Below are 69,858 nucleotides of genomic sequence, written 5' to 3' on the forward strand. Positions count from 1 at the left end.
AGGCGCCTGGCTCTCCTCCCGGCAAACCACTTCCTCTTTCCCCAGGTCGCTGTGGCTGCCTCATCCACTCACTGCATGCTAAGATCCCTGTGCACCTTGCATCTCAGCCACACAAACTCCTCCACAGCCCGAAAGCAGGGAGTCCTGACGTTGTGCCGGGTCCAACGCCTATCTTCTCCTCTATGCTTAGTGGGTACTTTAAAAATCACTGGCTCAGCCGGGTGTGGTGGCACACGCCTTTAATCCAGCACTTGGGAGGCAGAGGTAGGAGGATCACTGTGAGTTTGAGGCCACCCTGAGACTACATAGTGAATTCCAGGCTAGAGCGAGACCCTACCTGGAAAAACCAAAAAAAAAAAAAAAAAACAAAACACTGGCTCTAGGGCTGGAAGGATGGCTTAGCGGTTAAGGCATTTGCCTACAAAGCCAAAGGACCTAGGTTCGATTCCCTAGGACCCACGTAAGCCAGATGCACAAGGGGACGCAAGTGTCTGAAGTTCGTTTGCAGTGGCTGGAGGCCCTGGCACGCCCATTCTCTCTCTCTCTCTCTCTCTCTCTCTCTCTCTCTCTCTCTCTCTCTCCCTCTTTCTCTGACAAATAAATAAATAAAAATAAAATATTTAAAAAACACTGGCTCTTGAAGGCTGGCTCTTCCTATTGAGTTAGCCTCAGGGACCTAAACCATATGCACACACAGGCAATGCAGAGGTGGGCTGAGGTGAGGCTGGCCACACATGGGCTCAAAGCAGAGCTCAGGAGTATTCCACCTTTCACTGTGATTCTGATGGGAACTGCTCCTCCGAGAGAGAGGGAGAGAGAGAGAGAGACACTCCATCTTTACAAAAACATTGCGGTGGCGGGGGGGGGGGGTTGTTGGGGGAGAGGGCTGTAGAGATGGCTTAGTAGTTAAGGCACTTGCCTAAATGCCACGTCCTCTGCTCAGAAGATGTGTAGAGAGACCCCTTCCAGCAAGGCCCCCTAGCAAGAGTCACAATGCTGTTGGAAGAAGAGATTGTTGCAGGGAGGCAAACACTGCATCTCATTACCGCGAGAAGAGCTGCTTTACACAGTGATGAAGACAGCATCTGTTTAATGCGGGATGACTGCTCCAACATTGTCCTAATGCCGTGCATGCTTTAACTTAGCCCTTCCAAGAGCCAGACAGGCTAGCAGATAACGAGAAGGTGCTGTTTTCCTATTACTACTACTCCTACTACTACTATTATTATTATTATTATTTTGGTTTTTCCAGGTAGGGTCTCCCTCTAGCCCAGGCTGACCTGGAATTCACTCTGTGGTCACAGGGTGGCCTTGAACTCATGGCGATCCTCCTACCTCTGCCCCCCAAGTGCTGGGATAAAGGCGTGCGCCACCACGCCCGGCAGTTGTGTCATGCTCCTAACGCCATGTCTTCCTTCCAGACTCCAGATGTGTCTTACCTCCAGACTCCAGATGTGTGCATCACCTTAGGCATCTGGCCTACGTGGGACCTGGAGAATCAAACCTGGGTCCACAGGCTTTGCAGTTAAGTGCCTTAACTGCTAAGCCATCTCTCCAGCCCTCCTTCTCTTTTTAGAAAGGTGATGGTTATACCCATGCATGGTGGCGCACGCCTTTAATCCCAGCACTTGGGAGGCAGAGGTAGGAGGATTACCGTGAGTTTGAGGCCACTCTGAGACCACATAGTGAATTCCAGGTCAGCCTGGGCTAGAGCGAGACCCTGCCTTGAAAAAAATATATTATTGTCTAATGTCCAACATCTGCCATTTCCTCCTCATGAAGGAAGAGGAAATGGTGGGTGGAGTGATAGTAGTAATTTAGCCTCCAGTGAGCCAAATTCATGGGCAGGATGGAAGTGGTGAGGAGCCCCTCTTCAGAGATCTTCCAGCGTGACAAGCACTGGTGAGTCATGTTTCCAGTTTGGTGGTAAGCAATTTTATTTTGGGAACAAGATCTCACTCTATAGCCCAGACTAGCCGCAAACTCGCCATCTTCGTGGCCTTTTATTTCTGAGTGCTGAGGTTATAGGCATGCACTGCCACTCCCAGCACAAGTACATTTTTATTTTCGAGGTAGGGTCTCACTCTAGCCCAAGCTGACCTGGAATTCACTATGGGGTCTCTGGGTGACCTTGAACTCATGGTGGTCCTCCTACTTCTGCCTCCCGAGTGCTGGGATTAAAGGCACCATGCACCACCATGCATGGCACAAGTAATTTTTTTTGTTTTGTTTTGTGTTTTGTGTTTTGGGGTTTTTTGTTGTTGTTGTTGTTGTTTTTGAGGTAGGGTCTTGCTCTAGCCCAGGCTGACCTGAATCTCACTATGTAGTCTTAGGCTGGCCTTAGACTCACAGTGATCCTCCTACCTCTGACTCCTGAGTGCTGGGATTAAAGGCATGTGTCACCATGCCCAACACAAGCAAATGTTTATGAAACATCTTATCATGTTTATGTTTTCTCCAACTATGTACCCTGGCTTCCCAAAAGCATCAGCTTGTGTATGAACTAAAGCAAAGTGCTTAGAAGCTGTCCACTACTTCCATTCTCTCATCCATCCATCCACCTGTGCAACAAGTACATAGTGAGCACTCCTATTTGCCTGGGACTCTGCCCATCACCAGAGATGCTATGTGGAGCAAAACAGAGACAGAGGAATGCCAGGCACAGGCAGGGCCCCGGGTTAAAGCAAGCCTAAACCGTCAGACACGACTAAGGGCCCCAGGCTACGGAGAGGTTGCAGCAGCCTGAACCGCTGGACACATCTTGGATCCCAGACTGGCAGGGGAGCTCCTCCTCCCATTTTGGGGGGGGGTCACAGTGAGCCAGGCTACTTCCCCCATATTCAGACGTCTCAGTGATCCTGGACTCCCAGACTAAAATCTTGGGCCCCAAGATCGGCAGGAAGTAGGGCCACTCCCTCTCCAAGGCCATGACACCTGGACATCCTGATAAGACTTAGGCTTCTCTCATAGCCCTGTGACCTGTGGCCAGTTGCCTAGGAAACTCCTTATATGGTATCAGCCAGCAGCCTTCACACGGGCATCCCCTACGACTTGTACCCCATACCTTTTCCCACCACTACATAGATCACCTGATGCTCTCCCTTCGTGCTGGAATGAACATCCCTAGGCATCGGCAAACAACCTTTGAACCCACCAATCCCCTTAGGACCCTCTTCCCACTCTCTCTCAACTGCTTACAAACACTCAGTCCCCTGACAAATAAACAAGCTGTTCTCTGAAGCTGTCTCCCAGGTGGTTCTTCCCGTCACACTCACGGCCTCTCGAGACCCTGTTCCAGGGTTTCCTGGACTCCTCCAGGGAGCCAGTGTACAATGGCCTCCTGAGGAACCAGGGACCCCACAGCTGGCGCCTGAGCAGGGACCCTCTGAGACACACTGAGGGTAAGTGAGTGCTTCCCCAGAGGGATCATCGTCATCTAGGGGACAGCAGACCCCTGTGGCCTTGCCTCCACATCCTGAGGGCTGGCAGGCCTCTTGCTTTCCTCCTTTACTTTTGGTTCACACCATCACGAGAGACCAGATACGATGAACAGACAACTGATTTCTCTTGGCCAAGGCCACTCTTCGGCATTGACTGAAGACCACTAGTCCTCTGCCTACACCTGACAAAAACCTTCTATCTATTTCTCTCCAACACAAAAAGCCTGTAACACATCGACCTCTTTTTTTTTTTTTTTTTTTTTTTTTTTGCTTTTCGAGGTAGGGTCTCACTCTAGCTCAGGCTGACCTGGAATTCACTCTGCATTCTCAGGGTGGCCTTGAACTCACAGCAATCCTCCTACCTCTGTCTCCCGAGTGCTGGGATTAAAGGCATGCGCCACCACGCCCAGCTCCCCTTCAACCTCTTAAAAGTCTGTAGGCCAGTCGCCGGACCACTGGGGATGCCTGCGGTGCTGTTCAGCCCTCGGCAACGTTGCCCTCTGGACTTGGCGCTTCCACTCTTCTTCTATCATGGGCAACATTGCCTGCCACCAAAAGGAATTGCAGATTCCTGGATTAAGGGCTCTCCTGAAAGTTAGGGGAATTAATCTCTCCTACAGAGAAGGCATCTCCTGGGAAGAAGTCCTCCAGATCGCCCCCTGGAAGATTTCTGGGGATCTATATGACCCAGACATGTGGATCCACACAGCTTATCTAGCCAGGAGACAGGACGTTCAGGAAGTGAACCCCCCTTTTCTCCCAATCATAGCAGCTGTTAGCCCCCCTAAGACCACCTGCGCTCAATAATCAGGTGCTGACTCGGATGAGGAGAGTCCTACGGACCAGCCAGTGACGGAACTCAGTTCTCTTGGAAAACCAATAGAAGAAATTAGAAAAAAATACTGACCCCAAGCCTCTAAACCCACTCCCCTTTATCCACCTTTGCCACCATACCCACCTCCCCATCCAGGCTTCCCCCTCCCTGACTCATGTTACACAGGCCAAAAGATTCCCAACATGATAAATTCCCCTGGCCAGGAACCCCCTCCATCTGTGCCCCCATTTATGATCACACAACAGCTATGCAAGGCCCAAGGTAACAACAGAAAGACATTCAATCAGAGCTGGGCGTGGAGGTGCACACCTTTAATTCCAGCACTTGGGAGGCAGAGGTAGGAGAAAAATCATAAGTTCGAGGCCATCCTGAGACTACATAGTGAATTCCAGGTCAGCTTGGGCCAGAGCAAGACCCTACCTCAGGGAAAAAAAAAAAAAAAAAAAGGCATTCAATCAGGAAGTAGCAGCCTTTCCTGTTAATGTTCAACCAACTCGGGCTCGGCCCCTAGATTGGTACCCAGTGATCTTAAAGAGCTCAGACAGGCTGTTAGGGAGGATGGGACCCAGGCACCAATGGACTAAGTTCTTCCTCCTGAGCCTACTGGGCTCCATTAACATCCCCCAGGGTGTGACGTGATATCTGTCAGTCCTCGCTGCCTAGTGCCCTGTTCCTTCAATGGGAAACCCTCTATAGAGATAAATTCCTCCAACAAATAAAAAGAAACCAAAACCAACAGACCATTCCCTGGGGAACCGATGAATTACTCAGACAGGGTGATTTCTCCACAGGCCTGTAACAGGCCCAACGGCCCCCAGGGCTCTGTGACCACGTTCACCTCTGTGCCTTCCAGGCATGGGATAGAATAACCCCAACCCAACACCCAGGATAATACCTCTTCCTTACTGTCTCTTCATCAGAAGCCAGGGGGGACCCTCTCTGATTTTACATTAAGGGAAAAAAACTAATTTAGAGAGAAAAATTCCCAACCCAATGACCAGGGACCTTGTTCTCAAACACATTATCTGAGAAGGTATGACTTCAGAATGCAGGCTGATTTGCCAAATCCTCAAGGATGAGCATTATGATAACTGGAGAGTCACCCCTCAGGATATCGGGACTGCCTCATACAAGGCTGCCTATCTGGCGCAGGCCTTCACAGTGGCCTTAAAACCCAGAGGCAAATGCTTCAGTTGTGGAGAAGGACAATGGAGAGGGGAATGCCCTGAGTATCAGGCCGCTAAAGGCGTCCCCCCCCCCCACCAAAACCAGTTTTTCCTAGACGTCATAAGGGGTATCATTGGAAAAAAGACTGCCGCTCCAGTTAAGACAAAGATGGCAAGCCCCTAGAGCCTTTAAACTCCAAAAGGGCAACCCTCAGCCCTGCCAATAAGAAGGAAAACTCATAATATACAATGGGTAGTGAGCATTCTAGAGGAGCACACCCAAGGCTGGCCTTAGAGGTCAGAGGAAAATTTTTCAAATGTCTAATTGATGCTGGGGCAGATAAGACAGTCCTAAATCGACCTGAAGTTCCTCAGCACTGGGAATTACTTCCCGGGCCCCACCTAATGGGGGTAGGCGGTCCTTCACAGGCATATGTTACCAAAGAAGCCTTAAGTGAAGGACTAGTGGCGGGTGTGACAAGGACCCTGCTGGGGAGGGACATCCCTGAGGCTCTGCATGTAGTTACCACCAGTAATGTAGAAGGAGAGTGCCCTGAGATAGAAGACTGAGAGGTACCTTGGCCGATGTCATCCCCAATCCTAAAGGCCACTGTTAGGTATGAAACTCCCTGCCTAGAAAGGCTCTCTGATAAGACAACCTGGGTTAAACAGTGGCCTCTACCAAGGGAGAAACTCGAAATCCTAAATCAGTTAGTCACAGAACAATTCTAACTTAATCACATCCGCCCCTTGCGGAGCCCGTGGAATGCTCCTGGGTTTGTAATCTGAAAGGGCTCAAGGTTACCACAAGCTCTTAGGGCCATCAATAAAGCCATGCTCATTTGGGGGCACCCCTCAGAGGGGACTGCCCTTTATGTCAGCCATTCCAGCCAACACAGCCCTCCTTGCTATTGATACTAAGGATTGTTTCTTTTCTAGCCCCCTGCACCCCTGTGACTGTCAACACGTTGCATTCTTGGTCCCCTCTATCAAGGCAGGTTCTGCCCCAAGGTATGGCCAATAGTCCCACTATATGCCAAGAAGCAGTTGCTACAGCATTAAGGCCACATTTAGATCAAGGCCTTAATATCTATCATTATATGGAAAGACTCCTCCACCTCACCAGCTGAGCTAAGGGATCAATTAATACCTTCCCTCTCTGAGGTAAGCTTCAAAACTGCCTCCAAATAAAGTCCAACTTATCCCACCCATAGCTTTCCCGGGGACAGAACTCTCCCTCACCTCTTCCCAGCCTCTTAAACCCACACTCTCCTTTCCCTGGAAGCTCACATTGGCTTCACTTCAGAGCTTTTTGGGGAACCTCAACTGGTTCTGACCATGGCTTCCTGTCTCCACCTGTGACTTACAACCCTTATTTGATATGTTAAAAGGTGACAAAGACCCATCCTCTCCCCGCCTCTTAAGCCCAGGGGCAAAACAGGCATTAACTAAGATTAATAACATATTTTCTGATATGGCACTTGCTTGGTACTCACCAGACAAGCCAATTCAGCTTATGATATTTAACTCCCCCTCAACTGTCATGGGAGCACTATACCAACCCAAGGAGGCCTGGGGTGGCTCCACACCTCCATTGGCAGTACCCCACATATATTAACAGAGATTGACACCCTCAGAGCCGCGATCAAAACCGGATGAGATCCAGCTCTCCAAACCTTGGGCAAAGAACCGGACACTATCATAACCCCCCCCCCCATATACAATGGCTATTCAGAAACCACTCCCTATTTGCCATCAGCCTAATAGGCTTCCCCTGTCAAATTGACAACCACTACCCTAATGAGAAATGGATTGCTGCAATACCCCTTTTAAGATGGCTCCCACCCTGCCTCTTTTCAAAAAACCAATTCCCAGAGTCATTCTCCCCAACCACCACCACCATTTTTACAGATGGGGGAAAGAGGGGAGCAGCTGCAGTTCTTTACCACCCAGGGGACCAACCTCCGACCATCATTTTTAAGGAACTCCCTGACAGATCGCCACAATATGAGGAAGTGTATGCCATCTATCTGGCACTCATAGAAGAAGAGGCCCCTTTAATCTCTTTTCAGATAGCATCTGTGCTGTCAAATTACTTCTCTGGCTTGCTCGCTCGCATATCTGACTAGATGAACACCCTCTTTCAACCCTGCTGATAAAAGTCTCCAATCTCATTTGGAAAAGAAGCCCCCCTCACCCCGGGTTATACAACACATAAGGTCTCACAGCCCCTTGCCTGGCCCGCTCACTGAGAAAAATACATTAGCAGACCAGACAACCTCCAACGGAGACCCAAATTCCTGGCCACCCTTGAGGTAGCAAAAATAATTCATGCTAATACCCATGTAACCTTAAGGAATTACAATTGCGCTTCCCTCTGAGTCTCCAAAATCAACTTCAACATATACTAAAAAACATGCCAGTCCTGTGCCTCACTAATAACAACACCTGCCCTTCAGATGATGGGCACTGGCCCCCGAGGCCTCAAGGCCAATGCCCCTTAGCAGATTGACGTCACTTATATTCTGCAATTTAGCTGTCAGAATGTCTTTGTGACAGTGGATACTTACTGCCATTATATATGGGACACAGCACAAACAGGAGAGAACTCACAAAAAACTCATACATCACAGGCTCTCTACCTTTGCCATCACGGGTGTCCCCACCAAATAAAAACTGATAATGGCACAGATTTTGTCAGTTCCTCATTCAAAGCCTTTTGCGTTGCAATGGAAGATTACTCATCATATGTGAATCCCACACAACCCACAGGCCAAGGTATAGCAGAAAAAACACACCAAACCTTAAAAGCCCAACTTAAAAAACAACACCCCAATACATATCCCTCCAACCTTCAGCTAGCCACGGCCCTGACTAAACATTTTCACTATACAAAAACTCCTAATACCCTCCTGTCACCCTCCACCGGCACGCACCAGAGACCGCCCCTCCCGTCTGGTGTGATGGCGAGATCCCTTAGATGAAACATGGAAGGGACCAGACCCCCTCCTCACCACAGGAAGGGGATTTGCTGTTTCTTCCCACAGAACCAGCCCAGGCCCATTTGGGTACCAGCTCGAAATGTCCGATTCCACCCCACCGGCCAAAGAGATGGTTCGCTGACATTGACAGATCAGAGAAGGAAGAAAGGGAGGAAGCACCCCCTCCCCACCAGCACCACCTGAAAAAGGGAGCCCCCTGGGGGGATGTCCTTGGATGCAGCCAAAGCCCTATGCCAGCCACAGGCCTCCCTTTCGGCCATTTGTTGGTGGCTTTAACAATCTTACACTCAAATGTAAATGTCTCTCTCACTGCCTCTCTCATCACCCCCGCCCTCCCCCCCCCCCCCGTGGAAGATGGCGCTTTGAAGCCCAAGAGACCTATCAAGGGGTCATTGAAATCCCTGGCACGGGACATTGCCCTCCTAAGGGCTGCCAAGACACTGTCACCGTCCATGCCTATCCTAAGTCTGGTTTGTGTGGATAGCACGGAGTGTTTCGCCTATCACCAAACCCACAAAGAGCCTCAAAGCCCAGGACTATGATGGAGGATGCCAATACGGTGACCGTGTCATTGACAGCTTTAGGCGTCCAGACGCTGTCTTTAAAGCCCCCTGCAAAACCAGAGAATGTGCATCTCCGTATGAGACCCCGGGCCTGAGCGCTGGAGGACGGGGCGAGGGGGAACTCTATGCTCGTGTCTGCCGCGCATCATGGCCCTCTGCACTCTTCATCTTCTAGACGGTATATCCCTGCTTCCCGCCCCGTGCAAACCAGCCACCATATCCTCGCACAGGAAAAGCAAGCCACAGAAGAAATACAAGCCACTCTAACGTGGGCACAATATATCCAATACGTAGCCAACCTTCTCCCCTTTACTAACCGTCCTAATACTTCTAACTGCCTCTTTTGGGCATCTCCTACCTGTCCCCTGCTAACTGCAGTCCCAATTAATGCCACTCTTGAATACCCTGCATCTACAACAAGCTATTCCCAACTCCGCCTTACTGGTGTTCCCTCCTTGACTCTGGTCAGGGTGTGCCTCTCTGCCTGTCCAGCTCTAAGCTGACCAAAACTGAATGCCTCCTCAATATTTCCATAACCAGGACCACTTGTGTCAAGACACCTGCTCTCCTACGGTGCAAAGGGGTAACCACCCCATGCATAAATGTTTCCTGTCCCACTTATTGTTCCCCAGTCTTGACTGTTCCACAGGTGTATCTCTGCGAGGAAGAGGAAGCGGCCTACAAACTCTACCTGCGTCAACCAAGAGAGAGACTTCCATCCCTCTGCTGGTGGGCCTCAGCGGGACGCTGCCCTGGGTCCCTGCGGGGCTGCAGGAGTCGCTCTTGTCCAGAACCGCCACCTCGCGGGGGACTTCCAAAGCAAGCTTGACCAGGCCGTGATACCCACCAACAGCCTCAAATCTCTCCAGAGACAACTGAACTCTCTTGCAGGTGCTTCAAAACCATAGAGCCTTAGACCTCATGACTGCTGCACATGGGGGCGCATGTATGGTCCTGGGAGAAGAATATTGGGTTTTGTTTTTTTTTTAATGAATCAAATGCTGTTGAACAAAATGTTAAAACTCTCAAAACACTCAAGGAGCTGCTTGACCACTACAAGCCTGAGGACCCCACCACCTGGTTCTCTAACCCTTCAGTCACTTGGCTTCTCCTCCTGCTTTTAGCCCCCTCCTTGCTATAGGAACCCTATTACTTATAGCCCCCTGCCTCATCAAATTTCTCAGACAACGAGTAACTAATATTGCTAAGGTGGCTACTAATCAGGTCCTCATGCACCATCTGGCCCTATCTGAGCCTATGATAGACTATAAAGATCTCACTCATTATAAGATACACCCTGACCCATCAAAGGGGGGAACATCAGTAAGGCGGAGTTGGGAATAGCTTGTTATAGATGTGGGGTACTCAAGGGGGGCACTAATAGGAACTGTGAACTGCAGTTAGCAGGATATGGGTAGGGGACGCACCATGATAAAACAAAGGGGGAGCTGTCAGGCACAGGCAGGGCCCCAAGTTAAAGCAAGCCTAAACTGTCACACACAGCTAAGGGCCCTAGACTATGGAAAGGTCGCAGCAGCCTGAATTGCCAGACAAATCTCGGGTCCCAGACCTGCAGGAGAGCTCCTCCCCCCATTTTGAGGGGCTGCAGTGAGCCAGGCTCCTCCCCCATTTTCAAGGGTCTCAATGAGCCTGGACCCTCAGACTAAAATCTCAGGCCCCAAGATTGCTAGGAAGTAGAGTCACTCCCTCTCCAAGCCCAGGACACTTGGACGTCCAAAGACTTAGGTTTTGCTCAGAGCCCTTTGGGCCCTCTTGCCGCTCTCTCTCAGCTGCTTATAAAAAACTCAGTCCCAGGCCTGGAGGAATGGCTTAGCAGTTGTTTGCCTGCAAAGCCAAAGGACCCAGGTTCAATTCTCCAGGACCCATGTTGGCCAGATGCACAAGGGGGTTCATGTGTCTGGAGTTCGTTTGCAGTGGCTGGAGGCCCTGGCGTGCCCATACTCTCTTTCTCTCTTAATTAAATAAATAAATAAAAACTCAGTCCCCTGACAAATGAACGAGCTGTTCTCTGAAGTTGTCTCCTGGGTATTTCTTCCCGTTGTACTCACGACTGCTCAAGACCCTGCTCCACAGTGGCATGGATGGTGAGCAACAGCTTCCTGAGGAGCCAGGGACCCCACGGCGGAAACAGCATGTAAATGCAGAATGAGAATTCTCCCCTGGCCGAGAGGCACCATAGCCAGGGGTGGCACTGAGACTCCACCAGGTGCAACGTGCAAGGAAGCCCTCAGGCACTTCGTAACCAAAACAAATAGAACGTGGATGCAAGTGCATTTCAGAACTAGAATTGGAACGCAGGACTGCCTGATGCTAGGAAAGTACCCTACCATGGAGCTACACTCCCAAACCAAAATCACTGCAAACACACACACACACACCCCTTGGCAAACAAAATACCCAAATTTAAATTAGCCAGGTGCAGTGGTGAGCCATCTCTTCTGCCCTCTTTATTTTGAGATAAGGTCTCATTGCATAGTTCAGACTGTCCTTGAATTAACGATCCTCCTGCCCTCTACCTCCTGAGAGCTAAGGTGCTATCACAGCTCATCTATTTTTTCTTGCGGGGGGTGGGTGGTGGTGATTGAGGTAGGGTCTCACTCTAGCCCAGGCTGGCCTGTAATTCACTATGTAGTCCCAGGCTGATCTCAGACTCCCAGGGATCCTCCTACCTCTACCTCCCCAGTTCTGGGATTAAAGGTATGTGCCCCCACACGCAGCTGTTTCCAAATGCTTTTATTTCTTTGAGGGGGAGAGGGAGAAGGAAGGAGGTGAAAGGCAGGATAGAAAATTTTAAAGTAAACTTAGTAAAGAAACAGCTGGTTGCTACAGGTAGGGGACAGCCTGAACTGTATATTCAGAAAGGAGTAAATCAAAAATAGGCTAAAAGATAGGCTGCAAATGGCCCAAGATATGGGTTGGTCGGGTCAACCTAAACTTTATGTCCCGGGAAGGGGAAAAACAAAAATACAGTTTTGAGAAAACCCAAAATAATAAAATAGTTTCCCAAGATAGCCTGACCAAGGACTCTGGCTATGCACAAATAAGATATGTAGACATAACTGTACAAGCTTGGCAAATACCCTTATGAAACCCCCTCCCCTTTCCCTTCCTTGCTAAAACCCTATAAAAAGAAACACCCAATAGGGCTCAGGGTCGACTCCTCTGTCTCCTGCATGAGATACGTGTCGACCCCAGAGCTCTGGTTTCCCGAATAAAGCCTCATGCTTTTGCAGCAAGTTTGGTCTCCTGTGTGTCTTTGGGTGTGTGCTATCTCGAGACTTGAGTGAAGGTCTCCCTCTGGGGGAGGGAGGGAAAGAGGAGGAGAGGGTATGGGCAAGCTAGGGCCTCTTGCAGCTGCAAATGAACTCCAGACACATGTGCCACTTTGTGCATCTGGCTTTACATGGTCAGTGGAGAATAAACTGAGTCCATCAAGCTTTGCAAGCAAGTGCTTAAACCCCTGAGCCATCTTCCCGGGCCCAGGAAATATTCTCTATGGGTTTCTTCGACAAAGCAAGAGAGGAAAAAGAACGCTCCAATTCCCAGGTAGCTGGGAAAACGCAGAAGCTTGGGACACACAGTGCCACCTGGTCTGGCAGCCAACTCCCAACCTGAAAGAGTAGCTACTGGTGATTATAGTGACCCACACTAAGGCTTAGATGGTCGTACTTTGGGGCACAAAGTAGCCCAAGACAACATTCTAAAAAGAGGAAGCCCAGAAGAGACACCTGCCAGGCCCTCAGCCCACGCACAACTGGCACGGCGGCTGGGTCATGCCAGGAACACAGCTTCACGCTGTGAGAAGTTGTGCTACACTTTGGTCAGTGTTGGTCAAGCGTTTCAAACCAAGGGTTTTGGGAAAGTTGTCATGTGCCCAGCAGCGTGCAGTTCTCGCAGGTTTAGAGTCCAACAGAACTGAGCTTATCGCTATTCCCTGAAGGAGTCCTATGCCTTTTTGGTGTATTGAGAAAAATGTGTATTTAAAAAAAAAAACTTTATTGGGGGGGGTTCAAGGTAGGGTCTCTCACTCTAGCTTAGGCTGACCTGGAATTCACTAATTCACTACGTCGTCCCATCCAAAAGATCCCTCCAGCAAGTGCTGACTCTTTATATACCATGAGGAGGGTCTTGGAGATTGTCATTTTCTGTCGGTTCTGGAGTCTTGTGAGCTTCCTTTCTCTCTCCAGGAAATAGCCATGTAACAGACCAAATAATAAAGGAGTTACATTCTCTTTTTTTTCTTAAATATATTTTATTTATTTATTTGAGACAGAGAGAGGGAGAGAATGGGCATGCCAGGGCCTCCAGCCACTGCAAACCAACTCCAGATGTATGTGCCCCCCTGTGCATCTGGTTTATGTGGGTCCTGGAGAGTCGAACTGGGTCCTTTGGCTTTGCAGGCAAACGCCTTAATCGCTAAGCCATCTCTCCAGCCCTTTTTTATTTTTATTTTTATTTTTTGGTTTTTCAAGGTAAGGTCTCACTCTAGCTCAGGCTGACCTGGATTTCACTGTGTAGTCTCAGGGTGGCCTTGAACTCATGGCAATCCTCCTACATCTGCATCCCAAGTGCTGGGATTAAAGGCGTGTGCCACCACGCCTGGTCCTAATTCTTAACTAAAAGAATTATTGTAATATTACTATTACCAAATACCCTAAGCCTATGTTTAAAAAAAACAAAAACGGGCTGGAGAGATGGCTTAGACGTTAAGCGCTTGCCTGTGAAACCTAAGGACCCCAGTTTGAGGCTTGATTCCCCAGGACCCACGTTAGCCAGATGCACAAGGGGGCGCACACATCTGGAATTCATTTGCAGTGGCTGCAAGCCCTGGTGCACCCATTCTCTCTCTCTCTCTCTCTCTCTCTTTGCTTCTTCTTTCTGTCTGTCACTCTCAAACAAATAAATAAAAATAAACAAACAGAGATAGGGTCTCACTCTAGCCCAGGCTGACCTGGAATTCACTATGGAGTCTCAGGGTGGCCTCGAACTCACCGCGATCCTCCTACCTCTGCCTCCCGAGTGCTAAGATTAAAGTCAAGCGCCACCGCGCCGGCCCAGTTACACTTTTAAACACAGGACGCTCAGCCAATGCGATGCGTTCCGCCATAGGGATGCGCTCGGAGCCACGCCCAACTCAAGGCCACGCCCCCTATGGCAACCGGCCCTTGGCGACGGCCTCCCCAGGGACCAGCCCCGCCAACGACCGGCGCGCTGGCGTCATCGCGGCGCGCCGGAAGTGGCCACGTTTCCCCGCCCCACGCCGCCGAGACCCCGGAAGTGGTGGTTTGCAGCTTCAGATTCGAAGTCTGAGTCGGGCTGTACGATGGGTTGCGACGGCGGCACTATCCCCAAGAGGCACGAACTGGTGAAGGGGCCCAAGAAGGTCGAGAAGGTGAGCGGCCCGGGCGCGGGGGCCGCGGGTGGTTGACCACGAACATTCGCCGGGTGCTCGCTGTGGGCGTGCGGCGGCGCGGTCCCACGATCGCGGGCCAGCTCCGGGGATCCCCACCCCGGCGCGGCGTTACGTACGGTCGCCGCCCCCACAAGGTCTCAGACTTAAGGCGCCGAGGGACAGAGCTGCGGAGCGGGTGGGTGGCCGGGCCGGGGTGTGTCTGCAGTTAGGGACGAATATGAGCGGGCCGACCTCATCCCCGCCCAGCGGCGTTCCCACTCGGTCCCCTGAGCCCCGAAACCAGCTCCTTATAAGTTGTTGCGCCGCGTGCACACCGTGTCCGTGGTCGACGCCCATCGGTAAGCGCCCGGCGGCGGAGGTGGTCCTCTGTTTTACGTTAGAACCCGCAGTTTCCGGCCTAGCCGATGTTTCAAAGGACTGAATGATCTCTTGTTTTCTTAAGAAATGGAGCAAGCTTTATCTACAGAGTGAGTTCCAGGTCAGTCTGGGCTGGAGCGAGACCCTACTTTGAAAAACTAACAACAACCAAAAAAAAGTACTTAACTCTCCAATGGCTTGTCATTAAATTCCTGGTAAAATCCTACCTGGCCCTGGATTAATAGACCCCTGTCTTATCTTTTTGCCCTCATCTTCTGCCCCTCCAGCTCTTTCATTTATCATCCTGTGGTTCACTGGCATGGACCTCACTAATTTCTCCAGTACAGTGTGTATGTGTGTGCGCACATGCATTGTTCCCAGAAAGGGTAGTGCAGCTTGCAGTCAGCACCCCCCCCCCCCCCCCGCCCTAGCCGCCAAGTCCTGAGAGAACAGGAGTGGACCACTCGGCCCTGCTCTCCTCATGCGTTGCTGCCTCACTCGGCAGTCACTGCAGTCTGCTGCATTCACCTCACTCTCTAGCCTCCTCGGCTACTTGTGTTTTCTTTGAAAAATATTTATTTGGCCAGGTGTGGTGGTGCACACCTTTAATCCCAGCACTTGGGAGGCAGAGGTAGGAGGATCGCCATGAGTTCAAGGCCACCCTGAGACTCCATAATGAATTACAGGCCAGCTTGGGCTAGGGCAAAACCCTACCTCGAAAAACCAAAAACAAAACAACAACAACAAAATATTTATTTGGGACAGAGAGTGAGTATGGGCTCACCAGGGCCTCTTGTTGCTATAAACAAACTCCAGATGCATATGCCACTTTGTGCATCTGGCTTTACATGAATGTTAGGGAATTGAACTCCCGGCACTAAGGCTTTGCAGTCAGGCACCTTTAACTGCTGAGCCATTTCTCCTCCTCCCGCCCCCCCTCCCCCACCTTTTGAACTAAGGTCTCACTCAGCCCAGGATGACCTGAAACTCACTGCAGTCCTCCTACGGCAGCCTCCCTAGTACTGGGAGGAAAGGCTGGCCGTTTTCTTTTGGGGGGTGGTGAGAGTTTGAATTAGGGTCTCACTCTAGCCCAGGCTGTCTTAAAATTGACTCTAGTCAATATAGGCTGGCTTCAAATGCACAGTGATCCCCTACCTCTGTGTTCCAAGTGCTTGGATTAAAGGTGTGTGTCACCACACCTAGCCTTTTTTCTTCCTGAAACATCTTGCTACAATGCTCAAACTGGCCTTAAGCTTGATCCCCCTGCATCAGCACTCCAAATACTGGGATTGCTTTTTCTACCGCTTTTGGGCTTGTTTCATTTTCTTTGATTAAAAAATCAAAACCATTGCAGCAAGGCATTATGTGAGTTTTTATATGTAGACTGGTGCCATGTGTCTTTCAGAGGTGAACTGAGTCAGACAGACTTTTTTTTTTCTTCTTTCTGTTACCAGGTTGACAAAGATGCTGAGTTAGTGGCGCAGTGGAACTACTGCACTCTGAGTCAGGAAATACTCCGACGACCAATAGTTGCTTGTGAACTTGGCAGGTAGGTTTCTTTCTTTCTTTCTTTCTTTTTAATTTTTAACATTTCCATGATTATAAAAAAAAAAATCCCATGGTAATTCCCTCCCTCCCCCCTGACACTTTTGAAATTCCATTCTCCATCATATTACCTCCCAGGTATGTTTCTTTTAGGCATCAAACACTAAGAAAATTTTAATTTATAAATACAATTCTCTTTTTAAAACATCTTTTGTTTACTATTTGCAGTGAAGAGGAAGGGAGTGAGAAAATGGGCATACTGGGGTCTCTTGCCGCTGCAGATGAGCTCCTGATATATGTGCCACTTTGTGCATCTGGCTTTATGTGGGTTCTGGGGAATTGAATCTGGGCCACCAGGTGTTGCACGCAAGCACCCGTAACTGCTGGGCCATCTCTCCAGCCCGTAAATACAGTTCTTGGTTGATCTAGTGTGATTATCCCAAATAGATCTGTGAGGCAGACTTCTTGGCTCTGAATGTGATTCTGCTTTTTCATAATGAGTTGGGCTTATTTAATTCATGGTTTGAAAGCTCAGGGCCAAGTAACAACCTTCTTATTTATCAACATAAAGCATGAACAGCTATGAAAGGCGCTGAGAGAGAGTGGTGGGAAGTAGGGGGAGGTGAAGAGGTTGTGACCTGTTGAAGCAGGAGCTACAGTTCTAGTCAGTTCTTTTTTATTTTAAATATTATTTTAAAATATTATTTATTTATTTATTTGAGAGAAAGAGATACAGAAATAGGGAGGCAGAGAGAGGGAGAGAGAGAGAGAATGGGTATGCTAAGGCCGCCAGCCACTGCAAATGAACTCCACATGCACCACCTTGTGCATCTGGCTTATGTGGGTCCTGGGGAGTCAAACCTGGGTCCTTTGGCTTTGCAGGCAAGCACTTTAGCTGCTAAGCCATCTCTCCAGCCCATACTTATTTATTTTTGAGAGAGAGAGAGAATGTGTGCATGTGCTTGCAAGCATCAGGGCCTACCACCACTCAAACTCCAGACACATGTACCTCTTGGTGCCTCTGGCTTTATGTGGGTACTGGGGAGTTGGACCCAGGCCGCCAAGCTTTGTAAGCAAGCAAGCACCTTTAACCACTGAGTCATCTCTGCAACACTCTAGCCAGTTTTTAGAGTGTAGGAGTGTGCGCCTGTTGGTCCTAAATCTTCTGATTTTCATTTCTGAAGAAAAGCTGATGACATGTACTTTTACATTGACTTCCCCAAGAATTGAAGTGTTCATTTGGAGTACATCTGGCCTGCCTGTCTGCCAGGCTTGATTGTAACTTAACTGCTTCTTTGCATGCTCTGGTCATCTGGAAGCAGGGTTGTGGATGTTTTGTAGTAATGCAGGATGTTTCTTACCAAACATTAATGACTTCTGGGTCATGCTCAATGTGCTGTTTCTCCTTTTTTTTGGGGGGGGGTGTTGAGGCAGGGTCTCACTCCAGCTCAGGCTGACCTGGAATGCACTATGGAATCTGAGGGTGGCCTCGAACTCATAGTGATCCTCCTACCTCTGCCTCCCCTCCTGAGTGCTGGGATTAAAGGTGTGTCTCTCCTTCATTTATGTGTGAAATGTGATTATTGCCATCACATAAGAGAATCTTTTCTTTTGTAGACTTTATAACAAAGATGCTGTCATTGAGTTTCTGTTGGACAAATCTGCCGAGAAGGCTCTGGGGAAGGCAGCTTCTCACATTAAAAGCATTAAGGTAAGACCGGTCAGTGACTTGGAAGTACAGGAAGGATCTTGGTGAATGAGGTTATTTTATAGCTGGGTTCCAAATTTTTGACATTGTGACATGTTATCTACAGGTGTGTTAGCATATGCATAGACCCTAGTTTTGCATGTGATACATAGACTGCAGGCTGGACACAGCTGTTTCATAGGTTCATGTATGTTAAAGGCTGAGTTCAGATGTGTAGAGTTCTTATCCTGCCCCAGAGAACACACCAGTCGCAAGTCCCACACGTGCACTTCTGCACTTTGCATCTGTTGTGATTTCCTGTGTGTGAACACGCTTTGCACCTTCTCAGTGTGCTGTGTAAGTGTTGGGAGGCATTGCTTCTATAATTAAGGTTGAGGTTCTCCAGGGCTGGGGGTGAATGAAGCTCATCAACTCCTCTGTGCATCGGGCATGGACCCAGCGCCACTGACCCAGGCGGTGAGTAAAAATAGACCCTGTTCCTGGAGGTTTAAGTTAGAGTTGGAGGGTACTGTCCTAGAAGTGGAGACTTTTACAGGCGCACAGATCACTATTTAGTTTTGGATGTTTGTTCAGATCTGGGTCTTGGAAAGATGCTGACGAGTTGACAAGACAGCAGGCATCCCACTGGAAATGAAACTCAAGAGGCTGTGCGGCTGGGTAGGGAGGCCCTTTCACCAGAGCCAGGTCCCAGCTCCTAGACTGAGGCTTTAGGCTATTCCTTTACCTTTATTATTTTACTTATTTGAAAGAGTTGGGGAAGAAAGGCAGAGAGAGAAAGAGGGCACACCAGGGCCTCCAGCCACTGCAAATGAATTCCAGACACTTGTGCCACCTCTTGCATCTGGTTTATGTGGGCAGTGGAGAATTGAACCTGGCTCCTTAGGCTTCACAGGCAAGTGTCTTTACCTCGGAGCCATCTCTAGCCCGATGGTGATGGAGGAAGAGGAGGGGGAGTCATCGCAGGCTGCCCTTGAACCTGCTGTGTATCTCAGGATGACTGTGTACTGAGCTCCTGCTGCTGTCTCCCATCCGTGGACTGCAGGAATGCAGTGACGGTGCCGCAGAAACCATCCTGCTCATCCTTAGTTGTCTTTCATGTTGGAAAGAATTCACTCCCAAAAACCTCATGAATTATGTTTCTCATTAATTCAATTTCCATTAAAATTAATTCATATCATTTTATACTTAAAACATATAATCTTCAGATTTATGTACTAGAATCTTAATGCAAACAATACTTCTCCAAGAAATTCAAGCAATAAGGAAAGTGCACTCACCGGGCGTGGTGGCGCATGCCTTTAATCCCAGCACTCGGGAGGCAGAGGTAGGAGGATTGCGTGAGTTCAAGAACAGTGCACTCAAATGCAATAGTGCAAACCCACAGGTTTGTCATTGCAGTCCACAGGCTCTGAGACGAGAACCTGGTGAGCGGTTGTTGGCTTTCTCCTGGCTCGCACCCAGGAAGCAGCCACAGCAGCGACTTTTCCTACTGGGCTGCTCTGGGGCTGGCGTCTTGTCTGATGAGTTTCACTCCTTGTCATGCCGGGTTCTTGGGTATACACACACACACACACACACACACACACGTGCCAACAGTTGGTTTTGGTTTGTTTTTGTTTTTTGTTTTCATTTATTTATTTGAGAGAACAAGTGTTGTGTTTGGGCAACCCAGGGACTCTCGCTGCAGCAAACAGAACTCAAGGCGCATGCACCACTTTGTGCACCTGGCTTTCGGTGGACACTGAGTAATCAAGCCCTGACTGGCAGGCTTTACAGGCAAGCACCTTTAAGTACCTCTGAGCCATCCACCAGCTCCCACGCTGGGTTCTTGAAAACCTAAACCTCAGTGTCTGGAACGGTGTTTTTTTTCTGGCCCCGCAGATGTCCCTGTCTGCAGTGACTCAGATGTGGTACTGAGGGCCGGCGGCAGCGAGAGCGCGCGAGAGCTTTCCGAATGGACCACGCTTTCTCGCAGCGCAGTACTTTTTGGCGGAAGTTACCGTTCCTTAAATAACAAAACCTTTGTAAAATAGGAATTATGTAATAAACGTACAGATGGTCCTTGACCTGGGCAGTTCGGCATATGGGTTTTGTTTTCTTTCTGACGGTGCAGACGTGCTGGGCACTCAGGAGTCCTGCTTGGATCCCAGCAGCGATGATGCCCAGCCGCCACTTTGCTGTGTGCCGCGTTGCTGAGCTGGGACAGTCTGCATGCTAGGTGTGTTGGATTTGTTTCCACAGAGAGTATAATCAGCGATATTAATGGTATTTTTCCAGAATGTGACAGAACTCAGGCTGTCTGACAACCCTGCCTGGGAAGGGGACAGAGGAAACACTAAAGGCGACAAGCACGATGACCTCCAGCGAGCGCGCTTCATCTGCCCCGTCGTGGGCTTGGAGATGAACGGCCGCCACAGGTGAGCGGGGAGCTGGGGAGGTGACTCCGTGGTGGCCTGGGCTGCAGTGTGCTGTGTGGAAAGTGGCGCGCCGTCACACGGCACCTCCTTCCCTGCACCCGTCTCGAATCCCAACTACCAACCCTGCTTGCTTGACTTCCGCAGCCTCTGCTCTTGAGTTAGAAAGTTCTCATCTGAGCCAGGCATGGCGGCACACACCTTTAATCCCAGCACTTGGGAGGCAGAGATAAGAGGATCTCCATGAGTTCGAGGCCACCCTGAGACCACAGGTCAACCTGGGCTAGAGTGTGACTCTACCTCCAAAACAAGAGTTCTCATTTGAATACGGCTGTGGTGCCTAATTCCAGCACTCAGGAGGCAGAGGTAGGAGTTCTAGGCCAGGTTCTAGTTAGTGCTAGGTTAGCCTGGGATAGAGTGAGACCCTACCTCAGGGGGAAAAAAGTTTTCATGTGAGACCTGAGTTTTCCTAGAATCATCTTTTTCCCCCCCCAGAAAATAGAGGCCAGATGTTTCCTGTGGAACACCCCTCATGTTTAAGAACTGCTCAATAGCCGGGCGTGGTGGCGCACGCCTTTAATCCCAGTACTCGGGAGGCAGAGGTAGGAGGATCGCCATGAGTTCAAGGCCACCCTGAGACTACAGAGTTAATTCCAGATCAGCCTGGACCAGAGTGAGACCCTACCTCGAAAACCCCCAAAAAAAAAAAAAAAAAAAAAAACCCAAAGAGAATTGCTCAGAGTTGCTGGGCGTGGTGGCACACACCTTTAATCCCAGCACTCAGAAGGCAGAGGTAGGAGGATCGCTGTGAGTTCAAGGCCAGCCTGAAACTACATAGTGAATTCCAGGTCAGCCTGGGCTAAAGCAGTATCTTACCTTGGAAAAACAAAACAAAACAAAAGAATTGCTCAGGTTTATGTAACAGCAAATACTGTTAGAGTGTAGGTGATAGTTCTGGAGAAGTCGCAGCTGATGATGCGAGCCTGCTTGTACGTGTAGCCAGCACAGGCTCTGCCTAGAGCATCAGGAATCTTCGGTTGGCTGAGAAGTCTCAGCAGATGAAAGTACTTGCCGCACAGGTGTGCGTGTCTGAGCTCGGATCCCCAGCACCCAGGTAAAGCCAAACACAGTAGCATGAGTGTCTGGAATCTCGTTTTCTTGTCCAGGTTGATCTACAACCCATCCTGGTCACAAACTCATGGTGATCCTTCTATCTCTGTCTCTGGGTTTAAAGGCATGTGCCACTATGCCCAGCTCAGTAGTGATTTTCTTTTTTATTTTTATGTGCAAGGAGGGGAAAGGAGAGGGAATGAATAGGCACACATGTGCCACCTTGTGCATCTGGCTTATGTGGGTCCTGGGAAGTCGAACCTGGGTCCTTTGGCTTTGCTGGCAAGTGCCTTTACTGCTAAGCCATCTTTCTAGCCTGATTTATTCCCCCCACCCCCCCGGATTTTCAAGGTATATTCTAACTCAGGCTGACCTGGAATTCACTATGTAGTCTCAGTGGCCTGGAACTCACAGCAATCCCCCTACCTCTGCCTCCCAGGTGCTGGGATTAAAGGCATGTGCCACCACGCCTGGCCTTTTTTTTGAGGTAGGGTTTCACTGTAGCCCAGTGTTGCTATAGAAAGGTTCGCATTGCTGGCAGAAATTACCCTATCAAGAACAGCTTGTGGAGAAAAGGGTTTATTTTGGTTTACAGACTTGAGGGGGAAGTTCCATGATGGCAGGGGAAAACGATGGCATGAGCAAAGGGTGGACATCACCCCTTGGCCAACATAAGGTGGACAACAGGAACCAGGAGAGTGTGCCAAACACTGGCAAGGGGACACTGGCTATAATACCCATAAGTCCGCCCCCAACAATACACCGCCTCCAAAAGGTGTTAATTCCCAAATCTCCATCAGCTGGGAGCCTAGCATTCAGAACACCTGGGCTTATGGGGGACACCTGAATCAAATCACAAATCAAATCAAACCACACCCAGGCTGACCTGAAATTCACTATGTAGTCTCAGGGTGTCCTCAACTCATGATGATCCTCCTACCTCTGCATCCCAAGTGCACACCATGCCCTGCCTGATTTTCCTTCTTTTTTTGTTTTTTTGAGGCAGGGTCTCACTCTGGCCCAGGCTGACCTGGGATTCACTATGTAGTCTCAGAGTGGCCTTGAACTCACGGCAGTCCTCCTACCTCTGCCTCCCGAGTGCTGGGATTAAAGGAATGTACCACTATGCCCAGCTCTGATTTTTTTGTTGTTGTTCATTTTTGTTTATTTATTTATTTGAGAGCCACAGACAAAGAGGGAGAGAGGGAGGGAGGGAGAGAATGGGCATGCTAGGGCCTCCAGCCACTGCATACGAACTCCAGATGTGTGCACCCCCATGTACATCTGGCTAACGTGGGTCCAGGGGAATCGAGCCTTGAACCAGGGTCCTTAGACTTCACAGGCAAGCACTTAACCACTAAGCCATCTCTCTAGCCCTCTGATTTTCTTTTTGAAATAAGTAGGGGTTTTTTTTGCATGTGTATGTATGTCTGTGCATATTTGTGTGTGTATACACATTGGATGCCATAGGTCAACATCAGTTTCTCCAATTGCCCTGAATTAAAAAAAAAATTGCTGGGCGTGGTAGTGCACACCTTTAATCCCAGCACTCTGGAGGGTTATTGTGAGTTCAAGGCCAGCTTGAAGTACTAGTGAATTCCAGGTCAGCCTGGGCTAGAGTGAGACACTACCTTGAAACACGTCCCCCCACACACAGAAAAAAGTGTGTGTGTGTGTGTGTGTGTGTGTGTGTGTGTGTGTGTGTAGTCAGAGGAAAGGTCGAGGTGCTGGTCCTCTCCTGTCATCTGTTTGAGACAGGTCTTCCTTGGTTACCATGGAAAAGGCCAGTCAAGCTGGCCACGAGTTCCAGCTTTCTTGTCTCGGATTCCCACTGCTGTGAGTTCGAGTTGCAGACAGGTGCTCTTTGCATCCAGCATTTTGTGGGTGCTGGGTTTGACCTCTGGTTATTAAGCTAATATGGAAAAGTGCCTTTAATTGCTGAACCAACTCCCTAGCCCCCCTTTTTTATTTTTTATTTATTTGAGGTAGGGTCTCACTCTTGCCCAGACTGCCCTCAAGCTCAGATCAAGCTCCCGAGTTTTGGAGTTATAGGCTTGCGCCATTGTGCCCAGTCAACCCTAACATTTTTCTTTTTTGGGTTTTTGAGGTAGGGTCTCTCTCTGGCTCAGGCTGACCTGGAATTCACTCTGCATTCTCAGGGTGGCCTCGAACTCACCGTGATCCTCCTACCACTTGCTCCTGAGTGCTGGGATTAAAGGCGTGTGCCACCACACCTGGCCACCCGTAACATTTTTACGTGGATGAAATGTAAGCTGTTTATTGACATGGGCACGAACTTGCACCTCTTGCTAACACCATCCTCCACATTGTCTCCAGGTTCTGCTTCCTTCGGTGCTGTGGCTGTGTGTTTTCTGAACGCGCCTTGAAGGAGATAAAAGCCGAAGTCTGCCACACAGTAAGTGCCTATTCCTTGAGGAGGAAATCAGTTCAGGGTCCCTCCCTCAGTTGGGAGTATCTTCTTGCCCCTCTCATCTCATCAGAGCGGAATTGTGTACTTAGGGCTTGGCAACATGGCTCAGTGGTAGACAGGCGTTTGCTTGCAGAACAGTGTGTGTGTCCCCTCTCTCCCCCCCGTGCCGTGAGCTTTTGAGGGTGAGGAGCAAGACGTGTTCCATCTGTGTGTCTAAGACACCTTCAGTAAGTGCTCAAGCTAGGAGGGTGCCTTGTGTGAGAGCAAGCCTTCTTTGCCTACCCAGAGGAAAGACAAGTGGCTTGGTTTCTGCAGACAGTGCTGCCAGAGCCTTCCCATCCTTGAGTGCATTCGTGTGGCTCTCACGAACCTGGTGTTAAGGCATGTGGACCACCAACTCCTGACTGTTGACTCGGCCCTGCGTTGTCATTCCCTGTCAGTCAGTCAGCAGCTGCCGAGGCCCAGCCCAGCCCCAACCGTGAGGGGAGGGCTGTCCTGAGGAAGGAAGCTGTGCTCGGCCCTGCTCCAGCTGGGATGCTAGTGATAGACCATGGCAGTGTCAGCTGTGGCCTCAGGGCTGGGGAGGCCACATCATCATTTGTGTATTAAGGTGAGAAGCCAGGGAGCAACCTTCAGAGGGACCACACGCACTTTAGACTAGAGTGAGCTCTAAAGAAGCTGGGCCTGGAGAGCACCTAGCTGACTCCATTCCTACAGGTTCCTAAAGTGAATGGTGATGGAGTCTGAGAGATTTTGGAGTCATAGGAATAAAGCGTGCACAGGGTCTGGAAATGGTCTCATTACACTTTTTTAAAAAATCTTTTTATTAGTGAGAGAGAAAGAGACAGGTAGAGAAAATGGGCACACCAGGGCCTCTAGCCACTGCCAAGGACTCGAGACACATGTGCCCCCTAGTGCATTTGGCTTGGGTCCTGGGGAATCGAACCCAGCCTCTTAGGTTTCACAGGCAAATGCCGTAACCACTAAGCCATTTCCTCTGTCCCCTCATTACACTTTCTTGTGTGAATTGACTGTGTAGCTTAGTTGGTGATGTTCCTGAGATCTGTTGAAGACTCTGTCCTGGGTGTTTTTATGAGAAACGAGATTCAGGTGCAGAGTCTGCCCTCAAGAAGACTGGTTGGTTATGTGGAGAACCTGGTTCTGCTTGTTTTTGTTTTTGTTTTTTTTCTCTGAGCCAAGTACCAAGTGGAGACTCGGAGGCCCCGGTGCACACTTGTTTTGTGCATTCTGGTATAAAACATTCAAGGGGAAGCCGGGCGTGGTGGCGCACGCCTTTAATCCCAGCACTCGGGTGGTAGAGGTGGGAGGATCACCGTGAGTTTGAGGCCACCCTGAGACTTCATAGTGAATTCCAGATCAGCCTGAGCTAGAGTGAGACCCCCCCCCAAAAAAAAAAAAAACTTTCAAGGGGGAGGCATTTGATCTGGGCTGAGGAGAGTCCTCGGGCCACACTCACCCAGGGCCAGGCCTGATTGCTGGAAGGCTGCTGCCATGCAAAGGCCCACAAGAGGAGGCCGACGAGTCAGAGACGTCCTCCAGGGAGGTGGGAGCTCCCACCTGACTCTGCTTGCTTGAGGAAGAGTCTCTGGCCGTGGAAGACCTTGTTCTTTCCTCACCCTCACTAACAGCCTGCGAGTGAGGGGCTCCGGACTTGGGCAGGCAGGATCTGGTGAGACACTTGGTGGTGGCTTGGGAAGATGCAGCCTCTGGGGGCAGGAGCAATGGTGGCAGCCCAGGGCGGGGCCCAGGCCCAGCTTGCCAGCACCATGAAGGTGGGGTCTGGGAAGACTGGGAGGGGCCAGTGGGTGAAGGGATCAAACTTGGGTAACAACCTTGCCCAGCAAATGGTAACCACCGAGGCATCTACCCAGTGCAGCGGTAACTTTAAAGTGCCTACAGTTTGGTAATACTAACTTTATTGATCAGAGCTGCAAATGGCTGTAATGACAGTCAGATTCCAAGTATTGAAGAGGGAGAATTCTGGGCGGGCAGCTTGCTTCCAGGAGTAACCTAATTTCATGGTTAGCACCCTGTGGTCAGGGTGCACTCTTCCTCATTCCCTCAACTTGATGGAAAGGAGAGAGAATCTCAGGAGACTTTTATGCAGACCTGGAAATGGCCACGCCTGGCACTTCTGCTCACTTCCCATCTGTCAGGACTCAGTCACATGGTCACACCCAATTTCCAGGGCATCTGGGAAATGTAGTCTGGCTGGGTGCTTGGGATGAACAGGGAGGGCAGCACACTGTGATTATGATAGACAAAGCCGCAGGCTCAGCACTATTTTAAGACAGTCTCTGAACTTGAAGAAATAGTTGGCAAGAGAAGCATCTGGAGCCCTGGTGGTGTGCAGGGCGCACAGCTGCTGGCTTCCGTCTCTAACTTCATTGAGATTTGGCTGTTTTTAAAGAAGGTATTTATTTTTATCTATTTGCAAGCAGAGAGAGATAAAAGAGACAGTGGCTGTGCCAGTGCCTCCTGTGGCTGCCAGTGGCCTCCAGGTGTGTGCGCCTTTATGCGTCTGGCTTTACAGGTCCTGGGGAATCAAACTCAGGTCATTCATTATGCTTTGCAGGCAAGTGCCTTAATCACTGACCCATCTCTCCAGTCTCCCCCCCCCCCCATTTTTTAAAATAAAAAAACATTTATTTGTAAGCAGACAGAGAAACAGAATGTGTGTGCCAGGGCCTCCAGCCACTGCAAATGAACTCCAGATGCATGTGCCACTATGCATCTGGCTCCACAGGGGTACTAGGAAATTGAACCTGAGTCATTAGGCTGTGTAGGCAAGCACCTTAACTATTCATTCATCTCTCCACCCTTGAGATTTGGCTTTTTCATTCACTAAGAAGGATGTGGAGCCGAGCATGGTGGCACATGTCTTTAATCCCAGCACTTGGGAGGCTGAGGTAGGATTGCTATGAGTTTGAGGTCAGTTTGAGACTACATAGTGAATTGTAGATTAGCCTGGGCTAGAGAGAGACCCTACCTGGAAAAACCTAAGTAAAGAAATAAGTAAAAGGACTTGGAGGTGGGTGTGGGTGCACACCTGTGACCTGGCATACGGGTGGTTGAGGCAGGGTGAATTCAAGTAAGCTACTCAGCAAGTTCTAGGCCAGCTTGGGTTGCAGGAGACCCTATTTCAGAAACAGATCTGAGGCTGGGTCTCACTCTGCTTCCATGCTTCGTAGTGCCCTGCGTGCATTTGGTTTCAGTAAACAGGATCCAGAGAGATGCGGCAGTTAGGGACCTGTTTACACTCCAAACAGACTGCCAGCTGGAAACCTAATTCCCACTGTGTTCACTTCTTGTAAGAAGCACATTGGGATAATTAAAGGTTGCCACTCAGTAACTCTTGTTCCTCAGAGCAGTGTCCATGGGCCTGCAACGTCAGCTTCACCTGGAGGAATTGTTTGTTTGTTTGTTTTCAGGACAACAGTTTTATCTTTATTTTTTTTAGGTGTCTATTTTGGGGTTTTTTTCTCAATTTTTATTAACATTTTCCATGATTATAAAAAATATCCCATGGTAATACCCTCCCTCCCCCTACCCCCGCTTTCCCCTTTGAAATTCCATTCTCCATCATATCCCCTCCCCATTTCAATCATTCTACTTCCATACTTAATAGGTTGGTATTGTATATATGGAGTTGTTTTTTTTTTTAAAGCAATGGGGTGGGGGGCTGAGGAGATGGCTCAGTGGATAAAGATATTTTCAAAACCTGGTGGCCCACATTTGCTCTCCAGGACCCACATAAAGCCAGATGCTCAAGTGGTGCACGTGACTGGAGTTTGTTTGCAGTGGCTGGAAGCCCTGGCACATCTGTACTTCTCTCTCCACCCCCCCCAAATAAATTTTTAAAGTGACGCAGGATCCCAAAACCTACCCCAGACAAGCTGAAATGGATTAGGTATGATGACACAATCCCGGGTGCTCCCTTGTGGACCACTGGGAGTTTAAGGCACCCTGTGGAAGTGTGGGTGCGTGGTAAGTAGCATTTGACACTTGCCTTCTGCTTTCAATTACTTACACTTGGTGGACAGGTACGTGTGTCAGAAGTAACACAAATGAGTATTGTCTGTTCACTTGTTTTATATTCTTTTGAAGGTAGAGAGGAAAGGAAACAAGTTAGGAGAGGGTGAATTTTTCATCCTGTCACTCATTTTTTATTTTGTAGTATTGGAGATTGAATCTCGGGCCTCTTGAAGGCTAGCTGAGTGCTCCACCACTAAGCTGCCTCCCAGCCGCTGTCAGTTGTTTGTTTGAGATGGTCTTCGGATGCCAGCCTGACCTCAAGTTCCCTGTGGGACTGCAGACCTTGAACTGCTGGTCCTTCTGTCCCCACCTTCCAGGGAAGGATCCCAGGTGTCTTACCTCCATGCTTGGCTTCTGTTGCCTTTCTTATCCCGCATGATGTTTCTAATGTGACCTGTTCAGGAATGTCTTTTAGGATACTGGAGCCTGCTGGGAGCAGGTTTTGTTCTGAATTGAAGGAGGTCACGTGTACTTACCATCTTAGTGCCTTGGTAGGTGAAGAAATCCTTCCTTACAGATGTTAGTATTCTGTGGCTTGCCTAAATTGACTTATGGTATCTCCCCTCAAATCCCTCTTACTCTGTCTGGCTTTGCCAGAGCTGCTCATTATCGCTGTGGGTTTGAGCTCGTGGGGCCCGGAGCCGGGGGCGGGGGGAGGGGGCTTCAGGGGCTGAGGAGCTTTGATTGCCTTCAGGATGTCTCTCTTGTTTGGTGTTAATAATGTGTTGTTGTGTAGTTGCACATCTCAGAGTCTTGTATGATGCCCAGAGAGCTTTCAGAAAAAGAAAGTATACCCAGCTTTCCAGGACAGCAGCTACAAGAGTCAGAAACTCGCACGGGAGGGACCTGAACTTGTGACTTGAGGTCATGAAAGCCTTTCACACCTTCAGCCTGAGCTGTGCAGCATGGTAACCATTTGCCACATAAATTAACTGAAACTTTAAACATCAAGATCCACCTGTCCAGTCTCTATCACACTCTCGTGCCCAGCAGCCCTGTGTCTGGGCTTGTGTTGGCCAGTTCAGGCATGAGACCAGTCCAGTGTGACAGAAAGTGATGGGTAACCTTGTTACGAAGTCAGGTGATTTCATTTTATACAGCGAAATAGAGTCCTAGGTATTTTTCTGTGATTTGCCAAAATCAGTTCATCATTCCCAGTCTGCAAGGACAGCTCTAGGCATGCTTCCATGAGGACTTTGTTCTCTCAGTTTCTCTCACCACTGGGAGTCTGCTGTGCAGCAGAGGCTCACTGAAGACCTGCTTCCCAGGTGCTTTTCTGTGTCCCCAGCTAACTTGAATTAGTTCTCATGATTTCTTCCTCAAAGGTATAAAAGTAAAGTCTTACAGTAGCATGTTTCTGAATCCATTTTAGGTAAGCTAAGTGTATCCAGGAATTGAAACCGTGATTCCATCAAAAAACAAACCACAAGTGCCCCTAGTGGGTGGATTTCGTGTTGAAGTGGTTTTCCTGTGGGAAATGCCAGTGCGGCTCTATGGGGACTTCTGCCTGCCTCAGTGCTTTGCGTCTGTGCCACCTCTCTAAGCATGCAACCACCAGAGGGTCTGTGGAGGGCTCGAATTTGCTGGCAAACAAGGCTGGCGACTGAATTATCCATTGCAAGTCTCCCGAGCCAAATACGCAGGTGTCTTGTTCATAGTGGCCTGCAGAAAGAGAGAGAAGTGAGCTGCCTGTTTCCCACCAGTAAGTTTTCCCTGAGAAAAAGTGGTGTGTTTTGAATATTATCTGGAAGGTCTCATTGCTTCAGGAAGTCAAGTTAAATAGCATTTCCATGACTGCTTTAACAATCTTATGTTGAAGTGTGAACTTATGATGAAAAGAGATAATATTTTAGGGGCTGGCAATTTCTAACTGTTGGTCAACTGGCCCGAAGCCACAGGTACTGTCGATCCCGGAGGGCGGCTCTTTTTGCAGCTGTCGTCCTGCCCCCGGAAGGCTGAGTTACGCCCACCCTGCCTCGTACCTGGCACCTGCTACAACACCAGAGTTCACTTGTTTTTTTCTAAACTACTTTGGCATCAGAGTTTACCTGTTTTACGTGTTTGTAACCTGCTTGTTTTTTTTTTTAAATATATTTTATTTTTACGTATTTGTCAGTGTGAGAGAGAGAATGGACGCACCAGGGCAAATGAACCCCAGATGCATGTGCCACCTTGTGCATCCGGCTTACGTGGGTCCTGGGCACTTGAACCTGGGTTTTTTGGCTTTGTAAGCAAGCACCTTAACCACTAAGCCATCCTTCCAGCCCTATTTTATTTTATTTTTGAGGTGGAGTCTTGTTCTAGCCCATGCTGGCCTGGAATTCATTATGTAGTCTCAGGCTGGCCTCAGACTCACGGTAATCCTTCTGCCTTGGCCTCTCAAGGGCTGCGACTAAAATTGTTTGCCGTCACTCTTGGCATGCAATTTGTTTGTATTAAATTGGTCTTTAAAGTGGTTGGGAAGGGGGAGAACCTCCCCTGTTTTACCTGTCTCTATTGTCTTAACCCAGGAACCACACCCAGTTGTGCTGATAGAATAGGTGGTGTGAGCTGGACATGGTGGTCCGTGCTGATGATTCTAGCACTGGGTAGGCTGAGGTAGGAGGATCACTGTGAGTTCAAGGCCACAGAGTGAGTTCCAGGTTGGCTTGGGCAAGAGAAAGATCTTGCCTTAGAAACAAAACAAAATGGGTGGTGCATACATGTGCAACACTTCCTGCTGGCTTTTAGGAAGTTGCTTGTAGACTTGAAGCAGGGCCTGGGTGTCTGGGCTTCAGCTGTCCCATGTGTAAGTCCCTGCACAGCCTGGCCACACCGCTCGCACCCACACACCAAGGCCTTGAACTCAGGACAACCCTTCTACCTCAGCCAGGATGTCCGGCAGAACATCCACTGAGCCCAAAGTGAGAGCTGACCTCTCCGGAAAGAAATGTGCTGGTGGTTTGGTGGTTTCACTCCAAGGCCTTCCTGTGCTAATTAAGTCTCTGGGAGAGTTCTCATGCCTGCAGTGAATTAAGCCCTGAAGCGAAATTGATTTGAAACCTTCACCATTTCAGTAGGCTGAAACACCTTTGCCAGGTGGAACCTGGAGTCATGTTTCTCCATTTTCCTTCAGAGCTGCCAGGAGCTAGACAAGGCTGGACTGAAAGTGGCTGTGGGTCTCATAGCTGGTTCCTGCTGCCTGGTGCTGCCCCTAGCACACACCAAGAGGATAGTGCAGCTACAGCCAATGTCCAGGCAGACCTGACTTACAAAAGCAGCCGCTGGCAGCTGGCAGGCCAGAGTAGCCCGCTGCTGCACTGTTTCGTATTCCAGCACAGGCGCTTAGGGCTCACTGGCACCCATGTTTGACTGACACACTCAAACCTGCACACAGCCCTGCAGGGTTCACTTGGGACAGCCCTCAGCCTGCATGTGTGTGGTTTGCACTCTGCATGTGTTCTATGACACCCGTGCTAAGGGACTTAAACCAATTCCACCTCATGATCCTGTCCCCCCCCCACCCAGCGCCTGGCACAATGCCAGGGTGTTTTCTCTTCATGTTACCTTTACATCCGTCGTGGCCATCTCCCTCCTCTGCCTTCCGCTTTATAGCTCGAAAGTGCCCTTCCCAGCCAGTGTCCCGTGTCACACCTGGAGCATCTAAAGGGGACAAAATCAACATGCGCTGCCGAATGTAGCTCCAGCTCTTGAATACCCATGCTGCACCAGCAGTGCCCTTCCCTAGATAAGGTCCTCGGTGGGCAGGATGGGCACTCTGCACTAGAGTAGCATTGAGGCTGGCCAAGGCCATGAAGCTCCACCGAGCACCCCTAGTTCACTTTTCACCCCTTTCCCGTCCCTTGTAAGAGACTTGAGACTTGCAGAGAGCCCTTCAGGGCATGTTGGCACTCTCTGGGGTTCAGTGTCTGTGCACCAACCCTATAAAGTGGCATGGAGCTAGGACTTGCAGCTGGATGGTCTCTGCACTGCTGCCTGCAGCGATGGACTTCGGTGCTCAGGCTTGAACTTGTGCTCCCTGGAGGAGCCAGCTAGCCAGTCTTTCCCAGAGCAACTCAGAAGTTAAGTCCACTGTCACATCCCTCCGAATCAGGCTTGCCACAGGTGAGGTTTCATATTTTTCATCTTTTAAAAAAATACTTAAGAGAGAAAGCGAGGGAGAGAAAGAAAAAAGGCAGAAAGAATGGGCATGCCAGGGCCTCTAGCCATTGCAGATGAACTCCAGACGCTTGAGCTGTCTTGTGCATCTGGCTTTATGTGAGTACCAACTTCTCAGGCTTCGCAGGCAAGTGCCTTAACTGCTGAGACATCTCTCCAGCTCTCATCCTTGTTTTTGAGGCAAGCCCAACAGACAGGCTTTTTTTAAAAGTGTGGGGGGGGGGTGCGGGGGAGAAAAGGCAGGTATGCCAGGGCCTCCAGCCACTGCAGTCAAACTCCAGACAGGCACACCTTCTGTGTGCATGTGCCACCTTCTGTGCTTCTATCACTGTGTGTGTCTGTCTTACGTGGGACCTGGAGAGTCAAACATGTGCCTTGGGGCTTCTCAGGCAGGCAAGTACCTTAACCACTGAGCCATCTCTCCAGCCCCCATCCTTTTTTTTTTTCTTTTTTGAGGGGCGTAGGTTGAAGCTGGATCTCACTCAGTAGCCCAGGGTCCTTGAGCTCACTATAGTCCTCCTGCCTTAGTATCCCAAGTGCAGGGATTATAGCCCATAGCACGGATCCCAGTGGTAGTGGCTGTCTAGTGATTACCAGAAAGAAAGAAACAGAGAACCTTCCAGACACTCTGAAGCTCTGAGGAGAAGCAGATGTCGTAGCTTCTCTCTGGAGAGGGAGCCAGTTGTGTCAGTCTAGGGTTTCACTGACTTAGGACCTCTCACACGAAAGACCCACTTGTGTCTCAGGTGAAGGCCTTGCAAAATGCAGACCTTTCACAAAGCCATTTAAAAAATAGTGAAGAGCGGGCATGGTGGTGCCTGCCTTTAATCCTAGCACTGGGGTGGCAGAGGTAGGAGGATCGCTGTGAGTTTGAGGCCACCTCAGAATACAGAGTGAATTCCAGGTAAGCCTGTGCTAGAGTGAGACCTTACCTCGGGGGGTGCGGGGGAAATGGTGAAGAGTCAGGCTGGGGAGAGGCTTCAGTGGTTAAAGGCACTTTGGCCTGGGTTTGATTCCCCAGTACCCATGTAAGCCAGATGCACAAAGTGGCCTATGTGTCTGAAATTCGTTTGCAATGGCAGAAGGCCCTAGGGGGCCCGTTTTCCCTCTCTCTCTGTCTTCCTCCCTCTTCTCCTCTTCCCCTCTGTATCCCTCTCTATTTGCAAATAAATGACTAAGATCTTAAAGGAGGGAGGGAAGGAGGAAAGGAACCTGTCTTAGGCTGAGACTGAAATTGCCAGTCACCCATGGCTGGACTGCTCTTACCCTTCAGTCGGTTCAGGGTGACCCAGTAATGCTGCTCTGGGTTCTGGATGTGCCTCAACCATTGAAGCATGTCCTTTGCACGGGCGTCAGTCAGGATGAACTCCACAAACTTCCTCGTAAGTATGTAGTAGGCACTTCCGGAATAGAGCGTTAGGTTCTGAGGTGGGTGTGGTTTGAACCTTGCATCTCCTCTAGAGCTGGGCCCAGGGCCACTTTGGCCTGCCTTGGCTCCGGGAGTGATACTGTTCCCGTTGCCTTTGTCTCTGATGTAGTGTATGATCTCCCTGTTGGTCTTGATGGGGAAGTCCTGCCCACAGAGCTTAATGACACAGCTCCAAGGGCGCTGGTGCTGGACCAGGTCGCTCATGCAGCTCAGGTCGGTCTGCACGCTCTCAGGGCCCTCGAGGGCCGTCTTCCGTCCCCGTGATGAAATGAAGACGTTTTCAAGGCAGTTGGCCAGGGCCTGCACGGCCGTCTTATACTTCCTTGGGGCCTTCTTATCAATGTGAATGCAGTAGACATTTTGAGGTACATAAATGGCCCTAAGAAGCCGCACGAACATGGCCAGCTCCTTACGCACACCTATGATGTACGCCAGAGAAAAGTTCTGCTCTACCGCCGACAGGGGCCTGCTTATGAAGCGCAGCCCCCGTGAGACCTTAGAGCAGTTTTGGGGAGCACGAAGATGAGCAAGCAGTTCAGGCCTGTGAGGGTTTCTGCAGAATTGGGCAATTTGGGGAGCCGCTCCCTTCCCTTCGGACAGAGCTGAGCACAGTTCATCTGGATAGAAGCCACACTCCACTACCGCAGGGTAGACGGCTTCCTGCTCAGCATCCTCGGGATCCCGATCCCATAAGTAAAGACAGGCGCAGGCACAGATCACCGCGCACGCCGCAAGCCCGGCCTTCGAGGCCCGAAGCTGGCTCATGTTGTCGGCTCCAAGAGTGTCCCTACCACCATCATTTGATTTTTGTTTTTTCTTTCAGTTACCTTAAAAAAAAAAAAAAAAAAAAAAAAAAAACAGCAGATAGCTTTTAGAGTGCTGTCAGGCCCAGCATCTCTACAGCATTGACACGTGGGCTGAAAGTCTCATTGGGGTCAGGGCCTGGGTGGCTGCTCAGTGGTGGGGCACCCGCCCAGCATGCCTGAAGTCCTGGACTTCATTTCCAGCACCACAAACAATGGTGGGGTTAGAAGCAGGAGGATTACGAGTTCAAGGTCATTCTGGGCTACATAGTGAATTTGAGGGAGGCCTAGGATACATGACCCTGTCTCAAAATAATAAACAGCCAGGCGTGATGCTCCACGCCTTTAATCCCAGGAGGATCACTGTGAGTTCAAAGCCACCCCGAGACGGCATAGTGAATTCCAGGTCAGCCTGGGCTATAGCAAGACCCTACCTCGAAAAACAAAGAAAGAAAGAAAAGTAAAAAGTAAAAGCGTATCATTTAACCAGATTCTTGTTTGTTAGTGTGGTAGGCTATTTTGGGGTTTAAGTATTTTTTTTTAATTTGGGTGTGTGTGTGAGAGCGGTGGGGGGGAGAGAATATGAATGAATGGGGCACACCAGGGCCTCCTGCCACTGCAAATGCAGTCCAGACACATGGACCACTTTGTACATCTGGCTTTATGTGCGTACTGGGCAGGCTTTGCAGGCAAACACCTTTAACCACCCAACCATCGCCTCAGCCCTTTTGTGGGACTTTTTGCACACTCTTTGCCCTCTGCATTGGCATGGTCAGGAGTTTCCATGGTAACCATTCTCCTTGCAGGGGAGGTTGTCTGTGGTTTCAGTGTGCATCTCCCTGAGGATCTGTGCTGCAAGCTCATTTTCATGGCTTACTCCCCGTATATTTAGGCAGTGTTCTGATTCATTGAGACTGTTGTTTCAATAAAGTAAATGACAAGATATCAAGACATTTCATGTTTGTAAAGTTGGGCTTGATTATGTAAGTTTATGAACTGCTTAGGGAGGGCTGCAATGATTAGAGTCAAAGTGGCTGTCTTGAGCTCCAGTAAGTACATGAACTTAGGTAGCAGTCACTAAAAGTCATCAAAAATGCTCTAATGGGGCTGGAGAGATGGCTTAGTAGTTAAGGCACTTGCCTGCAAAGCCAAAGGACCCAGATTCGACTCCCCAGGACCCATGTAAGCCAAATGCGCAAGGTGGTCCACATATCTGGAGTTCGTGTGCAGTGGCTGGAGGCCCTGGCGCGCCTATTCTCTCCATCTGCCTATTTCTGTCTCTCTCTTCAAATAAATAAATAAATAAAATTTTCTTTTGAAAAGTAGAATAAACTGGGCATGGTGGCACATGCCTTTAATCCCAGTACTTTGGAGGCAGAGGCGGGAGAGTTGCCATGAGGTCGAGGCCACCCTGAGATTACGTAGTGAATTCCAGGTCAGCCTGGGTTAGAGTTGAAACCCTCCCTTTGGTGGGGGGGGGTGGGGAGTAGAGTAAAAATGCTTTAATGGGGACTGAAGACATGGCTCAGTGGTTTAAGGCACTTGCCTGTAAAGTTAACAACTGGGGTTTCCCAGTACCCATGTACAGCCATATGCACAAAGTTGTGCATGCATCTGGACTTGGCTTGCAGTGGCTAGGAGCCCTGGTGTGCCCATTCTCATTCTTTCCCTACCAGGAAATAAGTAATTTTTTTTAATTGCTTTAATGGCCAGGTGTGATGCATTCTTTTAATCACAGCACGTGGGAGGCAGAGGTTGGAGGATCACTGTGAGTTTGAGGCCAGGCTAGAACTAGAGTAAGTTCTGGACCAGAGTTAAATTCCACCTTGTACCCCCCCCCCCCAACAAAAATAAAGGTGTTTTATTGAAGCCATGAGTCTTGGGCATAAGGAGTGTCCTTTTGAATTTTGGAAAGAAAAGTGGTCAGGGAAAACATAAGTTTATGCTGTTAGGAGTTGTGTGTTAATGAATCCTGGTTCTTGGCTTCTATATTGTATCCCATTCCCACAGCCTTATGTACCTCGGGCTGGTGTTTCCCTCGGCTTTGATGCTTGTGCCTTTCTTCCCGTGTCCTTATTACAGACCCTTTGAGTGAGCGTTGGCCAGATAGCATTTTGAGGGAGCTATCCCTGGGCTCTTAAGCTTGAGGGGGGTGGGAGCTATATGTTAATTGTGAACTTTTTTTTTTCCCTTTTTTGAGGTAGGGTTTTCACTGTAGTCCAGGCTGACCTGGAATTCACTGTGTAGTCTCAGGGTGGCCTCAAACTCATGGTGATCCTCCTACCTGTCTCTTGAGTGCTGGGATTAAAGGCATGCACCATCATACCTGCCATAATTCACACTTTTTAAATTCACACTTTTAAATAATAATAATAAGCTGGGTGTGTTAGGGCATGCCTTTAATCCCAGCACTCAGGTAGGAGGATTGATGTGAGTTCAAGACCACCCTCAGACAGAGTGACTTTCAGGTCAGCCTGAGCAGAGTGAAAAAAAAAATAACAATAAAAATAAGTAAATAAATAAGTAAATAAATGGAGGGGAGGGGAGGAAAGGGAAAGAAAAAAGAAAAATCAAGTGGGAAGGAAGCTGCAGGGTGCCGCGCCCTGTGGTTGGTGCATCTTTTCCATGTCATGGCTGTGGTGCAGGGCTGCCTTGCTTCTGCCTTAATTTTGTTCCTGCCGTGCAGTCAGCCCCTTTGCAATATGGATCTCACCCCGGGCAACGTGGCCCGGTGGCCGAGCCCTGGGCCCTGAGTGTTGTCAGCAGTGTGTATAATTAAATGAGGACAAGTCCCTGGGGCAGTCTAGTGTCCTTCAGGACACTCCTGACCTAAGTGGTTTCTCAAAACTCCCCTGTATAGAGATGTGGAGAGCTGCTTCCTGGATGCTCCGCAGCTGCTCAGGCCCCTGCGCACTGTACGGTGTGTTGTGGGCACATTGGCACGGCCTGTGCCCGGTTTGCTCTGTGGTGCTTTATTCCTTACCTGCTCTGCAGTATTACTCCTGAGCATTCTTACTGGCTTAGCTGACGCAGAGAAATTTTCCAGAACTTTTGCGCTCATGGTTGTATCCGTCCCCCTGAGGAGGCCGCGTGTCAGCAGGAGGTGGGAACCGCTCACCCCTGGCCCCAGTTAGACCAGTTGCAGCACCTCGGAGTTGGGCTAGCTGGGGGCAGCAAACCCCTCAATTTCCTCCCCTCTGCTAACCCTCTTGGTGACACGGGTTGTGGGCCAGTCCCCCTTGAGCCTGCTGTGGAAGTGCTCAGAGGGCCAGCCTGGGCCTGTGTGCCTCCACTTACCGTGGGAAGTCAGTGTGTCACGGCACCTGAACCATGTCTCTTCTTACACGGAGCCCCTCCTGTTCCTTGGGCCAATTTTGCGCTCTTAAGCTGTATAGCCGGCTAACAAAATGGATGTCTTAGGTGCAGTGTGCTTCTTTCTATGACATGGAAATGATTTTGTTTATTAGCCATTGGTGTGGAGAGAAAAACTTGAAGTTACTCAACATTCACAACTAATACATTTTGTTTTTGTTATTGGTGCAAGTGAAAAACTGAGGCTTTGGACACGGGCTCAAGGATGACTTAGTTGCCAAAGAACAGGAGTTAACTCATGGTGACACTAACAATTTAATAATCAAGTTGATGTCATGTTGTAGAAACATTTCTCTTTGATTTAAAACCAAAATCGTGAGGACTCTTTTTGAGAGGAAGTGATACCCACTGTATCTACATTTTAGATATTACCAATTTTATTGGTAATGTCTATTTTATTTGTTTTTTTGAGGTAGGGTCTCTAGCTCAGACTGACCTGGAATTCACTATGCAGTCTCAGAATGGCCTCAAACTCATGACGAACCTCCTACCTCTGCCTCCCGAGTGCTGGGATTAAATGTTTTATTTTTTCAATATTTATTTATTTGCGGGAGGTGGAGAGAGGGCATACAAGTACCTCTTGTCACTGGAAACAACGTACAGACTCTATAGGTATGCATCACTCTCAGCATCTGGCTTTATATGGGTACTGGGGAATCTGAGACTGTCAGACTTTGTAAGTAAGTGCCTTTAATTGTTGAATAATCACTCCAGTCTCTGATACCCTATTCTAAATCCACAAGGTGCAAAAAAAAAAAAAAAAAAAAATCCTGTTTTACTTGAACTTACACCTGCTTAGCCTGGGCCCTGACTATCCCCGCATCTTTGGCAAGACACTTACCAGAAGTAGTTGCTCGCATCCTGCATCCTGTGCTGGGGGACGGCAGCCCTGGAAGGCACCGGCCCGCCACCTTCTCTCCCCTGGCTGCTTCCTTCACGGTGGCTCCTGCTTTTCAGAATTGCCTGGCAGGCTGGTGTCCTTGGTGTCTCTGGGGACTTACGTTCTTGTTGACTCTGACACATGCGTAGAAACAGCTGCAGCCTTTGATTCTCTGAGAACTGCTTGCACACACAGCTAACTGAAGGGTGCGTGGTCCCAAAGGAAGGACGCGTGGAGATGGGCTGCCTGAGATCTGGGTGTGTTCGTGAGATGCTTTAAAAGTGAGAGGCAGTCTTCTCTCTTTAGGTTTGTCTTGATTAATCTGTTAAGAATGGTGGAATTGGGTTGGAGAGATGGCTCAGCAATTGAGGGCACTTGATTGAACCCAGGCTGTCAAGATTTCCAGTTTCCTAGTACTCACGTAAACCCAAGCATAAAGTAATGCACACATCTGGAGTTCATTTGCAGTAGCAAGAGGCTCTGATGCACCAATACTCACCCTCTCCTTTCCTCCCCTCCCCTCCCCTCCCCTCCCCTCCCCTTCTTTTCCCTCTCCTCTCCTTCATAAATAAATAAATAAATAAAATAAAACGGTGAAGCTGGCCAGGCATGGTGGGGCATGCCTGTAATCCCAGCACTTGGGAGGCAGAGGTAGGAAGATTGCTGTGAGTTCAAGGCCTCCCTGAGACTACAGAGTGAATTCTAGGTCAGCCTGGGCTACAGTGAGACCCTATCTTGAAAAACAAAAAGAAAAGGTAAAGCTGGGTGGGGAAATGGCTCAGTGGTTAAAGGTACTTACTTGCAATGCCTGCTGGTCCAGGTTCAATTCCCCAACACCCACATAGAGCAAGACAAAATCAGTGGTACAAGCATCTGGTATTTGCAGTCACAGAGGACCCAGGTGCATCCCCCCACATACACACACTCATGTCCTTGCAAATAAGTAAATTTGTTTTTTTGTTGTTTTCAAGGTAGGGTCTCACTCTAGCTCAGGCTGACTTGGAATTCACTATATATTCTCAGGATGGCCTTGAACTCACTGCGTTCCTCCTACCTCTGCCTACCAAGTGCTGGGATTAAAAGCATGCACCACCACACCTGGCAATAAATAATTTTTTTGTTTTTTTTTTAAATTTATTTATTTGAGAGTGACAGACAGAGAGAGGCAGAGAGAGAGAGAGAATGGGCGTGCCTGCGCCCCCTTGTACATCTGGCTAACGTGGGTCCTGAGGAATCGAGCCTTGAACCGGGGTCTTTAGGCTTCACAGGCAAGTGCTTAACTGCTAAGCCATCTCTCCAGCCCAAATAATTTTTTAAACTGGCCATAGTGGTACATGCTTTTACTCCCTGCACTCAAGAGACTTAGGAAGAAGGATTACTGAGTTCAGGGCCACCCTGATGGTGTAGAGTGAGTTGCAGGTTAGCCTGGGCTAGAATGCAAGTTTACCTTTAAAAAAAAAAAGAATTAAAAAAAAACAACAGTGAGATGGTATGGTGGTCCATAAATCCAAGCACTTGGGAGGCAGAGGTTGGAAGATCGCGGAGAGTTTTGAGGCCAGCCTGTGAATGCATAGTGAAATCTAGGTCAGTCTGGGCTAGAGCAAGACCTACCTCCAAAAAAGATAAATTAAACAAGGGCTGAAGAGATGGCTTAACATTTAAGGCGCTTGCCTGCAAAGTTTAAGGAGTTCATTTTGTCTTGCTCTATGTGGGTGTTGGGGAATTGAACCTGGACCAGCAGGTTTGAGGACCCAGGTTCAGTATTGCAGTATCCACGTGAGCTGGATGCACAAGGTGGCACATGGGGCACAATGGCACCTGGTGTGCCCGTTCTCTCTCTCTCTCTGCCTCTTTCTCAGTCTCTCTCAAATAAATAAAATTAAATAAAAACAAGTAACAGTGAAGCCACGGGAGTTGAATCTCTTGACAAGACGTGGACTTGATGCAGGGCTCAGTGGCAGAGCGCTTGTCTAACACACGGCAGGCCCCGGGTTCCATCTCCAGCACCAGACAGACCCAGAGGCGACAGTGGCACCACAGAGCAGTGGCTTCTCTGTGTACCTAGACATCTGGGCTCTGTGGCTAGTCAGTGGACACAGTGTCTTGTCTTGGTGGAGTGGCTGGAGCACTTGCATCTTCGCAGGCCGACGCAGTGGTTTCCAGAGAGAGCGGCTGCGTAGAGTAGGTGTTTCTCCACTGGCAGGTGTCGGCCCCTTCGTGCACCCTTGGAGGAGTGAGAGTGGGCACATCTGCGTACGTGAAGATTCTCAGAGGCCACATGGGGAGGCACTTACCTGAAGCCTGGTGTTGAGAGGTGGACTAGGTACAGAGAGCAAGCCAGTCTGGGCTACATCGTCTACCTTGTCTAAAAAGAAAAAGAGGCAGGCAGGAGGACTGCCACAAATTCCAGGCGATCTTGGGTTTACATATGTAGTTCTAGCCCACCCTGGGCTACAGTGAGGCCCTGTCTAGAAAGAAATGGAGAGAGGAGGAACTGGAAAGGGAAAGATATTAGTAAGCGTACTATGGGCCAGTCCCCTGGGTCAGCCGAGCCTTTGGCTTTGCAGCAGTTCTTCCTCCCTGGTCACTGCACGTGGATAAACCCACTTCCTGCCTTTATAATGTGAGAAGTTTTTGATATTTCATTGTCCAAGGCTATTTCAACGTAGTACCTCGGCCGTGGGCATGCACGGCCTCTGGACAGCCTAGAAGAGGGGCAGCAAGAGCTCTGGGAGGAAGCAGCTCAGAGGCCCCCGGGGCGGGTGGAGGGTGCAAGTGCTCAGGGCCTGAACCTCCTCTGGGGCTGCGCCGTGCTCTCGGGAGGGTTATGTGCGCCATGGTGCGGCTCCAGGTCCTGCTGGGCCTCCCTCCCATCCCCACAGTTCCTTTTCACTCCCTCTCCAAGGAGCAAAGCCCTCGTGTGGTAAAGATTCTCTACCCAAGTCCCCTGAGGTCCAGGACTTCCCGGGTAACCTCCTGCCTAGCAGGCTGTCCCGCAGCCTGCAGTGGTGGCTGAGAGCAAGTGTCTCCCATGGGAGGCATAAAGTGGACACACCTCTGTGCGCAGTGTCTGCTTCTGCCCCCAGGATGCTGTTGAGGTGGTGCTGGCTCTGAGTCTTACCGTGCTAGTATGTGTCTGAGGTCCCCAAGAGTGTCCCCAGAATGCTTGTAGCTGGAGTTTTCATGAAGGACTGGTTGGTGTTAACAGGTCTTCGTACCCTAAAGACCTGCTGCAGCGCAGTGGTACTGACACGGTCGTGGTCAGGGAAAGATGGGCTGTGGAGCCCGGAGGAAGCTAAGGGAGGCTGCCTTGTGCTTTCCCTCCCGTTGCAGTCAAGTTTGCATTGCTGGTAGAAGTCACCCAACCAAGAGCAGCTTGTGGGAAAAAAGAGGTTTATTTTGGCTTACAGGCTCGAGGGGAAGCTCCATGATGGCAGGGAAAACAGTGACATAGGCACAGGGTGGACATCCCCCCTTGGCCAAAGAAAAGCAGGTGTTCAGCATGAACCACAGTGTGTTCACGAAGTCTAGGCACTATGAGCCACCCTCCAGCCTCCACGCAGGTCAGGGACAGCTGTGGAGCGACACTGGGACTAGAGACCCCCATGCCTGGGCCTGGGAGTAGCTGAAGCTTACAAGGGCTGGAGCCTGGTGACGGACTGTGCTTCTCTTCTTGCCCTGCAGTGTGGGACTCCCTTCCAGGAGGATGACATCACTGTGCTCAATGGCACCAAGGAGGACGTGGAGACGCTGAAGAGGAGGATGGAGGAAAGACGGGTGCGGGCAAAGCTGGAGAAGGTGACTGAGGCTGGGCTTCTTGCAAGGGTCTGGAGAAGGGAATGGGGCTGTCACTGTCGTCATCTCCCCTCCCCCCGGGTCCTGGGCAGCACTCAGAATTAAGGTCCTGCCCAGGCCTCTGCTGCAGAGCCCATCAAGTACCATCAAGTTGCCCTGGCAGCTGCCGCGCTGCCGAGACGTGCAGAGACGAGGGCACTCCCCACGGGAGCTTCGTCTCCCATGAGGGCCCAGGGTGGCCTGGCTGTGGCGGACACAGCACTGTGCTCAGTGCACAGCCTCATCAGCGGGAGGTGGGGTGACCTGAGACAGGGCACGGGCTGAGGGTTGACCAGCGACGGCGCCCACCCACCGCCTGTGGTGCGCTAGTGATGAGCATGCCGCCATTGCTGTATTCGCATTAATTTTTGCACTTGAGTATCGGTGTTTATATGTGTGTATGCAGGTGCATTTGTGTGCACGTGGGTCTGGAAGACAAAACGTAACCATCAGTTGTTCTCTCTTTTTGAGCTAGGAGCTCAGTCACGGCCTACCTGGAACTCACTCGAACCCAGAGTGGCCTTGAACTCATGGCACTCCTCCTACCAATGCCTCTCAAGTGCTGGGATTAAAGGCGTGTCCTACCATGCCCAGCCCAGCTCTGCTTTATTTATTTATTTAACTATTTTTTTTGTTCATTATTTATTTATTTGAGAGCGACAGACACAGAGAGAAAGACAGATAGAGGGAGAGAGAGAATGGGCACACCAGGGCTTCCAGCCACTGCAAACGAACTCCAGACGCGTGCGCCCCCTTGTGCATCTGGCTAACGTGGGACCTGGGGAACCGAGCCTCGAACCGGGGTCCATAGGCTTCACAGGCGAGCGCTTAACCGCTAAGCCATCTCTCCAGCCCGCTTTATTTATTTTTAATATTTTATTTTATTTATTTGAAAGAGGCAGATAGAATGGGCATGCCAGGGCCTATATAGCCACTGTAAACTAACTCCAGACACATGTGCCACTTCGTGCAGCTGGTTTACATGGATACTGAGGAATTGAACCTGGGTCAAGCTCCCTAACCACTAAGGAATTGAACCTGCGGGCAAGCTCCCTAACCACTAAGCTCTCTACAGCCTTTCTGCGTTATTTTTTGAGACAAGGTCTCTCACTAAACCTGAGACTTACCAGTTTATCTAGAGTAGCTAACCAGCAAACTGTAGGGATCCTCCTGTCTCTTCACCAGCACTGGGATTACAGGTGTGCATGAGCACATCTGGCTTTTATGTGGGTGCTGGGGTCCATTCTTGCTTGGGTCACAGTCCCTTTATTCTCTGAACCATCTCCCCAGTACCCTCCCTCCGGTCCATGAATTTTAAGAGACGCACACAGGCTAAGGTGGTAGCTCAGTGACAGCACTTACCCAGCGTGATCAGAGCCCTGGGCTCCATCCCCCGTGGTGAAAGGAAATTAAAGAACACACACTGACTTTCTGTAACTTGTAACAGCCATGTATAAGTCACTGCTATCTCAGCTAATCTGAAGGTCCTTGGTCCTCAGTGACTGGCAGTGTGGTTCCAGCAGGCCTGAGGGCCCCAATTGTTAGCATACAAACGGACTTCTCCGTGGACGGTTCACCCATGTCACACCTTGGAGTGGCAGGGAGCTAGGTGGCTTTCTCACCAGGAGCCCTTCCTGCCCTGGGCCTTCTGGGCCTTCCTGCAGGATACCCACAGCTCTGCAGAAGTGAGCCTGGTCATGCTGTGCTGCCACTGAAGCCAGCTGTGTTGGGGCGAGGTATGGGGCTGCTTGGGAGCCATGCCCAGGCAGTGGGAACATTGTTGAATGATGCCACACAGCCAACAGCCCAGCCATTCATCCCTGTAGAGACAGTAGCCTGTCCTGTCCCGTCCTTCCTGGGCCCAGCAGGACGCTGTGATTTATTAAATGTCATCAGATGTTGGCTTCCTGGGCAGACCTCGGTGAGCACTGATTACAGGACGGTTAGGCTCAAGGGGGACTGGGGAGAACTGGTGAAAAGCTCAGTGTGGTGTCGCACCTGTAGTCTCAGCATTCAGGAGGTGAGGTAGGAGGATGGAGAGTTTGGGCCAGTTTAGAGACCCTGTCTCCAAAAAAATTTCTAAAGAAAAAAAACCCTAAGAGCTCTATTGCTGAAGTGGTAGAACACTGGGTTCCGTCCTGAGCACTGGGGAAAATGAATCAAGGCAGAAGGGTGCTGGAAGTACTGCAGAATCAGTACGCTGAGAACAAGCCAGAGGAGTAGCTGCCCTTGAATTGGCCTGCATCCGCCAGTTGTCTGAGGGGTGGTGATGGGATACTGTAAGGGCTTTCTACGTTTGGTTTTGCTTTGATCTCCTGACCATGGAGTTTGTATAACTCATGGTTATAAGGCCTCCATAATTGCTGGTTGAGCACTGGGCAGCACTTCCGTTGGGCATGGGCACAAATTGTCAGAAGGAGCTGAGCCCATTCCCACTTTCTCCTTGGGCGTAGGGACTGCGTGCTGTGCGTGTGAGAGCTCCCGGGGGACGAGGGCCTGCAGCAGCTCGCGTCAGACGCCGCAGCAATGTAGAAGGGTTGGCAGGTGTTTGTGCACGAAGAGCCACTGGGTCACTTAGGTGGTACATTAAGGTTGAAAATCTTTGTGTGTGTGTGTGTGTGTGTGTGTGTGTGTGTGTGTGTGTGTGTATGTTCTAAACGACTAAATTACTCTGATTTTGTCATCATAGTAAAAGAAAAGCTTGATATCTCTGACCAAAAAAACAGTTGTTAAGGGGCTGGAGAGATGGCTTAGCAGTTAGAGGTTGCTTGCTTACAAAGTCTGCCAGCCCCGGTTCAGTTCCCCAGCAACTACATAAATCTTGATGCAAAGTGGTGTGTGTGTGTAGCATGCATGTGAACGAATAATAAGCTGGGCACGGTGGCACACACCTTTAATTCCAGCACTTGGGAGGCAAAAGTAGGTGGATCGCCATGAGTTTGAGGCCACCCTGAGACTCCATAGTTAATTCTAGGTCAGCCTGAGCTAGAGTAAAACCCTACCTCAAAAAAACAAAAATAAGTAAAAAGACAGTTGCCTAAACGTTTAGACTCTGTTTCTTCACAACTGCCTTTGGTCACTTGAGAAAACACTAACGGGGCTGAGCATGGTGCTGCGCGCCTTGGGTACCAGCTCTCAGGGCTGAGGTTGGAGCAGTGTCGCGAGTTTGGAGCCAGCCTGAGCTAAGAGTGAGTTCCAGGTTGGCCTGGGCTGCACTGTGCCCCTGCTTCAACTAAACCAAACCAAATAAAATCCACTAAAGGGAAAAGTGGTCTGCTAAAGAAGCTGTGAGAGATTGGCATAGCACTTGGCCTCTTTGACTAGTGAGCTTTCTGTCGCAGGCTTCCTGCCAGGTTGTTGAAAGCCCAGAGGAACAAACTTGCCCCTCTGCAAGCGCCTCACCAGAGCTGCTGCAAGTGCTCCTGGACACTGCTGCCAAGATACGAATGTTTCCCAAACAGTGTCGTCGCTGCAAGCTGGGCACTCCATCTCTGTGCCTCCTTCCTGCCTCCACCAAGGGCACGCTTAGGCCTAGACAGTTGTTTCTGTCCTTTTAAGAACTGCTAACTGTCCCAGGCTTGCATGCATGAAGTGTATGTGTGAAATGAACTTCTATGTGTTATTTTCATTTATTTGAAAGGTGGGAAATGGGGAGAAAGGGCATGTCAAGGCCTCTAGCCACTGTAAACAAACACCAGATGCATGCACCACCGTGTGCATCTGGTGTACATTGGTACTAGGAAATCAAACTTGGGTCCTTAGGCTTCACAGGCAAGTGTTTTAACCATTTCTCCAGCCCAAAATGAACTTTTAAAAATATTTTGTTCAAGCTTAGAAGTCACATTGCATGTATGTTACAAGCTGAAAACCATTGTCTGAGATGAGGTCTTCTGAAGTAGTTGTTTCACTTTACTTGGCATCATTTTAGAGCCAGGGTCTCATGTAGCCAGGGCTGTCCTCCTGCCTCAGCTTCCCCACTGCTGAGATTAGAGGTGTGCCAGCCAGGCTGTGTGTCAGCAGTGCCACCTTCTGGATACTCAGGAAAATAACATTGTAAGTCAGACAGTCCTGTGTCTTGTCTGCAACTGAATCCATGCAGCACAGCTGTGTCATTGTGGAATTGCTCCTTTATTGTTTACTCAGGCATACCAATAGCTATCTTAATGATATTTTAGCCTTGCAGAATCAACTAAACTGGGGCTGGGGACAAGGCTCATGGGTAGAGCCCTTGCTGCCCCAGCCTAGGTCCCGAGCTGGATCCCCAGGGCCACATAGGAAGCAGGCATGGCTGTGCGTGCCGGTGGCTCCAGAGCTGCGGGAGGCAGAGACGGGAGGGCGAGGCTCCGACCCCATGCCAAGGATGTAAGGTTGAGAACTACTGAGGAAGACGGAGTTTTTCCTCTGGCCTTTGCTCATATGCATGGAGCCCCATGTCTGCACCCAGATAGGCATTTCACACACACAAACTAGAAAAAAAGAATGGGCTAAAGTGTTTGTTCGTATAAACTTCCAAGCCTTAGGAAGGGAGGAGGGTACTTAATAGGTTGATATTGTATATATGTAAGTAGAATGATTGAGATGGGGAGGGGATATGATGGAGAATGGAATTTCAAAGGGGAAAGTGGGGGGGGAGGGAATTTTTTTATAATCATGGAAAATGCTAATAAATTTTTTTAAAAAGATTAAAAAAAAATAAACTTCCAAGCCTTGTAGCTAAATAAGCAAATATCAAAGTGGTTTTGAAAACAAGTTCCGGGAACAGGACTTAGTCCGTGTTTATGCTGCACGTCACAGCCCCGTGTGGTTTGAGTCACTCCCTCACCTTCCGCCGTGCGCTGGCGCTTGAGCCCAGGGCCTCACGTGTGCGAGGCAGATGTGCCAGCCTCTGGTGGAGACTCACCTCACTGCACTGTGTTCTCGTCTTTAAGAACGTGCTTTGGGGTCTGCACATCCACAACCAGTCCGTCCGTCCGTGTGGACGCTCCCCTCTGAGCGCTGGTGTTTCCCGAGGAGCCTCGCAAAGGCTTAGGCTCCCGTCACCTTCAGAGCGCGCTGAGGTCGTGTGCGCGCCCTCCAACGGCCCCTTTCTCCTTACAGAAAACCAAGAAGACCAAGGTGACCGAGTCTGTTTCCAAGCCAGGTGTCACGGAAGGTGAGGTGCAGAATGGGTGGGGGCTCACAGTCCGCCCACAGCAGGCCACGCTCCCCTCCGCCTGGGTGGGGTTCAGACCTGCTGTCTGTCTCTGTTTTACAGAATGCCCAGGGCCATCAAAAATGAAGGCAGGAAGGCCTGAGGAGACAGATTCCAAAGAGAAAAAAACCACCTCAGCTCCCAAAGGTGCAGGTGAGTGCCACTGAGGTGACGGCAAGTCTGAGAAGGCTGGAAGCCTAGCGGCTGTGTGAGGCTGCGTGGAGAGTAAGCGAGGCAGCTGCAGCTTCTCCGCTGTCACACCCCACATTGCACACGGCCGGGCACAGGGGGGCCATCTTTAATCCCAGCATTGGGGAGGCTACAGTAGGAGGATCGCTGGTGAATATGAGGGCAGCCTGGGACTACAGAGTGAGTTCCAGGTCAACCTGGGTTAGAATGAGACCCCCACTTCGGAAAAAAACACAACCAACTAAAACGCCATAGATTGCATACCCTGGCCTGGAGCCCAGTTAGACAGAAGGGTTCTGGGCACAAACCCAGTTTGTCTGTTACTATTGAGTAGGTGCCTGGTGCCAAGGCCGAGCACTGCCAAGAGTTGGAGGCACTGCTGCGGCGATGGGCCTGGGGCGCTGTGGCGGGGGCTTGATTTCTCCTCACGGGACACTAAGTCCTCTCTCCCCCCCCTTGAAACACACCGTCTTCACCTCAAAGGAAATAGCATTTCTGCCAGCCTGGGCCACTTAGTGTGACCCAGCTCCAAAATGAGAAGAGAGCTGGGGACGGTGTTCACTTGGCTCAGCCCTTAGCACTGCCAAATGAAAGAAAGCATTTCTTTACAAGAGAAATTCAGGTTCAGTGAGGTTTAAAAAAAAAGGGGGGGTGGACTTGTGTGTTGTTCTCGGCACACGTGCTGGCTCATGGGTCCTGGCCCCTGTGTCCTCCACGGTACAGTGGCCACCTAGGATGACCCGCCCCTCGACCTTTGCGCTGAGAGTGGCCCCAGCATGTCCTGTGCAGCAGGAGGGCTCTGAGATGTATGTGGGGGGGGGGGGCTTGAACCCTGGGCCTCCTGCGTCCTAGGCTTGCAGCATTGAGGAGTGTACCAGCCCTGTCGTCTTTCCAGAGACTAGGCTGGAGGTACCTGGTGGGGGGGTGAGGGCTGATGACTTGGTCCCTTTGAGAATGTCACAGTTGGAGGTATCTTTAGTCCTGTCCTCACTGGATTTGGCTTTTTTTTCCCCAGCAACTTCCGGGAGCTCTTCTGGGAAAGCTGGGAAGCCTGCATGTGCTGCCCCAAAGAGGTCCATCGCTGACAGTGAGGAATCCGAAACCTACAAGTCCATTTTCACAACTCACAGCTCAGCCAAGCGCTCCAAGGAGGAGTCGGCCCACTGGGTCACCCATACATCCTACTGCTTCTGAGTGTGTGGCTCCTCCCCGCAGGGCCTCGTGTGATCCCCCAGGCATGCGCGCCTCGTGTGTCTTGGTGTGCATGGCGTGATAAAGTTGTCCTCACCAGTCTGCCACCAGTGTGGTCACTTGCTATTGGTATGAGGTGGGGCCCAGGGAGGACATGTGGGCGGCCTGGTGTGTCTCAGCCTTCTCAAATTGTCCTCACCAGTCTGCCACCAGTGTGGTCACTTGCTATGAGGTGGGGGCCCCAGGGAGGACATGGGGTGGCCTGCAGCATGGCCAGCAGCTTCCCCACGGGCTGTACCTGTGCTTAGCCTGCCACGGCCAGAGAGCCTGGGGACCTGGCCTTTAGGCTTCAGTGGAGAAAGCCTGCAGCTTCCTCCTAAGGCGCAGTCAGCTTTGCTTTGTGAATTGTAATGGACCGGTGAGTGAGCTGAGAGCAGCAGATTCCAGAGGCAGTCTTGACCTTGCTTGCTGACGCTTGGGGCTTTCCTGCCTTTCTGTGTGAAGACAGCCGAGGTTAGCTGGCCATGCAGTGATCTGGTAAAAAAGAAAGCTGGTCTGCCTCTTCTCTCCTGTCTCTCCTCCTCTGATGTCTTGGTAAAAACGTTGGGAGACATCACAGTGACAGTGGTGGGAGTTAAGTACTAACAGTCCCAGGAATGCCACGCTTTCCCCGCAGACGTGGCTGAAGGGGGAACTGGACATAAGGTGAGAGCCTCCTGGCAGGCTGGGTTTCCTGCGAAACCGCTCATGAACTCACACCAGACCCGCACGCCGCACCAAAGGCCGGTAGGGGCTGCAGCGAGCTGCAAATAGCCTGGAGCTGCCTACAGAGCAGTGGTGAGACCGCCCTGTAAAACCGCCCGACCTGGGTGTGATGGCTTGTCTGTAGCCCCAGCCCTTGGGACTGAGGCAGGAGGATTGCTGCAAGTTCAAGGCCAGCCTGACTACATAACAAGTTGCCTCAGAAAATAAAAAACCAAAAACCTGCTCCATCACCCATTGGCTCTCACTGACAAGATAGGAAGGATGAAACCCAAGGACTTCAGCAGTGTGACTGCAGAAATACTTGTTTTTTATTTGTTAGGATTGGGTTTTAGAGGTTTTGCTTTCTTTTGTTACTCTCATGAGGGCTGGAGAGGACTCAGCAGTTAAAGGCACTTGTTTGCAAAGCCTGTCAGCTCAAGTTGAATTCCCCATGTAAAGCCAGATGTACAAAGTGGTGCAGGCATCTGGAGTGTTTGCAGCAGGAGAGGCCTTCGTGTGGACGTGCTCACTCTGCATTCTCTCTCTCACAAATAAAAATATTTACAAAAAAACTTTAAATTACTCTTGTGACAATTTTTATTTGATCAAAATTTTTGCCGTGGTGCACACCTTTAATCCCAGCACTCGGGAGGCAGAAGTAGGAGCACCCCCTTAAATTCGAGGCCACCTTGAGACTACATAGTGAATTCCAGGTCAGCCTGGGCTACAGTGAGACTCTACCTCATAAAAACAAACAAAAAAAGATTAGTGTGTTTTATCTTTATAAATGAAACTTAGGACTGAAGAAATGGCTCAGTGGTTAAGGTGCTTGCTTGCAAAACTTAATGACCTGGGTTCGATTCCTCAGGACCCCCATAATCCAGATGCAGTGGCGCATGCATCCAGAGTTTCCCATGGCTGGAGGGTCTGGGCCCCCCATTCATGTTATCTTTTTCTGCTTGCAAATAAAAATATTTTTTAAAAATGAAGGAAACGTAATCCTCTTATTTATACTTGACTGACTAAAGCTCATCTTGATGGCCATTTTTCTTCCTCCCACATATTTGGTAGGTAGATGTTCAGACAGTCTCACGTAGCCCAGGCTGATGACCTTGAACGCCTGACCCTCAGCTCCACAGCCCAGGTGCTGGGATTATTGGTGTGTGCCACCATGCCTGGATTTCACTTTCTGAATTTCAGCCTTTATTTTACATTGACTGTCTGGACTATGTCCATATTTTTCCTGTGACCCAATCATAACGTCCTCAGCCTTGAAACTTAAGTCTCACTAAGCTCCTGGCCTTTGTTCTTCCTTGCTCCAGGAGGGACCCACCAACCAGGGAGGGAAAAGGTTTTCTTCCAATATCTTTTTTTTTTTTTTAATTTGGTTTCTTTCAGGCGTGGTGAATCCTAGCACTCAGAAGGCAGAGGTAGGAGGATCACCATGAGTTTGAGGCCGCCCTGAGACTACATATTGAATTTCAGGTCAGCCTGGGCTAGAGTGAAACCCTACCTTGGGAAAAAAAAAAGATTGAGAAAGATGCAGATAGAAAGAGGAAGAGAATGGGCACGCCAGGGCCTCCAGCCACTGTAAATGAACTCACTCAGGTGCCACCTTGTGCATCTGGCTTATGTGCATAGTAGGGAATCAAACCTTGGTCCTTTGGCTTCGCAGGCGAACATCTTAACTGCTAAGCAATCTGTCCAGCCCCCAAGATCCTTTTCTAGGCTTATAATGGTTACCAAGGGCATGACCTTTCAGAGTCCTGGGGACCGGCATTCTGAGGACCAGCAAGGTTGGCTGTTGCCCCACATGAGGGTCAACCCAGCTGCTGTCAGGGAGGTGCCCTGCTGCACAGTGGCTGGGGAGCCACACCCACTGCAGGCTTGTCTCCGACTCCCAACAGCCCCAGGAGGTGGGCCAGTGGTTCTGGCCTGCTTTACAGGTGGAACCCTGTAGCCCGCAGCAGCCTGCTGGATTGCAGCATGTGTGGTTCTGCAGAGTCCTTGCCCAGGCAGTCTGCGAAGGAGGGGAGCCTCCAAGGCATAGCTGGGACCCAGGTCAGCCTGGGCTAGAACGAGACTCTGCTTTAAAAACAAGAAAGGGAGAGCTGGAGAGATGGCTTAGCGGTTAAGCGCTTGCCTCTGAAACCTAAGGACCCCGGTTCGAGGCTCAATTTCCCAGGACCCACGTTAGCCAGATGCACAAGGGGGCACACGCATCTGGAATTCGTCTGCAGTGTCTGGAAGCCCTGGCGCACCCATTCTCCCCCCCTCTCCCCCTCCCTCTCTCTGCCTTTCGCTCTCAAATAAATACATAAAAAAAAATTTAAAAAGGGAAAAACCCAGTACTCAAGAGACCACTGAGTTCAAGGCTACCCTGAGACTACATAGTGAATTCTAGGTCAGCTTAGGCTAGAGTGAGACCCTCCTCGAAAAACAAAAATCCAAGACACAATGGAGCTGAAAACATGCAGCTGCGCTCACTGTATGACCTCTCAGGGGCTGTCACCTGCTGAGCCATCTCTGGCCCTCAGGAGAAAAAATGTTTTAACTAGGGCTGGAGGGATGGCTTAGGGGTGGAGGTGCTTTCCTGCAAAGCCAAAGGACCCAGGTCAGATTCCCCAGGACCCACGTCAGCCAGATGCACAAGGGGGTGCACGTGTCTGGAGTTCGTTTGCAGTGGCTGGAGGCCCTGGCACACCCATTCTCCCCACCCTTCTCTGTCAAATAAAAATTTTAAAAACTGCTTTAACTGAAGCTAGGTCATGAAAATAAATAGCTAATTCAAACTAGTTTCATCCTGGACTGCCTTGGGGAGAATCCTGCCCTGGGGCCTTCCCAGAGTGCCCCTGCTTTTCCTGGCTGTATTCCTCCAGGCTTGTGCCAGACTTTTGACTACGTTGTAGGAAAAGGGACTCCTGTCATCAAGTGCACAAGTGTTTCCAAATAGTGCAAGTCAAGCGCGAGAAGCATCTGCTGTGTGGGCTTGTGTGTGTAAATCGAGTCTGTTTCTCCATATGGCAAACAGCAACCAGATGCTAGGGTCGGCCTGAAGTGCAGGACGTCGTCTGCAGACATGGGACCCCCAGAGAACCCCTACGCCACTTCCAAAGAGCATCGAGACCCCCATTTATGTCTGGTCCCACCAAGCATGAGCCTCCCAACTAAGGCTGAAGGGCTCCTGGGACACAGGGCCAGCCACTTCTGAAGGGGCTGTGGGGACAGGCGGGTCCTATGACAGCCGCCCGGGGCGTCTGGTCAGCCCTTCACTGACTTGGGGAGTGCCCCTGCAGTACCCTCTCTGCTGGTCCCCATTAAGCCAACAGGTGACACACAAGCTGTGCCACGCGGGGTGGGGGGGCAGGACCACGCGGGGTGGGGGAAAGGACCACGCGGGGTGGGGGGCAGGACCACGCGGGGTGGGGGAAAGGACCACGCGGGGTGGGGGGGCAGGACAGGCCTCATGTGCCGCTGACAAGCTCTGCTTATGTCACCTCTGTACCCAGCTGGTATATTTGTACCAGGTTCTTCCTCGCACTGTGCCTGGCTTGGGCTCAGCGTCAGCAGGCCGTGTCCTTGTCTCTGGGTTGTCACCCGGCCTGCTCTACCTGACCTGGAGCCGCCCTTGGACAGCTCTGTCCTTGGCTCCATCTCCCAGCGATGGCAGATGCTGGTGAGATCAGTGTCCAGTGACAGGCTGTGGTGGGGACTGTGGAGGGGATGTCACTGCCAGAGGGGATCCCTACTGTGCTCAGCAGAGACCCTGTGACAAAAGGGACCACCACCGCCACCACCCCCAGCTCCCAGAGTGTCTGTTTTTCAAAGTAGCAAAATCCCGGAGTTAGGTGACGTCTCCCTCCCAAACCCCTCAAGTTGACAAGTCAGTTTTAGCAAGAATGCAGGCAGGAGGGAAGGCGCCTCTGGCCCCAGCTGGGTGGGTAGCATAGTTGGTACCCGTTTCCCACTGGACCCAGGCCCATCAGCTCCGCTGCTCCCCAGGGCATGCATCAGATACACCAGAAATAGACTGCAGCACCTGCCGACGTAGCACTGGGCTCACAAAGAACATCCTGGGGCTGGAGAGATGGCTTAGCGGTTAAGGTGCATGACTACGAAGCCTAAGGACCCAGGTTCGATTCTCCAGGACCCACTAAGCCAGATGCTCAAGGTGGCGCATGCATCTGGAGTTCTGTTTGCAGTGGCTGGTGCCCTGGTGGGCCCATTCTCCCTCTCTCTCTCTCTCTCTCTCTCTCTCTCCCCCCCCCCCCCCCGTCACTCTCAAATAAATAAAATAACTTGGCAGGGAAATGACTTCCCTTCACTCCCCTCCTCTTGCACTGCCTTCTCCAAGTGTCTCCTCCCTAGAACTCCTCCTAGGCTTCTGCTGCCCCCTCCAGCCGAAGGCATCACAATGGCCAGGGCCCTCTGTGACATCACCAAGGCCCAGCCCCGGGCGTCCCGTCGCTCGGTGCCCGGGCAGGCAGACCCACCATGAGCAGTTACCCGGCCCGCCAGCGCTCACCATGCGGACGCTGAGATGGTCCGTGGTTTTGCCCCTGTGCGTCTCCTGCAGCTACGCCTTCATGTTCTGCTCGCTGAAGGACAAGGCCAAGGAGACCCCGGGCAAGGCGCCTTGTGGAGGGCACTTCCGGATCAGGCAGAACCTTCCAGAGCACGCCCAAGGCTGGCTTGGGAGCAAATGGCTCTGGCTTCTCCTCATCCTTGCGCTGTATGCGATCCTGAAGTTCCGAGGAGAACGGGAGAAGAAGAAGGTAGGCGCGCGCGCGAAAACGGACTCCACCCAGAGCAGTTCACACTTCCTGAGCCCAAAGGGAGCGCTGCCCCGATGAGTTCCCATAAAGGAAGTAACGAAGCCTGTGTTAAAGGGCTGATAAGGGCTGGAGGGATGGCTTAGCGGTTAAGCTGTTTGCCTGCAAAGCCAGAGAACCCAGGTTTGATCCCCCAGGACCCGCTGAGCCATGCACAAGGGGGCACATGCGTCTAGCGTTTGTTTGCAGCGGCTAGAGGCCCTGGCATGCCCATAGTCTCTGTCTCTCTCAAATATATAAATAAGTAAATAAAATTTTTGGGCTGGAGAGATGGCTTAGTGGTTAAGCGCTTGCCTGTGAAGCCTAAGGACCCTGGTTCGAGGCTCGGTTCCCCAGGTCCCACGTAAGCCAGATGCACAAGGGGGCGCACGCGTCTGGAGTTCGTTTGCAGTGGCTGGGGTCCCTGGCGCGCTCATTCTCTCTCTCCCCCTCTGTCTTTCTCTCTGTGTCTGTCACTCTCAAATAAATTAAAAAAAAAATAAGTAAATAAAATTTTTAAAATACAGTGAAGGAGCCGGGTTACACCTTTAATCCCAGCACTTGGGAAGCAGAGGTAGGAGGAGGTACAGGGCCACCCTGAGACGACATAGTGAATTCCAGGTCAGCCTGAGCTAGAGTGAGACCCTACTTCGCGGGGTGGGGGTGGGGGCGCGGGGGGGGGGGGGGCTGGGGGAACAATAAAGGTTGGGCGTGGTGGCACAAACCTTTAATCCCACTAGGGAGGCAGAGGTAGGAGGATCTCTGTGAGTTCAAGGCCACCCTGAAACTACATAGTGAATTCCAGGTCAGCCTGGGCTAAAATGAAACTCTACTTCAAAAAGAAAGAAAGAAAAAGAGAGAGAGGGAGGGAGGGAGGGAGAAAGAAAGAGAGAGAGAGAGAGAAAAAAAAGCCAAAAAATAAAAGGCTAAAAAGAGCTGGGAGTGATGGCACAAGCCTTTAATCCCAGCACTTGGAAGGTAGGAGGATTCCAGGTTAACCTGAGCTAGAGTGAGACACTACCTTGAACCACCTCCTCCCACAAAAAAAAGGCTAATAAAAATTTAGGGTTGGAGGGATGGCTTAGTGGATAAGGTATTTGCCTGCAAAGCCAAAGAACCCAGGGTCAGGTCCCCAGGACCCATGTTAGCCAGATGCACAAAATGGCGCATGCTTCAGGAATTAGTTTGCAGTGGCTGAAAGCCCTGGTTTGCTCATATTCTCCCTCCCTCCCTCCCTCTCTCCCTCTCTCTTTCTCTGGAATAAATTTTTAAAAAATTGGCTGGAGAGATGGCTTAGCCATTAAGGCGCTACCCTACAAAGCCAAAGGACCCATGTTTGATTCCCCACTACCCATGTAAAGCCAGATGCACAACATGACACATGCATCTGGAGATTGTTTGCAGTGGCTAGAGGCCCTGGTGCACCCATTCCCTCTCTCTATCTGCCTCTTTGTCTCTGAAATAAATAAATAAAAGTAACAAAAAAGAAATATGCATTTAAAGAATAAATAAATAAAAATTTAAAATGGTGGTCTCTAGCATGATTCAAAGTGTCCAGCGAGAAGGAGCACGGACAGCACTTACGTCCTGGACAGACCCAGCACTTCAAGACACTATATCCATTCTGGTTTAAACTGGTTGCCAGGTTTCCTGTAAGGAGCCAAATAGAAATTATTTTCAGCCTTGCAGGCCCTGTGGGTCTCTCCACTGCCCCTGCCTGAGCCATAGCTAATATGCAAATAGAGAACATGGCTGTGTTCCAATAAAAGTATTTTATTTTTAACCAAAAGATCTGAGTTTTACATTCAAACTTTTAATACAGTTTTTGAGTTTTGTATGACTTGAATTTTTTAAAGCTTGTTGTTATTATTATTATTTATTTGAGAGAGAAAGAGGCAGAAAGAGAGAGAGAATGGGCACGCCAGGGCCTCCAGCCACTGCAAACGAACTCCAGATGTGTGCACCCACTTGTGCATCTAGCTAACATGGGTCCTGGGGAATCGAGCCTTGAACTGGGGTCCTTAGGCTGTGCAAACAAGCGCTTAACTGCTAAGCCGTCTCTCCATCCCATGACTTGAATGTTTAAGCTTTCTGTAAAATATGTAACTTACATGAAGATATATGTGTATCTTTTCTAAACCAGTGTCATGCCTCTGCGCAAACCCAATTAAACATTGGAAATAAAAACATTGTTTTGGGGCTGGAGAGATGGCTTAGCGGTTAAGCGCTTGCCTGTGTAGCCTAAGGACCCTGGTTCGAGGCTCGGTTCCCCAGGTCCCACGTTAGCCAGATGCACAAGGGGGCGCACGCGTCTGGAGTTCGTTTGCAGAGGCTGGAAGCCCTGGCGCGCCCATTCTCTCTCTCCCTCTTATCTGTCTTTCTCTCTGTGTCTGTCACTCTCAAATAAATAAATAAAATTATTTAAAAAAAAAAAAACATTGTTTTGGTGTGAAAAAAATGATGTACAAAAACAAGTGATATTCAGTCATGGTTTGCCAAAACTTAGACTAGTTAGAGTGAGGCTATAATCATGTTCTTTTAGGTGAGCCAATTTCTGAACTGTCTAAACCAGGAAAGTCGACAGTTATTCACCCTGAATCTCTTTCTTGACAGGAGCAGAATCCTACTGGCCTTCGAAGCTATCAGTTTCGTGGTCCGTCCAAGAAAACTCAAAATGCTTCCACCACCAAAGACTGCACCTTCAATACCTTAACTCAGCTGGAGATGGAACTGGTGAAATTTGTGTCCAAGGTGCGGAGTCTTAAAGTCTCCATGGCAGCCGGCAGTAACCTCAGGCTGCAAGTCCCAGAGATGCCGGTGGATTCGCATAACAATATTACGATATATGAGATATGGGGAGAAGAATCCTAGTGAATGGTTTGTGTGTCAGAGCAGTGGACATCCAAGTTGGTGTTGACAAGCTGTATGCAGTCTGATAAAAACTATTCTGAACAAAGTGATGTGCGCTGACAGCTTTCTGCCCCAGGCCATCTGCATCTTTCCACTACAATCTAAACTGACCTCGAGCCCTTAGCCTTGGAAACTGTTGCTCTTACTTTCCTGTTCACAGTTCCTCTCCACCCTAGCAGGGATACTCCCCGTGCCTTGCACTGGCCCCTGGGGGACAATCGGCTGTGGAATCTGAAAGATGTTGACAGCCTTGTCCTAGACCTGATTTCTCTATAGGATCTGTGTAAACTGGGGGACCCATTCTGAACTATTCACTTACAAAGCACAACTTTACCACTAGGCTTAATACACAAGGCTGAAATCAGGGGAGACTATTCTACAATTATTTGCTCCCTTTACCACCAGAAGTCTTTTTATTTTATTTTTATTTACTTAAGAAAGAGAGAGAATGGGCACGCCAGGACCTTCAACCGCTGCAAATGAACTCCAGATGCATGTGCCATCTTGTGCATCTGGCTTACCTGGTTCCTGGGCAATCAAACATGGGTCCTTTGGCTTTTCAGGCAAGCACTTTAACCACTAAATCATCTTTCCAGCCCCAGAAACGTCTTTTTCTTTGTTCATTCCATTTCATTGACTTTTTTTTCTGAAACCAAACAAGCCATTACATATGTCTGTAGTTGGGTTAAAACGGAGACACAGCTGGGCATCATGGTGCACACCTCAGTCCCAGCACTTGGGAGACCTGAGGTAGGAGCACTGGGATCAGTTTGAGGCCAGCATGAGACTGAAGAGTGAGTTGCAGGTCAGCCTGGGCGAGAACAAGACCCTATCTCAAAAATAAAACGGCAAACAGAGAGAGGAAGGAGGGAAGGAAAAGAAAGTGCAAAGGACAGATTCAGGGGCAGGGGACATGAAGTACACACTATCTGGGCTTTGACCCCGGCACTGCCTAAACCAGGCATAAGAGCCGGTGCTCAGACAGTGGAGGCAGGAGGATCAGAGGTTCAAGGTCATCCGCTCCATGTAAGTTTGGGGTCAGCCTGAGATACACGAGCTCTGTCTGAAACAAAAAGAAGGGAGGCAGGAAGGGGAGGGAGGAGGGAGGGACTGTGGATTCACAGCAAGCTGCCAGAGCAGGAGGAAGCCACTTCCCATTCCCACCTCTGGTGACACTTTATGTAACCACAGTGGCACACAGGAAAATTCGAGGGCTAGAGAGATGGCCCAGCACTTAAGGCACTTGCTTGCAAAGCCTGCAGCCTGGATTCATTTCTCCAGGACCCACACAAAGCCAGGGGCACAAGGTGGCGCATGCCTCTGGGCTTTGTTCAGCAGTGGAAGACCCTGGCGTGCCCATTCTCTCTTTCTCTCTCGCCCTTTCAAATAAATTGAAAAATATATTAACACAGAAAGTACAGAAAGGGAAGGGGAAAGATGCAAGCTGGTGTGCTGGTATATACCTGTAGTCCCAGCACTTGGGAGGCTGAGATAGGAGGGTTGCCATGAGTTCAAGGCCAGTCTAGGGCTACAGAGTGAGTCAGTTTGGGCTAGAGTGAGACCCTGCCTTGAAAGAAAACAAAAAAAAAAAGGAAAAGTTATTTTTTGAGTTAGAAAAGCAGACAGGTGGCTGGGGAGATGGCTAAACAATTAAAGGCACCTGCAAAACCAGCTGGCCTGGGTTCAGTTCCCCAGCACCCACATAAAGCTAGATAACAAAAAATTACCATGGGTAGCCGGGTGTGGTGGTGCACACCTTTAATCCCAGCACAGCACTCGGGAGGCAGAGGTAGGAGGATCACTGTGAGTTCGAGGCCACCCTGAGACTACGTAGTGAATTCCAGGTCAGCCTGGGCTAGAGTGAGACCCTACCTCGAAAAAATAAAAAAAAATAATAAATTAATAAAAAGAAGTGAAGTCTCTATAGTGTTGTAAATCCAGAACATGCTGTTACTTGCCCAGTTGCCATGGTAATACATGTGTTATGACTGCATAAGGAGGGACTCAGGTGACTTATTTCGTTGCATTTGTAGCTACTGGTTCAGTAGAAATGAAGGGAACTATGATTATTTTGTTCCCATGAGCCATGCACTAAATGTCACATCTTTATGACTTCATTTTATTTATTTTATTTTTATTTTTTGGCTTTTCAAGGTAGTATCTCACTCTAGCCCATTCTGACCTGGAATTCACTATGTAGTCTCATGCTGGCCTTGAAGTCATAGCAATCCTCCTACCTCAGCCTCCTGAGTGCTGGGATTAAAGGCAGGTGCCACCATGCCCAGCTCATTTTATTTTATTTTATAGTTTTTTTTTTTTTGTTTTTTTTTTTTTTTAGGTAGGGTCTCACTCTAGCCCAGGCTGATCTGGAATTCACTATGTAGTCTCAGGGTGGCCTCGAACTCACGGCGATCCTCCTACCTCTGCCTCCCGAGTGCTGGGATTAAAGGCGTGCGCCCCCACGCCCGGCTAGCAGCTCCATTTTCTCCTGGGGTCACCTTCTACATGGAGTGAGGTATTTGGTGGTCGTCACCACCAAACAGTCAGACAGACAGAGCCTCACTGTAGCCCAGACTGACCTGAAACTCACTCTGTAGCCCACCCAGGCTGTGCAGAACCTCTTAGAAAGTCTACCTCAGCCCCCAGAGTGCTGGGACTAAAGGTGTGCATCAGAAGGCCACCATGCCTGGCTTTTTTCTTGTCTGTCCCTCCCTGACCACACACAGGCAGACATGATGATGATGCTATAATTTATTTATAACAAAAAATGCATCTCCTGGGGCTGGAGAGGTGTTCCCTGTATAAAGAGCTTGTTGTACAGGTATGAGGACCTAGTTTGGATCCCCAGAACCCATAAAGTGGCGTGCACACCTGTAACCCCAGGGCTTGGGAAGTGCAGACAGCAGGAGCCCTGACCCCCTGTGCCCCCGCCCCCACCCCAGCTAGCTACTTAGCAGACTAGATGAGCCACAGGTTCAGTGTCTCAACAACTAAGGTGGTGAGGCTGCGTGTGGGGGTGCGCGCCTCTAATCCCTGCACTCCGAGGCAGAGGTAGGAGGATCGCTGTGAGTTCAAGGCCACCCTGAGACTGCAGAGCGAATTCCAGGTCAGCCTGGGCTAGAGTGAGACCCTACCTCGAAAAGCCAAAAAAGAAAATAATTAATAATAATAATAATAATAATAATAGAATAGAATAGAATAAAAGAAGGTGGTGGCTGAAAAGCTGAATCAGCTTTTTGCTTGCAAAACCTGCCAATCCCGAGTTTCAATTCCCCAGCCACCAATGTAAAGCTGGGCACAAAAAGTGGCGCGTGTGCCTGACTGTCATTCACAGTGGTGACACACACAAATAAAAAGAAAATTGAGGTGAAGAGCATTTGAAGAAGACACATGAACGTGTATACACCTCACACTCTCAAGCATGTGCACCCCCACACACGAATGTGCACACACATCACAGTCTCGTACACATGCCGGAAACCAAAATGTGCCTCTGTTCTTCATCCCTTCAGTACACAGCCCATACAACCTGTAGGACCCCAAAGTGACCAGGGATTGCTGCTGGACTGGAGCCCTCGGTGTGACCAAAACCCCTAAGGCTCCGCTCCTTACCCACATTTAGCAAAGAATCAAAAAACATGGACTCAAGCCTGGCGTGGTGGTGCACACTTTTAATCCCAGCACTCGGGAGGCAGAGGTAGGAGGATCGCTGTGAGTTCGAGGCCACCCTGAGACGACATAGTGAATTCCAGGGCAGCCTGGGCCAGAGTGAGACCCTACCTCGAAAGGAAACAAAAAGAAAAAAAAAAACCGTGGAGTCAGAGAAAACTATGGGGGGGAGGGGGGATTAAGGTAGGGTGGAAACAGGTCCAGGGGAATTCCTGCTCCCCTGGTTGGCCCAGGAGGCCCTGGTCTCCGGAAGAGCCACCCTTGCTCCCAAAGCCCTGGAAAACTGGAGGAAGAGCCGGAATGCGGTTGCCACTGCTGCCGCCTTCAACCATCTTGGATGAGTCTGAATCAAACTGGATCAAATCTAGTCCGGCCAGGGCAGGCAGGGTGGCATCCATGCTTCTTTGGGCCAGTCCCTAGGCGCTGAACTGCAGCTCTGCCTTGCCAGCAGTGCGGTCAGCGTGCTCACAGGAGTGTTCACTGGCACAGTGCCCGCCGCCCCCTAGCCAGGATTTGCTTTCCATTTGGGGCTCCCACCTGCCCATCGGTCCTGCTTGCTGTCTGCCTACATGAAACTATGCAAGCCCAGGCTGGATTGGGGCTCCTGGAGCTGCTCCCTCGACCTCCCAAGGGCTGGGATTAGAGAAGTAGCCACCAGGCCTGGCACCCCATGTCCTGTTACAGGGGCGCCCTTCCCAGCGCGATCACAAACTATAGGGCCGTGCATAACCTGTGTTGACCCGTGTGGCTGAGGGGGTGACTCCAGGGTAGCTTCCTGGAGGGGGATCGCTGTGGGGCAAGGTAACTCTGTGTGGCTGTTAGGCATTGCCGAATTTCCTCCAGGAGGGCGCCAGCCTGCGTGCGCGCCAGAGAGAGGACAGGTGGGAGCCGCGGGTAGTTTCCTCTAAATCTATTGCGGAGCTAGCGTGGGGCTTGCAGTTTCTCGATATAACCACTAGGTGGCAGACAGAGCCCATCAGAACAGGGAGTCCCCGGTTTCCAAAGACTGCTTTAGGGGACCTGAGGGTAGCTGTGTACATTGAAGTTCAGTGATTATGACGCTTTTCCTGCTAGTGACACTAATAGTAAAGAGAAGATGGGAAGGCCAGCACCTCCCCCGTGGAAAGCTCCCATTCTGCTGCCTAGGAAGAGAGAAAAATAAACCCAGAATGGCTGGGGATGCGGCTCAGCGGGGGAGAGGGCCCAGCTCACTGAAGCGCTGGGTTTCAGTGCCAGCCTGGGGCAGCGGGGACAAAACCCAGAACCACAGAAAGACGCGCAGGTCAGGACCGAGCGTAGAGTGCCTGGCACGCCTAAGGGCCTGGAGTCCACCCCACTGGGGGAGGAAACGCAAATGAGTGGTAGCAGATAGAATGTGTGCGCGCTGGGGCTGGAGAGATGGCTTGGGGGTTAAGGCGCTTGCCTGCGAGGCCATCAACTCCCCAAAACCCACCTAAGCCAGATGCACGTGGTGGCGCGTGTGTCTGGAGTTCGTTTGCAGTGTCTAGAGGCCTGGCGCACCCATTCTCTCTCATTAAAGAGAAAGAAAGAGGGCTGGAGAGATGGCTTAGCGGTTAAGCGCTTGCCTGTGAAGCCTAAGGACCCAGGCTTGAGGCTGGATCCCCAGGACCCACGTTAGCCAGATGCACAAGGGGGCGCACGTGTCTGGAGTTCGTTTGCAGTGGCTGGAGGCTCTGGTGCACCCATTCTCTTTCTCTCTCTGTTTCTCTGTTTCTCTGTTTCTCTGTTTCTCTCTCTCTCTCTCTCTCTCTCTCTCTCTCTCTCTCGGTTTGTCACTCTCAAATAAATAAGTAAAAATAAAGGAAGGAAAGAAAGTGAGAGAGAGAGAAAGAAGGAGAGAAAGAGGGAAAGAAAGAGAATGTGTGTACGTATGCTACTTGGTCAGAGCCCACTTGCCCCAGGTGGGTGCCAAGTTTCTCTTACGCAGCTGCCATGCTCTAATGTAATGACCCCCCTCCTCACACAGTGAGTCAGGTAAGCCAGGATGCTTGAAGATGGGATCCTTCAAAAATGCTCCTGGGCTGGAGGGATGGCTTAGTGGTTAAGGTGCTCCCTACAAAGCCAAAGGATTTCGGTTCAATTCCCCAGGACCCACATAATGACGGATGCACAAAGTGCCGCAGGCATTTTGAGTTTGTTTGAAGTGGCTAGAGGCCCTGGCGTGCCCATTCCCTCTTGACTCTCTCTCAAATAAATAAAAAAGAAAAAAAAATGCTCCTTTCTCAGGACTTGGGGCTCTTCTCGGATGAGTGACAAAACAAACAAATAAATAAATAAAAACAGAATAACCACATGACCAGGCAACCCCAGTCCTGGGTATGTGGCCAATAGAAATGAAGGCGGGGTGCGGCAGCACAGAGGTGCGCTCGCTGCTGGGAGGCGGAAGGCGCCCAGATTCCCACGAGAGCAGAGCAGAGGGCAGGTAAACAAACTCACACTGGGCCTAGGTGGGACCTTCTCCATCCCTGAAAAGGAAGGAAGCCTTGTCACACACGCCAGCGTGAATGACCCCTAGGACACTGTGCTAAGTGCATTAAGCCCATCACCAAAAGACAAATATTTCTGATTCAACAGGAGACAATGGACTTGGAAGAGACAAAAATCACAGGTGAAAAGGAGACTGGGACAAATTACAAAAATTAGACTCAGGCTGGAGGTATGGCTCAGCCGCCAAGTGCAGGCAGGAGAGTCTGAGGAGGCTGAGAGACGACTCAAATTTTACCCCAGCCCCCACCTGCACAGCTGGACGTGGCCATGGGCATCTGCAGCCCCAGTCCTGTAGGGAGCAGAGACCAGAGGCTGTCCAGAGCTCATGAGCGAATGGCAGGTTCTGGGAACACCAAGGGACTCTGATGCAAATGAGAATGTGTGGCAAAGCCACACAGCAAGGCACCTTTTCCTGCCACTGCAGCCGAGCACACGGGGGACCGCCACAGCACACAATTTGGGAAAGGGAGAGGTGATTTAATGGGTACAAAGTTTTTGTTGTGGGCAAGAAGTACAGACTGACTAGTGCTGCTAAGTCATAGAGATTACATTTGAGTTGAACTCATTATTTATTTGCAAGCAGGGAGAGAGGAGAGAGACTGACAGCGAGTGAGTGCCTGACACTACCTACACAAGACCATCCTAAGAGGAGGAAACGATCATGACATCAAAGTAAAAGAGACTGATTGAGATGGGGAGGGGATATGATGGAGAATGGAATTTCAAAGGGGAAAGTGGGGGGAGGGAGGGTATCACCATGGGATATTTTTTATAATCATGGAAATTGTTAATAAAAAATTTGAAAAAAATAATAATGCCTGTTTATGAGGAAAAAAGTTATATTAATGAACAGTGCCAAATACACTGTGCATATCTACAATTTAATTTTTGAATGTGCATTAATTAGCTCCCTCCCCTTAGTCTATGTGATGGTTCCATGCCTAGTCGTTGAAATTCTTGTGATGTTTTGTATGGATGTAGACTTTGTCAACATGTAAATAATGTGTACAGCAAGTTTTTATGATTAAGGAATTAAATTTCTTTTATTTTTATTATTGAGAGTTAAAACATGTATGAACAAAAAATCAATAAAGGAATATACTCTTATAGTAAAAAAAAACAAAAACTCAGGCTGGAGAGATGGCTTAATGGCTAGGTGCTTGTCTGTGAAGCCTAAGGACCCTGATTTGAGGCTTGATTTCCCAGGACCCACGTAAGCCAGATGCACAAGGGGGCACATGCGTCTGGAGTTCATTTGCCGTGGCTGGAGGCCCTGGCCCGCCCACTCTCTCTCTCTCTCTTACTGCCTCTTTCTCTCTCTGCCTATCACTCTCAAATAAAAACAAACAAACAAACAAAAAGCTGGAGATGAGCTGGGCATGGTGGCACACCCCTTTAATCCTAGCACTTGGGAGGCAGAGGTAGGAGGATTGCTGTGAGTTCAAAGCCACCCTGAATTCCAAGTCAGCCTGAGCTAGAGTAAGACCCTACCTCTGGGCTGGAGAGATGGCTTAGCGGTTAAGCGCTCGCCTGTGAAGCCTAAAGACCCCGGTTCGAGGCTCGGTTCCCCAGGTCCCATGTTAGCCAGATGCACAAGGGGGCGCACGCGTCTGGAGTTCGTTTGCAGAGGCTGGAAGCCCTGGCGCGCCCATTCTCTCTCTCTCCCTCTATCTGTCTTTCTCTCTGTGTCTGTCGCTCTCAAGTAAATTAAAAAAAAAAATTAAAAAAAAAGACCCTACCTCTAACCCCCTCCCCTGAAAAAAAAAAAAAGCTGGAGATGGAAGTGCGGCTGATCTAAGAGCCTCACAAAGACAGATGCCCGTCCTCCAGCCCGCAGCAGCAGGGGGACACAAGCCAACACTCCCACGCAGTCTGGCCTGTGCCCCAGGCTCGGCAGCAGGCGTTCCCAGAAAGGTGCCGGGGCCAGCGCAGGGGAGTCGGGCTCTCTGCTCAGTGCCATGGAGGGACAGTCAATCCTTTTGTCTTGGCAACAACCACAGAGTTGGGATTCTCCCTCTGGGGAAATCCCTTGCCTGGCTTGCAATCCCCCGGGGACACTCACAGATTCTCAGGCTCATTTGTTCTGAAATTGGCCAGAAATAATAAATATTTTAGGTTTGGCGTGCCGTCTGTTTCTATCACTGCCACTTTGCTCTGCTGTGGTGGCAGCAGTCCTTGTTTGAATGTTGTCTATAGTTCTGCTTGGCACCATCTGGGTTACAAAGCCCCTGCTTGGTGCCTGCCAACAGTGCCAGCCATATACCAGGCACATTTTATTTTTCCAGCGCTGGGAGGTTCAAACCCATGACATTGGGCATGCTAGGCAAGTGCTCTACCACTGAGTTACATCCCAGCCCTGTGAACGTCTTTCAAGTGGGTGAATATTCCTCACATATATATTGGCTTTTTGTTTTGTTTTTCAAGGCAGGGTCTCACTCTAGCCCAGGCTGACCTGGAATTCACTATGTAGTCTCAGGGTGGCCTCGAACTCACAGTGGTCCTTCTACCTCTGCCTCCTGAATGCTGGGATTAAAGGCATGCACCACCACACCTGGTTTATTATGTTTGTTTTTTAAAAAAAAATATTTTATTTTTATTTACTTATTAGAGACGGAGTGAGAATAGGCACGCCAGGGCCTCTAGCCACTGCAAACAAACTCCAGATGCATGTGCCACCATGTGCATCTGGCTTACATGGGACCTGGGGAATCGAACCTGGGCTCTATGGCTTTGCAAGCAAGGGTCTTAACCACTAAGCCATCTCTCCAGCCCTATATTTGCTTTTTTGAGGTACCATGTCACTCTCGGCGAGGCTAACCTGCCTCTATCCTTGGTGTCTGTGCTCTGACAGGCAAGAAACAGGGATTTCCTAAGTCATTTTCCCTGGACTTGCAAACCTGTTCATTAGTCCTCCAATGGAGGCGTCCCTTTGCCCTTTCCCTACATTCAGGAAGTCACCGCAGCTCCCTGTGACCAGATCACAGGATCCATTTCTCAGCTGTTGGCTTCAAGCCCCCTCTGGTCCATAGATTTTGCCTGTAATTATAGTTTACAGTGGGTTGGTTTCCCGGGAGCAAAGGATTTCTGGCTAGCCTGAGGCCATTGCAGACCAGCCTGCTTCTGCCCATCCAAGTGGAAGCACCAGAGCTAAGACCAGTTTTTCTAGTTCCCGGACACTGCTTAGATGATTCTCTAGGTTCACTTTCCTGAGTTAGGGACTCTACTTGGATTCGCAAGTGACATGATGATCTCTGTCACTACATGGGGCCCATGGGTAAGTCACTGTCTGCAAGTGTAGGCTCTTAGGCTTTTCTTTTCCAAATTTTTATCAACAACAACCATGATTATAAAAATATCCCATGGTAATGCCCTCCCTCTCTCCACTTTCCCCTTTGAAATTCCATTCTCCATCATATCCCCTCTCCATCTTGATCAGTCTCTCTTTTATTTTGATGTCATGATCTTTTCCTCCTATTATGATGCTCTTGTGTAGGTAGTGTCAGGCACTGTGAGGTCATGGATATCCAGGCCATTTTGTGCCTGGAGGAGCACGTTGTAAGGAGTCCTACCCTTCCTTTGGCTCTTACATTCTTTCCGCCACCTCTTCCCCATTAGACCCTGAGCCTTGGAAGGTGTGATAGAGATATTGCAGTACTGAGCACTCCTGTCACTTCTTTCCAGAACCATGATACCTTTTGAGTCGTCCCAAGGTCACTGCCATCTGAAAATAGAAGGTTCTCTACCAAAAGTGAGAGTAGCATTAATATAAGGGTATGAACATTAAGAGAAGTGCTTACTGGGAAGTTTGATAAGCATAGTATGTACATTTAGCCAGACATTAGGCTTTTCTTTTCAATAAAAGAGGATGGCAGCCTTTGCCACTGTAACCTTGGACTACTGCCAAGTTGAATTAGAGGTACTGTCACCAGCCTGTCTTCTCCTTCTTTCTTTCCCAGAAGAGCCTTGGACCAATCATGGGGGTTTCAAGCCCATTTCTATAATAAATTTTTCACATCACACACCAAAAATGCAAAAGTTACCTCCTTACCAACTTTCAGCTGTATTGGTGGAGTCAGTAAGCAATAAGATATCAAGCTGGGCATGGTAGCACATGCCTTTAATCCCAGCCCTTGGGAAACAGAGGTAGGAGGACTAGCCATAAATTTGAGGCCCAGAGGGAATTCAAGGTCAGCCTGGACTAGAGTGAGACCCTACCTTGGGAAAAAAAGTGTGTGTGTGTGTGTGTGTGTGTGTGTGTGTACCACCACGCCCAGCTGTGGCTAAGCTTTTTATGTGGGTATTGGAACAGAACTCTGGTCCTCATGTTTTTGAGGTAAATGTTTTACCAAACTTCAGCCCCTCGTAAACAGTCTAAACTCCCTGCGCTTTCTCTGCCGCCAGCGTAGAGCAAGTGACGCCGCAGTCCGGAGTGCTCCCACTGCCTCCCTCCTCCCGACTCCTCCACCTGCCTGGGTCAGGAAGGCCGTTAGCTTTCTGGTCAGGCTGCGTCCTGCACCGAGGAAGCCTGCTGGCTCGGGTCCTCTCGCCTCCCCTCAGGCTTCAGGAATTTAGGACTCTTGTCCTGCTCTGTCTGCTTTCTGTTTCTTGGGGCTGGGAGATTGCTCAGTGGTTAAAAGCACTTGCTGCCTAAATATGAGGGCCTCTTGGTCCAGGCCAATTTTGATCCCCTAAAACCCATGTAAAAAACTGAGCGTGGCTATGCATGTCTGTAACCCAGTCCATTGGTAAGTAGGCCAGGAGATCTGGGTTGAAAGACCCTGTCTCAAGGAAGTATACAAATGAGTGATAAAACAAACAAATGAACAAACAAAAACAAATCAAAGAAACCACCTAGGTCAGGTGTGATGGGACATACCCTTGGGGAGGCTGAGGTAGAAGGCTCACTGTGAGTTCCAGGCCAGCTTTGTCCCCCGCAAATAAAAGTATATAAATTAAATAAATAAATAAAGGCCAGGCGTGGTGGCGCACGCCTTTAGTCCCAGCACTTGGGAGGCAGAGGAAGGAGGATCACCGTGAGTTCGAAGCCATCCTGAAACTACGTGGTGAATTCCAGGTCAGCCTGGGCTACAGTGAGACCATACCTCAAAAACAAAAACCCCAAAACCCTACTGTTTTCCTCTGCCTTCTGCACACACGCACATGAGGCACACACATGCATATACCACATGCCACACACATGTGAGGTTTTAAAAATATATTTATTTATTTGTTTATTTGAGAGAAAGAAGGAGAGAGAGAAAGAGAGAACAGGCACACCAGAGCCTCCAGCCACTGCAAACAAACTCCAGACGCATGCGCCCCTTGAGCATCTGGCTAACGTGGGTCCTGGAGAGTTGAACCAGGATCCTTTGGCTTTGCAGGCAAGCACCTTAGTGAGGTTTTTCAGGAAATCTGGCCAACTGCATGTTATACCCACCAAACCACCCCAAAATACTTATGTTTACGCCCAAGTATTAGTACTTCTCCCACTTTTTTTTTTCTCGAGGTAGGGTCTCACTCTGGCTCAGGCTGACCTGGAATTCATTATGCAGTCTCAGGGTGGCCTCGAACTCACAGTGATCCTCCTACCTCTGCCTCCCAAGTGCTGAGATTAAAGGCGTGTGCCACCACGCCCAGCTTTGCTCCCACTTTTTGTCAAAGAACCTTCTTCATTTTATTTTATTTTATTTTATTTTATTTTATTTTATTTTATTTTATTTTATTTTATTTTAGTCCAAATAGCAGTGACCACTGGGGAGACTCAAAACTGCAAATATATGCTTTGGTTTTCTGATTGCCCAAAGTGAGCAAGAGAATGAATTTCTAATAGTGACACTGGAAGTCTTGTCTGGGAAGTAAGGCATAATATGCTTTACAAAGAAGCCTGGGTTTGATTCTCCAGTTCCCACATAAAGCCAGATGCTCAAAGTGGTGTATGCATCTAGAGTTTGTTTGCAGTGGCAGGAAGCCCTGGCACACCCATAAACTCTCTTCCTTCTCTCTGTCCAATTCATAAATACTAGTAAATTAATTGATTAAAAAATAGAAGAGGGCCAGGCTGGTGGTACACACCTTTAATCCCAGCACTGGGGAGGATAGTATGATTTC

The 69,858-nt window shown here is 49.9% G+C and overlaps 3 protein-coding genes across 3 annotated transcripts; 2 read left to right on the top strand and 1 right to left on the bottom strand.

Moving 5' to 3' along the window:
• The first annotated feature begins 14,292 nt into the window (after positions 1-14,292).
• On the top strand, positions 14,293-49,210 carry Rtf2 (replication termination factor 2). The gene is made up of 9 exons (XM_004663844.2): positions 14,293-14,419; positions 16,252-16,346; positions 17,960-18,053; positions 20,328-20,467; positions 23,912-23,990; positions 42,388-42,501; positions 47,635-47,689; positions 47,792-47,881; positions 48,933-49,210. Exons 1-9 carry the CDS (start codon positions 14,351-14,353, stop codon positions 49,109-49,111), a joined length of 915 nt encoding a protein of 304 aa, XP_004663901.1. The 5' UTR covers positions 14,293-14,350; the 3' UTR covers positions 49,112-49,210.
• LOC105944455 (beta-1,3-galactosyl-O-glycosyl-glycoprotein beta-1,6-N-acetylglucosaminyltransferase 7) lies at positions 29,497-34,413 on the bottom strand. The gene is made up of 3 exons (XM_012949950.2): positions 33,486-34,413; positions 31,608-31,703; positions 29,497-29,723 (listed from the first exon to the last, which is right to left on the bottom strand). Exons 1-3 carry the CDS (start codon positions 34,411-34,413, stop codon positions 29,497-29,499), a joined length of 1,251 nt encoding a protein of 416 aa, XP_012805404.2.
• A 5,168-nt stretch (positions 49,211-54,378) lies between the features above and the next one.
• LOC101593632 (protein FAM209B) lies at positions 54,379-57,534 on the top strand. Its single transcript, XM_004663843.2, has 2 exons — positions 54,379-54,627; positions 57,277-57,534. Exons 1-2 carry the CDS (start codon positions 54,379-54,381, stop codon positions 57,532-57,534), a joined length of 507 nt encoding a protein of 168 aa, XP_004663900.2.
• Positions 57,535-69,858: the final 12,324 nt, after the last annotated feature.

The sequence above is a fragment of the Jaculus jaculus genome, chromosome 8 (genome assembly GCF_020740685.1).
Source record: "Jaculus jaculus isolate mJacJac1 chromosome 8, mJacJac1.mat.Y.cur, whole genome shotgun sequence".
Classification (NCBI taxonomy): Eukaryota; Metazoa; Chordata; class Mammalia; order Rodentia; family Dipodidae; genus Jaculus; species Jaculus jaculus.

Coding starts and splice junctions, on each gene's coding strand:
- Rtf2 (XM_004663844.2), top strand. CDS start 14,351: ATGGGTTGCGACGGCGGCACTATCCCCAAGAGGCACGAACTGGTGAAG. Junction 14,420..16,251: donor GGCCCAAGAAGGTCGAGAAG/GTGAGCGGCCCG, acceptor TTCTGTTACCAG/GTTGACAAAGATGCTGAGTT. Junction 47,882..48,932: donor CTCAGCTCCCAAAGGTGCAG/GTGAGTGCCACT, acceptor TTTTTTCCCCAG/CAACTTCCGGGAGCTCTTCT.
- LOC105944455 (XM_012949950.2), bottom strand. CDS start 34,413: ATGAGCCAGCTTCGGGCCTCGAAGGCCGGGCTTGCGGCGTGCGCGGTG. Junction 31,704..33,485: donor CACCCTGAACCGACTGAAGG/GTAAGAGCAGTC, acceptor TGTCCCCTTTAG/ATGCTCCAGGTGTGACACGG. Junction 29,724..31,607: donor TGGCCACGACGGATGTAAAG/GTAACATGAAGA, acceptor CTCTTTCTGCAG/GCCACTATGAACAAGACACC.
- LOC101593632 (XM_004663843.2), top strand. CDS start 54,379: ATGCGGACGCTGAGATGGTCCGTGGTTTTGCCCCTGTGCGTCTCCTGC. Junction 54,628..57,276: donor GAGAACGGGAGAAGAAGAAG/GTAGGCGCGCGC, acceptor CTTTCTTGACAG/GAGCAGAATCCTACTGGCCT.